Raw genomic sequence first — 72,089 nt, 5'->3', positions numbered from 1 at the left:
CTGTCTGCCTGAGAGTCTGATTGAGATGAACTGGAAGTCTGGAACAGCAAATAAAATTTAATAGAGAATAAAAGAAAATTTAATCAAGGGGCAGGAACAGCATAAACAAAATTAAAATGGAGAAAGCAGTGGACTTGAGAGACAAACAAAACACAGAGAGATGGAGAGAAGAGATTTGACTTGTGTTGAAGAAAAGAAGAAAGGGGCAAAAGAGCAGAGGAAGAAGATTGATTGATTGAGAAAAGGAAAAGGAGAAACAAAGGGGTGAGGAGGACGTCTGGACTCTGGAGATTGGATTGGGTAAGAGTTGGTGGAGCAGTTCCTGATTTCCAGTGAAGAGTCTGAAGACCACGACACACGTGAATTGATGTAAGAAATTAAACAATCAAAAGATGAAGACATGCATGAACACCATCTACAGTACAAAAATGTAGCGAGCGAAAACGGTAAAGCAAGCTTAAACAATGTACGAAGCAAAAATACTAAAGAAAGCATGAAGATTCTGAAGAAGCCATGCATGTTGGGGAAAATAAGTAAAGTATGAAATGACCAGGAAGGAGGCAAGAAATAGCCGGCAACTAATGCAGCCAGAAGGAGGAAAAAGCCAAGCAAAACAAAGAAACAAGCATCTGACCTGCAACCAAATTCCTGCCATAACACATAACAGAAGATCAGCTCCATAGCAGCGTCCTCGGAAGAACGAGAATGCCAGAAAATCCCAAGTACAAGGACATCAAATAAAGCTGTAAAAGAGGAAATGACAAGCACAGAAAGATGAGATATTGGAAAGAAAACAAAGAGGCTGGAAAAGCCATTTTTTTTGTTTTAAAATGAGCTCACCACAATAGCAACGGCATACATGGATCAGCATTCACCAGCACGGAAACAGGGGAAAAAGGAACAAAGTCAGCGAATAAAATAGCAAATGCTGCCACAGGTGATAAGGAGAAGCAGTAAACAGCATATAAAACGAAAAGCGAAAAACTGGTGGAGATAATTACCCTGAAGCTGGTCAATAGAAATGAAAGCTCCAAAAGAACAGAGAACGAAGCAGAGGGAAAAAGAGCAAACCAACCTTATAGCTGAAACAGCAGAACGAAAGAGGGAAAATGATCACCGGATGCATAAACCAACCACAAAGCATGATAGCATCTGCAAAATCCAGGACAGAAAGTATGGAGCAGCTTCCAAAGACGTACGGAGGACAACGTTCGAAAGTATAAGAGGCAAAGAAGGGACGCATGGCTGAAAAGTTACACAGTGACAAAGCATTGTTTTGACATCTATAACCCAACAACAGCTAAACTTTGACAAAAAAAAAAAAAAAGTCAACCCACAAAAAGAAAGTAAATAAACATGTAAGACAAGGGTAAATAGGTAAAACAGGAGTTGTCACATTGACCCAAATACACACTCTAACCTCACCAAAAACCTGACATTAGGTAAAATGGGAAGCAGAGTATTACTATCAGCACTACAAGCCTAACATTACTATTATTATTATTATTATGACCACTATGAGTCCGGTCTAGGGTTCCATTGAAGGAGTTAATTTTTTTCAGCCAGGGCTCGGTGGCTCACAAACGCAATCCACAGGCCAACAATCATGGAGAACGACCACTTTTCAGCAAATCATCAAATGACATGTCAGCAAACAAAACACACCATCGGACAACTTCCTAAGCACTTAGTCTACCTTAGGTTGATAAAAAAAATTAAATTGCCTTTTATTTACTCAACCGTGCTATGTTATTTTGTGTTGTAATATATTATGTATATCATCCTTTTTGTTTCTTATCCTTGTAGAGTAAATTCAATGTTGGCCTTGTTAAGGGTGCGTTTGATAAAATTGAAGTTTGAAAACTAAAGTCTGAAAACTGAAGTCTGAAATTTGAAATTTGAAGTTTGAATCCATTAAGTTATTAAGTTATTAAGTTGTAAATCTGATATATTTGAATATATATCACATTAAGTGATAAATGAATAGTTTATCATTTATTTTTTAGAGCAAGTTTTGTCTACGAAATTCAGTGCCACTTAATTAATTCAATGTTCAAATTTTCATATCAAACACGTCTAAATATATTAAGATTTGAATCTATTAAATTTAAATGTTGAATTGAGTTATCAAATAAGGCCTACCACAATGTATTTCATTTGTCAATGTTCTTCAAGAACCTAATATTTCATTCAAAATTGAGAATTCGTAAATTTACTTCTAAATTGCCTTCATTCACTCCTAAAATAACCTTTTTTTTAAGGATCATGTGAAGTGAGCGAGACTAATTTTGGAATGCATTAAGTTTCAAAAGTTAAATTGAAGACTAAATAAAGTTTTTGGTACAAAGGGCCTCCAAAATTTTTATATCCTTCATATATTATTTGGTAGAAAGACACCATCAGCAAATTTGAACCTCGGCATATTATCGTTATAATATGTCTGTCAGCATATACTAGTGTTATAAGCATCAAGACCAATGGCAGAGTCAGCATTTTTGGTTAGGCGGCAAACCAACTTATAGATAGAAAAATTGTTATTCAATGAGTATCATTTATAGAATTATTTGTTGTATCGTATTTCTTTTTGGCAAATGACATTGGCATTCTAATCCTATGTTTTAAAACTCGGACCGGATCAGCCGATTCGATCGGTCAAACCGGGAACCGGCCAAGTGTCTGGTCTGAGTTATGCTAAAAACTGGGTAAGCAAAAACTCGGTCAAATACGGTCAAAAATTGGGTTTAACCGGAAAAAAAACCGGATTTTCCAGTTCAATCAAGCATTTAAAAAAAAAACTCAAAATTTTTCAATATTATGTTTTGACCCCTAGATTGTTAAAATTTATTAATATATCTCAAATATTTCATACTTTATCAATGTTGTCTTAAAGTTTGGTGTTATTTTTCAATTAAGTCCATAATTTTAATTCTAAATTTGTTAATGCTCATTAAATAATATAAATTGCTACTTGATTGTTCTAATTTTTTTTGTATTTTCTTGTTAAATATATTTGAAACATCAAATATATATGAATATATCTTTATTAATATTAACATGTTATTAGATATTTTACATATAATATTTTAATTTTTAAATAATTTTTATTTATGACATCATCCGATTCAACCCCTATCGAACCCGGTTGAACGCATTGACCCCTAACCCCTGAGCTTGACCGAGTCAATACTCGGTCCGGTTCTGAAAACATAGTTCTAATCAAAGTCTAAGACACTCCAACATTTATTCATATTAACTATGCTGACATATAAGCTCCCAACAGTTATAAGGATACCTTTTGGAAACTCTCTCTTCCCGATCGTAATCGCCTTTTACCCATTGCCTGCTCTTTAAATTTTTTTTTTAATAAATTCTGTCTCAATAGTGTATCTCATTCCAAACTTTGCCGTCAATGAGTCACAGCTAACCCCACTCCCACGCGCCCACGCCAACCCAATACAGTGCAAAATCTATTTAAGGGCGCTTGATTCAAATCTAGGAATCGGAATTGTAATTGGAATTACGTCCAAAAATTCAGCATGGAGTTTGATCAAAAGTAGCACTACAATGACTAGTGTTTGGTATATATTTATAAGGTTTTGGAATCAACTTATTTTCATTTTCTTATCTTTATTTTTTCCCCTTTTCCTACTTTCTTCTTCCCAACCCTTAAGTATTCATGCTTTACCAATTTCTCTTGAATCACCACCTGACCATCACCAATCAACCTTATAATATGTGGAGCATGAGAGAGTGACTGACAAGAGATGAGAAAAAGGTTTATACAAAAAGATAAAAAAAAAAGAGGAGAGATAACTAGATAGAGAGAAGCGGCTGCCATGGAGTATTGGAGGAAAGAGGAGAAGAGTGAAAAGAGAAGAAAAGGGAAAGTGAAAGAGAGATTGACAAGATTGGAGAGAAAGAACTAGATGGGAAAGGGCTGCTGCCATGGAAGGTTGGAGGAGAGAGTGAAGAGAGAAGAAAGAAAAAAAAAAGGATGATAATGAAAGTATGCTCAAGAAGATGGGATGAGAGAGAAAAGATAAAAGAGGAAATCTAATGCTAAAGTGCTGCCATGAAAGTTCAGCCAACATGATAGAGTGATGAAATGATATATTTTCTTTTCTTTTTTGAAATTTTCGAGTCAAATTGAGTCAAATTTAGAAAACCACCAAAACCCCCCAATTTGTTGGGGATTGAGAATCCTCAAATTTTAATGATTTACTCCAAGATTCTGAATCTAATACATGTAACCCAAACAACAAGAATTGAAATTATTTTGATTCCTGATTTCGATCCCCTTTTACCAAACGGCACCTTATTCTCCTATTTTAAGTAAAGGAGAAACAAAGCAGGCAATTTGAGCATTGGGTTGTCACGATATTCAAAGTTTTAGGATCGGTTTGCATTAGCAAGGTTGATTGATGGCAATGGCTGGTGGCTAGTAGCTATAGAAACAAGAAAAGACAAGAAGAAACTGGAAATTGTAGAGAGGTAGTGCTGTAATCTTAGTAATAATTTAGGGGCACACTTGTTTACTCAATATAAAAGACAGGTCGAATGTTTGAGCCTTTTTTTTTTTGGAGTGTCAATATCATTTGATTTCTTCTTTTCATTAATTACATAGTCTTAAACATTTAATTGTCATTCAAAGTAAGAAAATTTGAACTTTCTTAATCATCTAGGTCATCCTTAGCAGAAGATGATTTTAATAAAACAATGCTAGCAGTAAAGTCTACAAAAAGGGAGATATTCAATGAAAACCTCCCATATGATAAAGGAGGTTATGATGGTATTGATTACACAACCTCCCATATGAATCACAATGAGGGAGATATTCGAGTCCAAATGTAACTCATCAATCCGACCAATGTAATTTCCTTTCTGCAGAAACTTACAACACACAATTGCTTTTAATTTTAGATTGTTATTTTCAAGAGTTTTTTTTTGTAGAAAAATATACTATAACGATTTGATGTATGTGAGATAAAAACATGATTAAAAAATGTGTTTACGGAAAACGTAAAAAATTTTTTACAGAAAAAAAAATTCAAACAAGACCGTTAAAGAAGTAATTTAGAAGGTAAGTTTGTTTTTAAAACAGTTTTTACTAATTAAAAGAACCTAGAATTCTTGCCCCTGAAGTATATGTTGTTCTCCACACACTTAACTTTATATAACTCTTTTGACAAATTGTAGTTTTCATTCAAGTGTTAAATCTCGTTCTCTCCACTTAGATAGGCACAATGTCCAATTTTACTATTTATCTTGTACTTGAATTTACATGTGCATTGGATCTGCAAGTTTTTACATAAACCAATTAGATATTGCCCTTTGAAGAAAAAAAAATTAGAAAAAAAAAATTAGATATTGCCCTTTTTTTTTAGCATTTATTACTATTTTATATCGTGTCAGAGTAGCCAACAATCGATGCTAGTCAAGTAGTCATTTCATACTATTTGTACGTCCCCGTGAACTGTACCATGGTTTGTAGTCTTATACTTCAACCTTGAAATGTTCATTCGGTAGGTCCAAAGCCCTTTCAATGTCAACAATATGTTAATGTATCGGGGATAGGGATGCCGCAGTTTAGGTTTGAACCAGAAAATTGAATCGGTGATTTGTTGAATTGGAATCCAAATCAGAACCGTAACCATAATTATGATTAAAGGTTCATGTTTAGATTCAACAAACTTGAATCGAAATAGGAGTCCACGGTTTAGAACTAGTTCAAATAATTTAAAACAACACTTGATATTTAAACATATTTGATCAATTTAATGTTTAGTATTAATAGTTAACACTCAATACCAACGGCTTCAATCCTAACCAAACAACTCATTGCCCCATCTCATTGGTAAGTCTAAGCTCCATGATTAATCTAAGTTCAAGACCAATCCAAAATAATCAACAATAAGGTATTCTTTTATAAAATTTGCAACCTTTTTTCTTTTTTCTTGCACATGATAATGCAATAAAATTCTTATTTTTTTTTACATACATTATCATACTTTCTTATAATTAATTTTATAATAATAAGTGTTTAATCATAACTGAAAGAATCGAAACTGCAACTCGAATAAAATTCAAACCGAAATCGGACCAAAACCAAAGATTCAAAATTGTTACCGTAATCATCCACCTTTCCGGAAAAATAAGGACCGATTCAGATGCCATCCACCTTTCAGAAGAATTGAAAGTGTCGGTTTTTATTTTAGAATTGACGGTTCTGCAGCCATGGTCATGTCTACCCGAGGAGACGAGAGCATTTTGCATTTGTTCAACCAGTTTAACGGATTTAGCCAATCAACGAGACATGCCATGCATAGGTTTTCATGCCATTTTCTCTTCTTACCAAGCAAATGAAGGGAAAACAGTTTTGCATTTATAAATAGATTTCTAAAATCTCACCGAACATCGTACAACATTAAATGGTCATTTACGAACACAGGAATCTCCTGAATTCGGCCGGCCACAATTTTATTCTTGTACTCTTCCAAATCTCTGCAGTATTAAATGCCCACAACTAGTTGATAAATCCAAGCAAAAGCCAAGCGGAAACAATTTCAATTTCTTGGCAGTTGGGACCAAAACATGGCCGATAAGATTACCGAATTTCCACCTGGGAATCCTCAGACCGATCCCTATGGTTTTCTTGGCTTCGTCAGGAACCCAGATGGCTCAGTCGCACGTTTTCTTGATATGCCAAAAACCCCCGTCTCATCATTCGATAAGAGTCCAGTTCTCCTTGTTAAGGACATCCCAGTAAACCAATCTAAAAACACTTTTGTTCGTATTTTCCTACCCCGGAAAGCAATTGAATCCTCTCCAGGCACGAAACTTCCCCTCCTGATTTTCATTCATGGTGGAGGCTTCGTTATTTGCAGCGCAGCCACGCCTTACTTCGAGAGTTTATACAACAGTTTTACTGTTGATATCCCAGTTGTGATGGTATCCATAGAGTATCGTCTAGCTCCAGAGCACAGGCTGCCGGCAGCTTATGAAGATTGTATGGAAGTTATGCAATGGATCAAGAGCTCCCAGGATGAATGGTTGACAAAATATGCTGATTTATCAAACAGTTTCCTCATGGGGAGTAGTGCAGGAGGAAACATTGCCTATCATGTCGGTCTGAGTGCATCTTCATGTGCTGATGATCTTGAGCCTTTGGAGATCAAAGGGCTGATTTTGCACCAACCATTTTTTGGTGGCACTAAAAGGACAGAATCAGAGTTGAGGGCTGATAATGACAAGATTTTGCCACCCTGCGTGACTGATGTCATGTGGGAGCTATCATTGCCGGTTGGCGTTGACCGTGATCATGAGTTCTGTAATCCATTATTGAGCATCAAATCAGGCCGATTTGATCAGATTAAGGCTTTGGGATGGAAGATTTTGGTGACTGGATATGAGGGTGATTCTTTGTTGGATCATCAAATTAATTTTGTGAAAGCGTTGCAAGAGAAGGGTATGGCTTTGGTGGCTAAGTTTGCTGAAGGAGGTTATCACGGCGCTGACACCTTTGAGCTTCCTAGAGTTTATGCTCTGTGTGAGCTCGTCAAAGAGTTTGTCCAATCCATTGTTAATTAGAGAGCTTTGTTTGTCTATCTGGTAATAGTCATCCTAAGAAATATGTAGATTGTTCTGCTTAATCTTGTATGCTCCCACATTGTCCTTTTCTCTATTTTGGCGTGTCTCGAAATTGTCAATATCACAGTATTTGGGGATGAAGATGAAGTGTTGATGGACTGGCAATGCTGTTCATTTGGTGTTTGGGCTTCCGAATTGGTCCTACCTATTGAAGAGATGTACCACTTGCGTCCACCATTGTTTTTTAAGTATAATTCTTTTTGGGATAATTTCATAAACCTCCCCTGAGGTTTTTGACTATTTCACTTAGTTTCTTTGAAGTTTTAAAAATTACACTTACCTCCCTTGATTTGACACTTTGGTAATCAAACCTTAAAATAAGGTAAAAAATTTAATGAATACCCTACAATGCCCTTATTTATAAAGTTTAATTCATTCTTCTAAACAATTGTAAAGTAATTTGACACAATTATTTAAAAAAAAGGAGTCTCAAGTTTTTCATTCTAATGTTTGTTATTTAATAATCAACTATAACAATAAATCTTTTGCTATGATAAGCAATTTTTTATAGTATTTTATTGGGAATATAGATTCTTTTTAAGATAGAGAAGAAAGTGTTATCTTGTATTTTTTAACTTTATGGACTATTATTTTTAATAAAAGTTTATGAATTAGTTTAGTGGTGGAACTACCATAGTTTGTTTTTATTATTATTGACTTATTCTTGATCTTGATAAAAAAAAAAAACTACAAAGAAATTGGATGATATTAAAAGTCATAAAAAAAATTACTAGTTTAACGTTTGATTTGGATAGATATTAGCGAAAACATTGATAGTTCTTCTATACTTCTAATGAAATATAAGAGAAATGAATAACAAGGAAAAAGAAAAAAAAATTATAAAATCCATCCTTTGTATAAACATGGCAACAAGAGAGTTTTATTCAAATATTAAGGTTAGTATTGTCATTTTAAATCAATAACGGAGGTAGGTGTAATTTTGGAAACCTCAAGGAAGCCACATTGTAACAGCCCCACCTTCCCCTAAGGCGAACCAAAGGGATTAGCGGACTGCCTGCCCAACTCTCGCCAGGACTAACGGTGCAGTTTAGAGCGATCTATTGCGTTCCGGAACTTATAACGCGCGTAAACAAGGCAAAAGGGCAAAATAACCCAAAATAAAAAAAATGAAATTCGGAGTTGGCCATGAATAGTAACCGACCCGTCCGAACGCAACCAAATATCAAACAAATATTCACATCTTGAACTTTATCAAATTCAATCCAAAGTGACATACAAAAGTTTTCAAAAGTTAATATATACACGGTTTGCCAAATTGAAAGTGAAAACGGCCCTAAAGATACATTTAGGGTTTCACTTCATATACAATACAAAAGAGATATACATCTAGTTCATTCGGCAACCATCTATCAAGATTCATTCCAAAAAGAGTCATATTCCTGTAAGGAAAACAAAAGAACGGTGTGAGCTAATTGCCCAGTGAGATACTATCACTTACGCACCCAAGTGCATATAAGCATCAAACTTTCATTCAATTTAGTAAAAATAAGCAAAGGCACACTTCAAATATGGTGATAAAAGGATACAGATGGCTCTCAAGAGTCCTTTCCTCGTTTGCATTTCTTGATCGGACGTCATTGACTCTTCGTCAATATTCAAAAGTAACCAACCGTAGACTCCACTTCTCTCCCATTCCTTCCACCTAACATCCCCCTACCGGGCCCGCACTCCAAACACTTGCATTGTGGTATTACTCGAGTATACCGGAATCGAGAGTCTCTCATACTACAAGATTCATTATAACTTTACCCAAGACTCATTAATTGTCACGACCAAACCCTTGCTGGCTCGATTCAATCAACTACCAATGGGGTTGAGTTCAATGATAACATTTGTAGTCGTTGGATACTCGTCCGATCGACACCAAGTCAAGTACTTTCATTTCATGTAACATTTCATGTAACATTCCAATAACATGACAACAATGATATAAGGCATATAAGTGAGAGTGATAAAGTACACTTTCACTTCAATCAAGTCACATTCAATTCACTTCATGCAATTTACATTCATAGCCATATAGTAACACACAAGTGAGTAGTACACTCACCAGGGTCAGTGCAGATACCTCCCAAAAGAGAGCTTTAATCGCCCATAAACCCTAAAATAATCCAAGGAAAACAATTGAAGGTTCCACTTTCAAAATTGAGTATACAGAATGCACATGTGAGGCTCGACTACCAGTCGTATGCCTCGCCAAATAATTACTAAAGCAAGGTGCAAAACATGATTTTTGGTAACGAAAAGGTAACATGAAGACCTAGGCTCAAACAACCCAAAAGCCCTTCGTTCAAAACACAAGTAAATCCAACTAGCCTTCAAGTAAAATTTCGGCAGCATATCCCTTGTGTTTACCTATTTTCCAGCCATCATGGCTTCATTATTTCCTCAAATCAGTCCCAACATCTTGTACAAAAATAATCTCATTCCCAAAAGCCGTTCACTAGGCTTAATGGCATTCAAGTACAAAATTTAGCTAGGAAATAACCGGATATGAAAGTCAAGCCCTAAACTATTCAAATGAACACAATAAAACTCGATTACAAGTCATAAATCAATTCTATGTACTACCAAAACAGGGTTCCCTAAGCACACACAAACATTAAAGGAAACCAGAAAATTCGGAAATGCAATTATCTTTGGGCCTAAAAAAAACAGTTTTTGTCCTCGTTTTGCGGTAATGGCACCAATTTCACTACGATTATCGGAGGAGGGTGTAAGACCCACCATTTCGAAGCTAAAAGACAGGGCTACAACATCACAGAAGGTCACTCAACCCAGTTTTGAGTGCAAACAGGTCAAAAATGCAAGATACTACATCAAAAACGTAAAACAGATTCACCAAAACGCATTCTAGCGGAAACATCATAACTCAGGCTCTCCAAGTCCAAATCCAGAAATTCCAAAACCAGTTGAAAGCTAAGAAACAGGGATACATTTCATCAGAAGACCTCAACAACCAATTCGGAAGCAATTCCAGCCAAAACAACCAATTACAGGCGTAATTCTTGCATTCGGGTAAAACCAGAACAGCAATAGTAATTTCGACTTATCTCATTCTACACTACTCCGATTGACCTGAAATTTTGTAGGCACCTCTAAAATTTCATTCCCTACAACTTTCATGGTTTAAGCTAAGGCCAATTCGGCCTCTATCTAGGACCTAAAAATTCGGACAGAGTGTAGCTTCATGAACCATAGGTTTTTCAATTTTCTTCCAAAACAGAAATTACTTGCAATCTTCCACTTTTTCCACCTTCTAGATGCCTTATATACCATTTCTAATCATCATAGATAGCCACACAATCATGCTTATATTAAAACAGAAAAATCCCCAAAAATAATAAAACTTCATCATTTCAATCACAAATCAAGAAATAACCCATAAATTTGCATCTCATACAACCACTAAGCATGATTTAAGCATCAATTAAGGGAGGAGGGTGGTTCTTCACAACTTACCTTTAACACAAGAGAGAGAGAGAGCTATTGGTCACCTTAACATCTCAAATAACTTCACACAACAACTCACAAACACTACTTGAAGGTGTTTTATGGAGGAAAATCAAGGTTGGATGATTGGTTTTGATGATTGAAGCAAGATTGAAACTAAAATCTGGAAGAGCTTTCTTTCTTTTGTTGCTCAAGAATCTCGGCCACCATGGAGGATATTTTGATGATTTTTGGGTCATTTTTGGTTTATTTAAGTCAAATGGTAAGACCATGAATAGTGGTCTTAAGGTTCAACCTCTCAAATGGTGACACTTGTCACCTTTTAATAAATGTTCACCAACCTTGTCTCTCTTATATCAATCCACTTAGCACCCTCTACTTATCTCTTAACACCCGGTAAATTAATTTCAGTATTCAAAACTTAACCTAGTTGGCCGAATTTTTCCGAACTTTTCGCACTAGTGGGTCCCACGTCCGGTATTCGCTCTTAATTTCTCAAAAACTATTTGATATTAGAAAAATCATCTAAAAACTATATTTACTCATAAAAATTATCTAGAAAATTTTCCGGATACAGAAAGTGCAGAAAACAAACCATTGAAGATAAGAAAACCTAGAAATATAATAAAACCTAGAAAATGGAAAAATTACGGGTTCTCACACTCTCTCCCCCTTAAAGAAATTTCGCCCTCGAAATTTTTCCTTCAAAATTTAAAGTAACCAATGGCCTGTACCTTCTCCGTCTTCAGAGTCAGAAGAAACGAGGTTTTTTATTCCAGTCCCTTCTCCACTTGACGATCCAGGGTCGGTCTTGGTTGGTTGTTGGGTTCCTTTCTTTTTACGCGCTTTAATCGGGCAATGAGCAATTCGATGCTCGGCGCTCCCACAGCACAGACATCTTCTCCCCTTTCTCCAACAATCGTTCTCAGTGTGATTGGCCTTTCCGCAATAGTCACAAGTCAAGTGGGAAGCCATCTTTTTGCTTTCCGGAGAAGTCTCCCTCTGTCTGGTTTGGCTTCCTTTGATAAATCTTTTATCTACCGCCCCCAATGTCCATGGCAGCCAGAATAACTGGTTCACTTTCTGTACTTTAGAAGGTGCCACTGCTTCGCTAGGTTCCTCACTCACGCAACTCACTGCACCTTTTTCCGTATTTGGGAAACTTTCACTTGCGCCTTTGCATTCTCGATTCGTTGAGCCTTTTCAAGGGCCTCCTCGGAAATTCCTTCGAATTTCCTTTTTAGCTCTAGGTTCTTGTGTAAAAGCTCAATTTTCTCTGAATACTCGTGCTTCCATCGCCCTTCCCAGTATGCGACTAGTTTCTTTTGAACTTCTATTTCGTCTCGAAGAACCGCGATTTCCTTATACATCTCAACCCAACATGCCATTTCACAGAATTGCTGGACCTCAAATGGTAGCCTGTCGGCAAAACAATGGGTCATAATAAAGTCTTGAATACAAGTGGCACTCTTGGTCCATGTTTGGTTCAGCTGTTGTTTCCTCCCTTTCTTCTCTTAACCCTTGGTCTCGTTTTGTTTCACTACTATGACCATGTCCGCGACTACGTCTTTCTTCTTTTTTTTTCCCCCCTCTCTCTTTTCTTTCCAAAAGGGTATTTTAATGCATGAATGCAATACATTGACTAAAATAACAATATCTATCATACCAAGTACACAAATAACATATCGCACATAACACGCCATATTAAAAGACGGATAAGCAAGTACACAAATACATATCAAGTTGGACAGATAACCATGTATACAAGCACATATACAAGCACAGATACTAACGTCAGGTGGTAGTAGTATACGGACGAACCAAAAGGAAAAGGTGAAGTCGTCCTAGTATCAGCCCGTCTGGTCTCTCACGTCACTTACTATCCAAACTAGATGTCCATTGATCTCTTGTGCTCATTCTAGTCAGACAAACCCTGTTCACGTTTCTAAAATACAAGACTCGTTTCCAAAATACAAGGCTCAAATACCTAGTAGCTTGCATCGCCTCGATTCTGGAGTACTCGGGCACGAGAATCCGAAATAAGATAGTTCACATCTCGAGTTGGCCAGTCCCAAGAGTAAACCATCTACAAATCGAAATTCCTCCCTGACGTACCTATCTATGTTCCTCAAATATCACACGAAACATTTAAGGCCTATAACGTTCACAATTCATAGCTTATGCTCGAACGAGCACTTAATCCTTCATACCTATTCACCACTCAGTCCAGGCTCACTCCGCGCAGAGACCACGCGAAGCAGGCTCTGATACCAACTGTGACAGCCCCACCTTCCCCTAAGGCGAACCAAAGGGGTTAGCGGACTGCCTGCCCAGCTCTCGCCAGGACTAACGGTGCAGTTTAGAGCGATCTATTGCGTTCCGGAACTTATAACGCGCGTAAACAAGGCAAAAGGGCAAAGTAACCCAAAATAAAAAAAAATGAAATTCGGAGTCGGCCATGAATAGTAACCGACCCGTCCGAACGCAACCAAATATCAAACAAACATTCACATCTTGAACTTTATCAAATTCAATCCAAAGTGACATACAAAAGTTTTCAAAAGTTAATATATACACGGTTTGCCAAATTGAAAGTGAAAACGGCCCTAAAGATACATTTAGGGTTTCACTTCATATACAATACAAAAGAGATATACATCTAGTTCATTCGGCAACCATCTATCAAGATTCATTCCAAAAAGAGTCATATTCCTGTAAGGAAAACAAAAGAACGGTGTGAGCTAATTGCCCAGTGAGATACTATCACTTACGCACCCAAGTGCATATAAGCATCAAACTTTCATTCAATTTAGTAAAAATAAGCAAAGGCACACTTCAAATATGGTGATAAAAGGATACAGATGGCTCTCAAGAGCCCTTTCCTCGTTTGCATTTCTTGATCGGACGTCATTGACTCTCCGTCAATGTTCAAAAGTAACCAACCGTAGACTCCACTTCTCTCCCATTCCTTCCACCTAACATCCCCCTACCGGGCCCGCACTCCAAACACTTGCATTGTGGTATTACTCGAGTATACCGGAATCGAGAGTCTCTCATACTACAAGATTCCTTATAACTTTACCCAAGGCTCATTAATTGTCACGACCAAGCCCTTGCCGGCTCGATTCAATCAACTACCAATGGGGTTGAGTTCAATGATAACATTTGTAGTCGTTGGATACTCGTCCGATCGACACCAAGTCAAGTACTTTCATTTCATGTAACATTTCATGTAACATTCCAATAACATGACAACAATGATATAAGGCATATAAGTGAGAGTGATAAAGTACACTTTCACTTCAATCAAGTCACATTCAATTCACTTCATGCAATTTACATTCATAGCCATATAGTAACACACAAGTGAGTAGTACACTCACCAGGGTCAGTGCAGATACCTCCCAAAAGAGAGCTTTAATCGCCCATAAACCCTAAAATAATCCAAGGAAAACAATTGAAGGTTCCACTTTCAAAATTGAGTATACAGAATGCACATGTGAGGCTCGACTACCAGTCGTATGCCTCGCCAAATAATTACTAAAGCAAGGTGCAAAACATGATTTTTGGTAACGAAAAGGTAACATGAAGACCTAGGCTCAAACAACCCAAAAGCCCTTCGTTCAAAACACAAGTAAATCCAACTAGCCTTCAAGTAAAATTTCGGCAGCATATCCCTTGTGTTTACCTATTTTCCAGCCATCATGGCTTCATTATTTCCTCAAATCAGTCCCAACATCTTGTACAAAAATAATCTCATTCCCAAAAGCCGTTCACTAGGCTTAATGGCATTCAAGTACAAAATTTAGCTAGGAAATAACCGGATATGAAAGTCAAGCCCTAAACTATTCAAATGAACACAATAAAACTCGATTACAAGTCATAAATCAATTCTATGTACTACCAAAACAGGGTTCCCTAAGCACACACAAACATTAAAGGAAACCAGAAAATTCGGAAATGCAATTAGCTTTGGGCCTAAAAAAAACAGTTTTTGTCCTCGTTTTGCGGTAATGGCACCAATTTCACTACGATTATCGGAGGAGGGTGTAAGACCCACCATTTCGAAGCTAAAAGACAGGGCTACAACATCACAGAAGGTCACTCAACCCAGTTTTGAGTGCAAACAGGTCAAAAATGCAAGATACTACATCAAAAACGTAAAACAGATTCACCAAAACGCATTCTAGCGGAAACATCATAACTCAGGCTCTCCAAGTCCAAATCCAGAAATTCCAAAACCAGTTGAAAGCTAAGAAACAGGGATACATTTCATCAGAAGACCTCAACAACCAATTCGGAAGCAATTCCATCCAAAACAACCAATTACAGGCGTAATTCTTGCATTCGGGTAAAACCAGAACAGCAATAGTAATTTCGACTTATCTCATTCTACACTACTCCGATTGACCTGAACTTTTGTAGGCACCTCTAAAATGTCATTCCCTACAACTTTCATGGTTTAAGCTAAGGCCAATTCGGCCTCTATCTAGGACCTAAAAATTCGGACAGAGTGTAGCTTCATGAACCATAGGTTTTTCAATTTTCTTCCAAAACAGAAATTACTTGCAATCTTCCACTTTTTCCACCTTCTAGATGCCTTATATACCATTTCTAATCATCATAGATAGCCACACAATCATGCTTATATTAAAACAGAAAAATCCCCAAAAATAATAAAACTTCATCATTTCAATCACAAATCAAGAAATAACCCATAAATTTGCATCTCATACAACCACTAAGCATGATTTAAGCATCAATTAAGGGAGGAGGGTGGTTCTTCACAACTTACCTTTAACACAAGAGAGAGAGAGAGCTATTGGTCACCTTAACATCTCAAATAACTTCACACAACAACTCACAAACACTACTTGAAGGTGTTTTATGGAGGAAAATCAAGGTTGGATGATTGGTTTTGATGATTGAAGCAAGATTGAAACTAAAATCTGGAAGAGCTTTCTTTCTTTTGTTGCTCAAGAATCTCGGCCACCATGGAGGATATTTTGATGATTTTTGGGTCATTTTTGGTTTATTTAAGTCAAATGGTAAGACCATGAATAGTGGTCTTAAGGTTCAACCTCTCAAATGGTGACACTTGTCACCTTTTAATAAATGTTCACCAACCTTGTCTCTCTTATATCAATCCACTTAGCACCCTCTACTTATCTCTTAACACCCGGTAAATTAATTTCAGTATTCAAAACTTAACCTAGTTGGCCGAATTTTTCCGAACTTTTCGCACTAGTGGGTCCCACGTCCGGTATTCGCTCTTAATTTCTCAAAAACTATTTGATATTAGAAAAATCATCTAAAAACTATATTTACTCATAAAAATTATCTAGAAAATTTTCCGGATACAGAAAGTGCAGAAAACAAACCATTGAAGATAAGAAAACCTAGAAATATAATAAAACCTAGAAAATGGAAAAATTACGGGTTCTCACACTCTCTCCCCCTTAAAGAAATTTCGCCCTCGAAATTTTTCCTTCAAAATTTAAAGTAACCAATGGCCTGTACCTTCTCCGTCTTCAGAGTCAGAAGAAACGAGGTTTTTTATTCCAGTCCCTTCTCCACTTGACGATCCAGGGTCGGTCTTGGTTGGTTGTTGGGTTCCTTTCTTTTTACGCGCTTTAATCGGGCAATGAGCAATTCGATGCTCGGCGCTCCCACAGCACAGACATCTTCTCCCCTTTCTCCAACAATCGTTCTCAGTGTGATTGGCCTTTCCGCAATAGTCACAAGTCAAGTGGGAAGCCATCTTTTTGCTTTCCGGAGAAGTCTCCCTCTGTCTGGTTTGGCTTCCTTTGATAAATCTTTTATCTACCGCCCCCAATGTCCATGGCAGCCAGAATAACTGGTTCACTTTCTGTACTTTAGAAGGTGCCACTGCTTCGCTAGGTTCCTCACTCACGCAACTCACTGCACCTTTTTCCGTATTTGGGAAACTTTCACTTGCGCCTTTGCATTCTCGATTCGTTGAGCCTTTTCAAGGGCCTCCTCGGAAATTCCTTCGAATTTCCTTTTTAGCTCTAGGTTCTTGTGTAAAAGCTCAATTTTCTCTGAATACTCGTGCTTCCATCGCCCTTCCCAGTATGCGACTAGTTTCTTTTGAACTTCTATTTCGTCTCGAAGAACCGCGATTTCCTTATACATCTCAACCCAACATGCCATTTCACAGAATTGCTGGACCTCAAATGGTAGCCTGTCGGCAAAACAATGGGTCATAATAAAGTCTTGAATACAAGTGGCACTCTTGGTCCATGTTTGGTTCAGCTGTTGTTTCCTCCCTTTCTTCTCTTAACCCTTGGTCTCGTTTTGTTTCACTACTATGACCATGTCCGCGACTACGTCTTTCTTCTTTTTTTTTCCCCCCTCTCTCTTTTCTTTCCAAAAGGGTATTTTAATGCATGAATGCAATACATTGACTAAAATAACAATATCTATCATACCAAGTACACAAATAACATATCGCACATAACACGCCATATTAAAAGACGGATAAGCAAGTACACAAATACATATCAAGTTGGACAGATAACCATGTATACAAGCACATATACAAGCACAGATACTAACGTCAGGTGGTAGTAGTATACGGACGAACCAAAAGGAAAAGGTGAAGTCGTCCTAGTATCAGCCCGTCTGGTCTCTCACGTCACTTACTATCCAAACTAGATGTCCATTGATCTCTTGTGCTCATTCTAGTCAGACAAACCCTGTTCACGTTTCTAAAATACAAGACTCGTTTCCAAAATACAAGGCTCAAATACCTAGTAGCTTGCATCGCCTCGATTCTGGAGTACTCGGGCACGAGAATCCGAAATAAGATAGTTCACATCTCGAGTTGGCCAGTCCCAAGAGTAAACCATCTACAAATCGAAATTCCTCCCTGACGTACCTATCTATGTTCCTCAAATATCACACGAAACATTTAAGGCCTATAACGTTCACAATTCATAGCTTATGCTCGAACGAGCACTTAATCCTTCATACCTATTCACCACTCAGTCCAGGCTCACTCCGCGCAGAGACCACGCGAAGCAGGCTCTGATACCAACTGTGACAGCCCCACCTTCCCCTAAGGCGAACCAAAGGGGTTAGCGGACTGCCTGCCCAGCTCTCGCCAGGACTAACGGTGCAGTTTAGAGCGATCTATTGCGTTCCGGAACTTATAACGCGCGTAAACAAGGCAAAAGGGCAAAGTAACCCAAAATAAAAAAAAATGAAATTCGGAGTCGGCCATGAATAGTAACCGACCCGTCCGAACGCAACCAAATATCAAACAAACATTCACATCTTGAACTTTATCAAATTCAATCCAAAGTGACATACAAAAGTTTTCAAAAGTTAATATATACACGGTTTGCCAAATTGAAAGTGAAAACGGCCCTAAAGATACATTTAGGGTTTCACTTCATATACAATACAAAAGAGATATACATCTAGTTCATTCGGCAACCATCTATCAAGATTCATTCCAAAAAGAGTCATATTCCTGTAAGGAAAACAAAAGAACGGTGTGAGCTAATTGCCCAGTGAGATACTATCACTTACGCACCCAAGTGCATATAAGCATCAAACTTTCATTCAATTTAGTAAAAATAAGCAAAGGCACACTTCAAATATGGTGATAAAAGGATACAGATGGCTCTCAAGAGCCCTTTCCTCGTTTGCATTTCTTGATCGGACGTCATTGACTCTCCGTCAATGTTCAAAAGTAACCAACCGTAGACTCCACTTCTCTCCCATTCCTTCCACCTAACATCCCCCTACCGGGCCCGCACTCCAAACACTTGCATTGTGGTATTACTCGAGTATACCGGAATCGAGAGTCTCTCATACTACAAGATTCCTTATAACTTTACCCAAGGCTCATTAATTGTCACGACCAAGCCCTTGCCGGCTCGATTCAATCAACTACCAATGGGGTTGAGTTCAATGATAACATTTGTAGTCGTTGGATACTCGTCCGATCGACACCAAGTCAAGTACTTTCATTTCATGTAACATTTCATGTAACATTCCAATAACATGACAACAATGATATAAGGCATATAAGTGAGAGTGATAAAGTACACTTTCACTTCAATCAAGTCACATTCAATTCACTTCATGCAATTTACATTCATAGCCATATAGTAACACACAAGTGAGTAGTACACTCACCAGGGTCAGTGCAGATACCTCCCAAAAGAGAGCTTTAATCGCCCATAAACCCTAAAATAATCCAAGGAAAACAATTGAAGGTTCCACTTTCAAAATTGAGTATACAGAATGCACATGTGAGGCTCGACTACCAGTCGTATGCCTCGCCAAATAATTACTAAAGCAAGGTGCAAAACATGATTTTTGGTAACGAAAAGGTAACATGAAGACCTAGGCTCAAACAACCCAAAAGCCCTTCGTTCAAAACACAAGTAAATCCAACTAGCCTTCAAGTAAAATTTCGGCAGCATATCCCTTGTGTTTACCTATTTTCCAGCCATCATGGCTTCATTATTTCCTCAAATCAGTCCCAACATCTTGTACAAAAATAATCTCATTCCCAAAAGCCGTTCACTAGGCTTAATGGCATTCAAGTACAAAATTTAGCTAGGAAATAACCGGATATGAAAGTCAAGCCCTAAACTATTCAAATGAACACAATAAAACTCGATTACAAGTCATAAATCAATTCTATGTACTACCAAAACAGGGTTCCCTAAGCACACACAAACATTAAAGGAAACCAGAAAATTCGGAAATGCAATTAGCTTTGGGCCTAAAAAAAACAGTTTTTGTCCTCGTTTTGCGGTAATGGCACCAATTTCACTACGATTATCGGAGGAGGGTGTAAGACCCACCATTTCGAAGCTAAAAGACAGGGCTACAACATCACAGAAGGTCACTCAACCCAGTTTTGAGTGCAAACAGGTCAAAAATGCAAGATACTACATCAAAAACGTAAAACAGATTCACCAAAACGCATTCTAGCGGAAACATCATAACTCAGGCTCTCCAAGTCCAAATCCAGAAATTCCAAAACCAGTTGAAAGCTAAGAAACAGGGATACATTTCATCAGAAGACCTCAACAACCAATTCGGAAGCAATTCCAGCCAAAACAACCAATTACAGGCGTAATTCTTGCATTCGGGTAAAACCAGAACAGCAATAGTAATTTCGACTTATCTCATTCTACACTACTCCGATTGACCTGAAATTTTGTAGGCACCTCTAAAATGTCATTCCCTACAACTTTCATGGTTTAAGCTAAGGCCAATTCGGCCTCTATCTAGGACCTAAAAATTCGGACAGAGTGTAGCTTCATGAACCATAGGTTTTTCAATTTTCTTCCAAAACAGAAATTACTTGCAATCTTCCACTTTTTCCACCTTCTAGATGCCTTATATACCATTTCTAATCATCATAGATAGCCACACAATCATGCTTATATTAAAACAGAAAAATCCCCAAAAATAATAAAACTTCATCATTTCAATCACAAATCAAGAAATAACCCATAAATTTGCATCTCATACAACCACTAAGCATGATTTAAGCATCAATTAAGGGAGGAGGGTGGTTCTTCACAACTTACCTTTAACACAAGAGAGAGAGAGAGCTATTGGTCACCTTAACATCTCAAATAACTTCACACAACAACTCACAAACACTACTTGAAGGTGTTTTATGGAGGAAAATCAAGGTTGGATGATTGGTTTTGATGATTGAAGCAAGATTGAAACTAAAATCTGGAAGAGCTTTCTTTCTTTTGTTGCTCAAGAATCTCGGCCACCATGGAGGATATTTTGATGATTTTTGGGTCATTTTTGGTTTATTTAAGTCAAATGGTAAGACCATGAATAGTGGTCTTAAGGTTCAACCTCTCAAATGGTGACACTTGTCACCTTTTAATAAATGTTCACCAACCTTGTCTCTCTTATATCAATCCACTTAGCACCCTCTACTTATCTCTTAACACCCGGTAAATTAATTTCAGTATTCAAAACTTAACCTAGTTGGCCGAATTTTTCCGAACTTTTCGCACTAGTGGGTCCCACGTCCGGTATTCGCTCTTAATTTCTCAAAAACTATTTGATATTAGAAAAATCATCTAAAAACTATATTTACTCATAAAAATTATCTAGAAAATTTTCCGGATACAGAAAGTGCAGAAAACAAACCATTGAAGATAAGAAAACCTAGAAATATAATAAAACCTAGAAAATGGAAAAATTACGGGTTCTCACACTCTCTCCCCCTTAAAGAAATTTCGCCCTCGAAATTTTTCCTTCAAAATTTAAAGTAACCAATGGCCTGTACCTTCTCCGTCTTCAGAGTCAGAAGAAACGAGGTTTTTTATTCCAGTCCCTTCTCCACTTGACGATCCAGGGTCGGTCTTGGTTGGTTGTTGGGTTCCTTTCTTTTTACGCGCTTTAATCGGGCAATGAGCAATTCGATGCTCGGCGCTCCCACAGCACAGACATCTTCTCCCCTTTCTCCAACAATCGTTCTCAGTGTGATTGGCCTTTCCGCAATAGTCACAAGTCAAGTGGGAAGCCATCTTTTTGCTTTCCGGAGAAGTCTCCCTCTGTCTGGTTTGGCTTCCTTTGATAAATCTTTTATCTACCGCCCCCAATGTCCATGGCAGCCAGAATAACTGGTTCACTTTCTGTACTTTAGAAGGTGCCACTGCTTCGCTAGGTTCCTCACTCACGCAACTCACTGCACCTTTTTCCGTATTTGGGAAACTTTCACTTGCGCCTTTGCATTCTCGATTCGTTGAGCCTTTTCAAGGGCCTCCTCGGAAATTCCTTCGAATTTCCTTTTTAGCTCTAGGTTCTTGTGTAAAAGCTCAATTTTCTCTGAATACTCGTGCTTCCATCGCCCTTCCCAGTATGCGACTAGTTTCTTTTGAACTTCTATTTCGTCTCGAAGAACCGCGATTTCCTTATACATCTCAACCCAACATGCCATTTCACAGAATTGCTGGACCTCAAATGGTAGCCTGTCGGCAAAACAATGGGTCATAATAAAGTCTTGAATACAAGTGGCACTCTTGGTCCATGTTTGGTTCAGCTGTTGTTTCCTCCCTTTCTTCTCTTAACCCTTGGTCTCGTTTTGTTTCACTACTATGACCATGTCCGCGACTACGTCTTTCTTCTTTTTTTTTCCCCCCTCTCTCTTTTCTTTCCAAAAGGGTATTTTAATGCATGAATGCAATACATTGACTAAAATAACAATATCTATCATACCAAGTACACAAATAACATATCGCACATAACACGCCATATTAAAAGACGGATAAGCAAGTACACAAATACATATCAAGTTGGACAGATAACCATGTATACAAGCACATATACAAGCACAGATACTAACGTCAGGTGGTAGTAGTATACGGACGAACCAAAAGGAAAAGGTGAAGTCGTCATAGTATCAGCCCGTCTGGTCTCTCACGTCACTTACTATCCAAACTAGATGTCCATTGATCTCTTGTGCTCATTCTAGTCAGACAAACCCTGTTCACGTTTCTAAAATACAAGACTCGTTTCCAAAATACAAGGCTCAAATACCTAGTAGCTTGCATCGCCTCGATTCTGGAGTACTCGGGCACGAGAATCCGAAATAAGATAGTTCACATCTCGAGTTGGCCAGTCCCAAGAATAAACCATCTACAAATCGAAATTCCTCCCTGACGTACCTATCTATGTTCCTCAAATATCACACGAAACATTTAAGGCCTATAACGTTCACAATTCATAGCTTATGCTCGAACGAGCACTTAATCCTTCATACCTATTCACCACTCAGTCCAGGCTCACTCCGCGCAGAGACCACGCGAATCAGGCTCTGATACCAACTGTGACAGCCCCACCTTCCCCTAAGGCGAACCAAAGGGGTTAGCGGACTGCCTGCCCAGCTCTCGCCAGGACTAACGGTGCAGTTTAGAGCGATCTATTGCGTTCCGGAACTTATAACGCGCGTAAACAAGGCAAAAGGGCAAAGTAACCCAAAATAAAAAAAAATGAAATTCGGAGTCGGCCATGAATAGTAACCGACCCGTCCGAACGCAACCAAATATCAAACAAACATTCACATCTTGAACTTTATCAAATTCAATCCAAAGTGACATACAAAAGTTTTCAAAAGTTAATATATACACGGTTTGCCAAATTGAAAGTGAAAACGGCCCTAAAGATACATTTAGGGTTTCACTTCATATACAATACAAAAGAGATATACATCTAGTTCATTCGGCAACCATCTATCAAGATTCATTCCAAAAAGAGTCATATTCCTGTAAGGAAAACAAAAGAACGGTGTGAGCTAATTGCCCAGTGAGATACTATCACTTACGCACCCAAGTGCATATAAGCATCAAACTTTCATTCAATTTAGTAAAAATAAGCAAAGGCACACTTCAAATATGGTGATAAAAGGATACAGATGGCTCTCAAGAGCCCTTTCCTCGTTTGCATTTCTTGATCGGACGTCATTGACTCTCCGTCAATGTTCAAAAGTAACCAACCGTAGACTCCACTTCTCTCCCATTCCTTCCACCTAACATCCCCCTACCGGGCCCGCACTCCAAACACTTGCATTGTGGTATTACTCGAGTATACCGGAATCGAGAGTCTCTCATACTACAAGATTCCTTATAACTTTACCCAAGGCTCATTAATTGTCACGACCAAGCCCTTGCCGGCTCGATTCAATCAACTACCAATGGGGTTGAGTTCAATGATAACATTTGTAGTCGTTGGATACTCGTCCGATCGACACCAAGTCAAGTACTTTCATTTCATGTAACATTTCATGTAACATTCCAATAACATGACAACAATGATATAAGGCATATAAGTGAGAGTGATAAAGTACACTTTCACTTCAATCAAGTCACATTCAATTCACTTCATGCAATTTACATTCATAGCCATATAGTAACACACAAGTGAGTAGTACACTCACCAGGGTCAGTGCAGATACCTCCCAAAAGAGAGCTTTAATCGCCCATAAACCCTAAAATAATCCAAGGAAAACAATTGAAGGTTCCACTTTCAAAATTGAGTATACAGAATGCACATGTGAGGCTCGACTACCAGTCGTATGCCTCGCCAAATAATTACTAAAGCAAGGTGCAAAACATGATTTTTGGTAACGAAAAGGTAACATGAAGACCTAGGCTCAAACAACCCAAAAGCCCTTCGTTCAAAACACAAGTAAATCCAACTAGCCTTCAAGTAAAATTTCGGCAGCATATCCCTTGTGTTTACCTATTTTCCAGCCATCATGGCTTCATTATTTCCTCAAATCAGTCCCAACATCTTGTACAAAAATAATCTCATTCCCAAAAGCCGTTCACTAGGCTTAATGGCATTCAAGTACAAAATTTAGCTAGGAAATAACCGGATATGAAAGTCAAGCCCTAAACTATTCAAATGAACACAATAAAACTCGATTACAAGTCATAAATCAATTCTATGTACTACCAAAACAGGGTTCCCTAAGCACACACAAACATTAAAGGAAACCAGAAAATTCGGAAATGCAATTAGCTTTGGGCCTAAAAAAAACAGTTTTTGTCCTCGTTTTGCGGTAATGGCACCAATTTCACTACGATTATCGGAGGAGGGTGTAAGACCCACCATTTCGAAGCTAAAAGACAGGTCTACAACATCACAGAAGGTCACTCAACCCAGTTTTGAGTGCAAACAGGTCAAAAATGCAAGATACTACATCAAAAACGTAAAACAGATTCACCAAAACGCATTCTAGCGGAAACATCATAACTCAGGCTCTCCAAGTCCAAATCCAGAAATTCCAAAACCAGTTGAAAGCTAAGAAACAGGGATACATTTCATCAGAAGACCTCAACAACCAATTCGGAAGCAATTCCAGCCAAAACAACCAATTACAGGCGTAATTCTTGCATTCGGGTAAAACCAGAACAGCAATAGTAATTTCGACTTATCTCATTCTACACTACTCCGATTGACCTGAAATTTTGTAGGCACCTCTAAAATGTCATTCCCTACAACTTTCATGGTTTAAGCTAAGGCCAATTCGGCCTCTATCTAGGACCTAAAAATTCGGACAGAGTGTAGCTTCATGAACCATAGGTTTTTCAATTTTCTTCCAAAACAGAAATTACTTGCAATCTTCCACTTTTTCCACCTTCTAGATGCCTTATATACCATTTCTAATCATCATAGATAGCCACACAATCATGCTTATATTAAAACAGAAAAATCCCCAAAAATAATAAAACTTCATCATTTCAATCACAAATCAAGAAATAACCCATAAATTTGCATCTCATACAACCACTAAGCATGATTTAAGCATCAATTAAGGGAGGAGGGTGGTTCTTCACAACTTACCTTTAACACAAGAGAGAGAGAGAGCTATTGGTCACCTTAACATCTCAAATAACTTCACACAACAACTCACAAACACTACTTGAAGGTGTTTTATGGAGGAAAATCAAGGTTGGATGATTGGTTTTGATGATTGAAGCAAGATTGAAACTAAAATCTGGAAGAGCTTTCTTTCTTTTGTTGCTCAAGAATCTCGGCCACCATGGAGGATATTTTGATGATTTTTGGGTCATTTTTGGTTTATTTAAGTCAAATGGTAAGACCATGAATAGTGGTCTTAAGGTTCAACCTCTCAAATGGTGACACTTGTCACCTTTTAATAAATGTTCACCAACCTTGTCTCTCTTATATCAATCCACTTAGCACCCTCTACTTATCTCTTAACACCCGGTAAATTAATTTCAGTATTCAAAACTTAACCTAGTTGGCCGAATTTTTCCGAACTTTTCGCACTAGTGGGTCCCACGTCCGGTATTCGCTCTTAATTTCTCAAAAACTATTTGATATTAGAAAAATCATCTAAAAACTATATTTACTCATAAAAATTATCTAGAAAATTTTCCGGATACAGAAAGTGCAGAAAACAAACCATTGAAGATAAGAAAACCTAGAAATATAATAAAACCTAGAAAATGGAAAAATTACGGGTTCTCACACTCTCTCCCCCTTAAAGAAATTTCGCCCTCGAAATTTTTCCTTCAAAATTTAAAGTAACCAATGGCCTGTACCTTCTCCGTCTTCAGAGTCAGAAGAAACGAGGTTTTTTATTCCAGTCCCTTCTCCACTTGACGATCCAGGGTCGGTCTTGGTTGGTTGTTGGGTTCCTTTCTTTTTACGCGCTTTAATCGGGCAATGAGCAATTCGATGCTCGGCGCTCCCACAGCACAGACATCTTCTCCCCTTTCTCCAACAATCGTTCTCAGTGTGATTGGCCTTTCCGCAATAGTCACAAGTCAAGTGGGAAGCCATCTTTTTGCTTTCCGGAGAAGTCTCCCTCTGTCTGGTTTGGCTTCCTTTGATAAATCTTTTATCTACCGCCCCCAATGTCCATGGCAGCCAGAATAACTGGTTCACTTTCTGTACTTTAGAAGGTGCCACTGCTTCGCTAGGTTCCTCACTCACGCAACTCACTGCACCTTTTTCCGTATTTGGGAAACTTTCACTTGCGCCTTTGCATTCTCGATTCGTTGAGCCTTTTCAAGGGCCTCCTCGGAAATTCCTTCGAATTTCCTTTTTAGCTCTAGGTTCTTGTGTAAAAGCTCAATTTTCTCTGAATACTCGTGCTTCCATCGCCCTTCCCAGTATGCGACTAGTTTCTTTTGAACTTCTATTTCGTCTCGAAGAACCGCGATTTCCTTATACATCTCAACCCAACATGCCATTTCACAGAATTGCTGGACCTCAAATGGTAGCCTGTCGGCAAAACAATGGGTCATAATAAAGTCTTGAATACAAGTGGCACTCTTGGTCCATGTTTGGTTCAGCTGTTGTTTCCTCCCTTTCTTCTCTTAACCCTTGGTCTCGTTTTGTTTCACTACTATGACCATGTCCGCGACTACGTCTTTCTTCTTTTTTTTTCCCCCCTCTCTCTTTTCTTTCCAAAAGGGTATTTTAATGCATGAATGCAATACATTGACTAAAATAACAATATCTATCATACCAAGTACACAAATAACATATCGCACATAACACGCCATATTAAAAGACGGATAAGCAAGTACACAAATACATATCAAGTTGGACAGATAACCATGTATACAAGCACATATACAAGCACAGATACTAACGTCAGGTGGTAGTAGTATACGGACGAACCAAAAGGAAAAGGTGAAGTCGTCATAGTATCAGCCCGTCTGGTCTCTCACGTCACTTACTATCCAAACTAGATGTCCATTGATCTCTTGTGCTCATTCTAGTCAGACAAACCCTGTTCACGTTTCTAAAATACAAGACTCGTTTCCAAAATACAAGGCTCAAATACCTAGTAGCTTGCATCGCCTCGATTCTGGAGTACTCGGGCACGAGAATCCGAAATAAGATAGTTCACATCTCGAGTTGGCCAGTCCCAAGAATAAACCATCTACAAATCGAAATTCCTCCCTGACGTACCTATCTATGTTCCTCAAATATCACACGAAACATTTAAGGCCTATAACGTTCACAATTCATAGCTTATGCTCGAACGAGCACTTAATCCTTCATACCTATTCACCACTCAGTCCAGGCTCACTCCGCGCAGAGACCACGCGAATCAGGCTCTGATACCAACTGTGACAGCCCCACCTTCCCCTAAGGCGAACCAAAGGGGTTAGCGGACTGCCTGCCCAGCTCTCGCCAGGACTAACGGTGCAGTTTAGAGCGATCTATTGCGTTCCGGAACTTATAACGCGCGTAAACAAGGCAAAAGGGCAAAGTAACCCAAAATAAAAAAAAATGAAATTCGGTGTCGGCCATGAATAGTAACCGACCCGTCCGAACGCAACCAAATATCAAACAAACATTCACATCTTGAACTTTATCAAATTCAATCCAAAGTGACATACAAAAGTTTTCAAAAGTTAATATATACACGGTTTGCCAAATTGAAAGTGAAAACGGCCCTAAAGATACATTTAGGGTTTCACTTCATATACAATACAAAAGAGATATACATCTAGTTCATTCGGCAACCATCTATCAAGATTCATTCCAAAAAGAGTCATATTCCTGTAAGGAAAACAAAAGAACGGTGTGAGCTAATTGCCCAGTGAGATACTATCACTTACGCACCCAAGTGCATATAAGCATCAAACTTTCATTCAATTTAGTAAAAATAAGCAAAGGCACACTTCAAATATGGTGATAAAAGGATACAGATGGCTCTCAAGAGCCCTTTCCTCGTTTGCATTTCTTGATCGGACGTCATTGACTCTCCGTCAATGTTCAAAAGTAACCAACCGTAGACTCCACTTCTCTCCCATTCCTTCCACCTAACATCCCCCTACCGGGCCCGCACTCCAAACACTTGCATTGTGGTATTACTCGAGTATACCGGAATCGAGAGTCTCTCATACTACAAGATTCCTTATAACTTTACCCAAGGCTCATTAATTGTCACGACCAAGCCCTTGCCGGCTCGATTCAATCAACTACCAATGGGGTTGAGTTCAATGATAACATTTGTAGTCGTTGGATACTCGTCCGATCGACACCAAGTCAAGTACTTTCATTTCATGTAACATTTCATGTAACATTCCAATAACATGACAACAATGATATAAGGCATATAAGTGGGAGTGATAAAGTACACTTTCACTTCAATCAAGTCACATTCAATTCACTTCATGCAATTTACATTCATAGCCATATAGTAACACACAAGTGAGTAGTACACTCACCAGGGTCAGTGCAGATACCTCCCAAAAGAGAGCTTTAATCGCCCATAAACCCTAAAATAATCCAAGGAAAACAATTGAAGGTTCCACTTTCAAAATTGAGTATACAGAATGCACATGTGAGGCTCGACTACCAGTCGTATGCCTCGCCAAATAATTACTAAAGCAAGGTGCAAAACATGATTTTTGGTAACGAAAAGGTAACATGAAGACCTAGGCTCAAACAACCCAAAAGCCCTTCGTTCAAAACACAAGTAAATCCAACTAGCCTTCAAGTAAAATTTCGGCAGCATATCCCTTGTGTTTACCTATTTTCCAGCCATCATGGCTTCATTATTTCCTCAAATCAGTCCCAACATCTTGTACAAAAATAATCTCATTCCCAAAAGCCGTTCACTAGGCTTAATGGCATTCAAGTACAAAATTTAGCTAGGAAATAACCGGATATGAAAGTCAAGCCCTAAACTATTCAAATGAACACAATAAAACTCGATTACAAGTCATAAATCAATTCTATGTACTACCAAAACAGGGTTCCCTAAGCACACACAAACATTAAAGGAAACCAGAAAATTCGGAAATGCAATTAGCTTTGGGCCTAAAAAAAACAGTTTTTGTCCTCGTTTTGCGGTAATGGCACCAATTTCACTACGATTATCGGAGGAGGGTGTAAGACCCACCATTTCGAAGCTAAAAGACAGGTCTACAACATCACAGAAGGTCACTCAACCCAGTTTTGAGTGCAAACAGGTCAAAAATGCAAGATACTACATCAAAAACGTAAAACAGATTCACCAAAACGCATTCTAGCGGAAACATCATAACTCAGGCTCTCCAAGTCCAAATCCAGAAATTCCAAAACCAGTTGAAAGCTAAGAAACAGGGATACATTTCATCAGAAGACCTCAACAACCAATTCGGAAGCAATTCCAGCCAAAACAACCAATTACAGGCGTAATTCTTGCATTCGGGTAAAACCAGAACAGCAATAGTAATTTCGACTTATCTCATTCTACACTACTCCGATTGACCTGAAATTTTGTAGGCACCTCTAAAATGTCATTCCCTACAACTTTCATGGTTTAAGCTAAGGCCAATTCGGCCTCTATCTAGGACCTAAAAATTCGGACAGAGTGTAGCTTCATGAACCATAGGTTTTTCAATTTTCTTCCAAAACAGAAATTACTTGCAATCTTCCACTTTTTCCACCTTCTAGATGCCTTATATACCATTTCTAATCATCATAGATAGCCACACAATCATGCTTATATTAAAACAGAAAAATCCCCAAAAATAATAAAACTTCATCATTTCAATCACAAATCAAGAAATAACCCATAAATTTGCATCTCATACAACCACTAAGCATGATTTAAGCATCAATTAAGGGAGGAGGGTGGTTCTTCACAACTTACCTTTAACACAAGAGAGAGAGAGAGCTATTGGTCACCTTAACATCTCAAATAACTTCACACAACAACTCACAAACACTACTTGAAGGTGTTTTATGGAGGAAAATCAAGGTTGGATGATTGGTTTTGATGATTGAAGCAAGATTGAAACTAAAATCTGGAAGAGCTTTCTTTCTTTTGTTGCTCAAGAATCTCGGCCACCATGGAGGATATTTTGATGATTTTTGGGTCATTTTTGGTTTATTTAAGTCAAATGGTAAGACCATGAATAGTGGTCTTAAGGTTCAACCTCTCAAATGGTGACACTTGTCACCTTTTAATAAATGTTCACCAACCTTGTCTCTCTTATATCAATCCACTTAGCACCCTCTACTTATCTCTTAACACCCGGTAAATTAATTTCAGTATTCAAAACTTAACCTAGTTGGCCGAATTTTTCCGAACTTTTCGCACTAGTGGGTCCCACGTCCGGTATTCGCTCTTAATTTCTCAAAAACTATTTGATATTAGAAAAATCATCTAAAAACTATATTTACTCATAAAAATTATCTAGAAAATTTTCCGGATACAGAAAGTGCAGAAAACAAACCATTGAAGATAAGAAAACCTAGAAATATAATAAAACCTAGAAAATGGAAAAATTACGGGTTCTCACACTCTCTCCCCCTTAAAGAAATTTCGCCCTCGAAATTTTTCCTTCAAAATTTAAAGTAACCAATGGCCTGTACCTTCTCCGTCTTCAGAGTCAGAAGAAACGAGGTTTTTTATTCCAGTCCCTTCTCCACTTGACGATCCAGGGTCGGTCTTGGTTGGTTGTTGGGTTCCTTTCTTTTTACGCGCTTTAATCGGGCAATGAGCAATTCGATGCTCGGCGCTCCCACAGCACAGACATCTTCTCCCCTTTCTCCAACAATCGTTCTCAGTGTGATTGGCCTTTCCGCAATAGTCACAAGTCAAGTGGGAAGCCATCTTTTTGCTTTCCGGAGAAGTCTCCCTCTGTCTGGTTTGGCTTCCTTTGATAAATCTTTTATCTACCGCCCCCAATGTCCATGGCAGCCAGAATAACTGGTTCACTTTCTGTACTTTAGAAGGTGCCACTGCTTCGCTAGGTTCCTCACTCACGCAACTCACTGCACCTTTTTCCGTATTTGGGAAACTTTCACTTGCGCCTTTGCATTCTCGATTCGTTGAGCCTTTTCAAGGGCCTCCTCGGAAATTCCTTCGAATTTCCTTTTTAGCTCTAGGTTCTTGTGTAAAAGCTCAATTTTCTCTGAATACTCGTGCTTCCATCGCCCTTCCCAGTATGCGACTAGTTTCTTTTGAACTTCTATTTCGTCTCGAAGAACCGCGATTTCCTTATACATCTCAACCCAACATGCCATTTCACAGAATTGCTGGACCTCAAATGGTAGCCTGTCGGCAAAACAATGGGTCATAATAAAGTCTTGAATACAAGTGGCACTCTTGGTCCATGTTTGGTTCAGCTGTTGTTTCCTCCCTTTCTTCTCTTAACCCTTGGTCTCGTTTTGTTTCACTACTATGACCATGTCCGCGACTACGTCTTTCTTCTTTTTTTTTCCCCCCTCTCTCTTTTCTTTCCAAAAGGGTATTTTAATGCATGAATGCAATACATTGACTAAAATAACAATATCTATCATACCAAGTACACAAATAACATATCGCACATAACACGCCATATTAAAAGACGGATAAGCAAGTACACAAATACATATCAAGTTGGACAGATAACCATGTATACAAGCACATATACAAGCACAGATACTAACGTCAGGTGGTAGTAGTATACGGACGAACCAAAAGGAAAAGGTGAAGTCGTCCTAGTATCAGCCCGTCTGGTCTCTCACGTCACTTACTATCCAAACTAGATGTCCATTGATCTCTTGTGCTCATTCTAGTCAGACAAACCCTGTTCACGTTTCTAAAATACAAGACTCGTTTCCAAAATACAAGGCTCAAATACCTAGTAGCTTGCATCGCCTCGATTCTGGAGTACTCGGGCACGAGAATCCGAAATAAGATAGTTCACATCTCGAGTTGGCCAGTCCCAAGAGTAAACCATCTACAAATCGAAATTCCTCCCTGACGTACCTATCTATGTTCCTCAAATATCACACGAAACATTTAAGGCCTATAACGTTCACAATTCATAGCTTATGCTCGAACGAGCACTTAATCCTTCATACCTATTCACCACTCAGTCCAGGCTCACTCCGCGCAGAGACCACGCGAAGCAGGCTCTGATACCAACTGTGATAGCCCCACCTTCCCCTAAGGCGAACCAAAGGGGTTAGCGGACTGCCTGCCCAGCTCTCGCCAGGACTAACGGTGCAGTTTAGAGCGATCTATTGCGTTCCGGAACTTATAACGCGCGTAAACAAGGCAAAAGGGCAAAGTAACCCAAAATAAAAAAAAATGAAATTCGGAGTCGGCCATGAATAGTAACCGACCCGTCCGAACGCAACCAAATATCAAACAAACATTCACATCTTGAACTTTATCAAATTCAATCCAAAGTGACATACAAAAGTTTTCAAAAGTTAATATATACACGGTTTGCCAAATTGAAAGTGAAAACGGCCCTAAAGATACATTTAGGGTTTCACTTCATATACAATACAAAAGAGATATACATCTAGTTCATTCGGCAACCATCTATCAAGATTCATTCCAAAAAGAGTCATATTCCTGTAAGGAAAACAAAAGAACGGTGTGAGCTAATTGCCCAGTGAGATACTATCACTTACGCACCCAAGTGCATATAAGCATCAAACTTTCATTCAATTTAGTAAAAATAAGCAAAGGCACACTTCAAATATGGTGATAAAAGGATACAGATGGCTCTCAAGAGCCCTTTCCTCGTTTGCATTTCTTGATCGGACGTCATTGACTCTCCGTCAATGTTCAAAAGTAACCAACCGTAGACTCCACTTCTCTCCCATTCCTTCCACCTAACATCCCCCTACCGGGCCCGCACTCCAAACACTTGCATTGTGGTATTACTCGAGTATACCGGAATCGAGAGTCTCTCATACTACAAGATTCCTTATAACTTTACCCAAGGCTCATTAATTGTCACGACCAAGCCCTTGCCGGCTCGATTCAATCAACTACCAATGGGGTTGAGTTCAATGATAACATTTGTAGTCGTTGGATACTCGTCCGATCGACACCAAGTCAAGTACTTTCATTTCATGTAACATTTCATGTAACATTCCAATAACATGACAACAATGATATAAGGCATATAAGTGAGAGTGATAAAGTACACTTTCACTTCAATCAAGTCACATTCAATTCACTTCATGCAATTTACATTCATAGCCATATAGTAACACACAAGTGAGTAGTACACTCACCAGGGTCAGTGCAGATACCTCCCAAAAGAGAGCTTTAATCGCCCATAAACCTTAAAATAATCCAAGGAAAACAATTGAAGGTTCCACTTTCAAAATTGAGTATACAGAATGCACATGTGAGGCTCGACTACCAGTCGTATGCCTCGCCAAATAATTACTAAAGCAAGGTGCAAAACATGATTTTTGGTAACGAAAAGGTAACATGAAGACCTAGACTCAAACAACCCAAAAGCCCTTCGTTCAAAACACAAGTAAATCCAACTAGCCTTCAAGTAAAATTTCGGCAGCATATCCCTTGTGTTTACCTATTTTCCAGCCATCATGGCTTCATTATTTCCTCAAATCAGTCCCAACATCTTGTACAAAAATAATCTCATTCCCAAAAGCTGTTCACTAGGCTTAATGGCATTCAAGTACAAAATTTAGCTAGGAAATAACCGGATATGAAAGTCAAGCCCTAAACTATTCAAATGAACACAATAAAACTCGATTACAAGTCATAAATCAATTCAATGTACTACCAAAACAGGGTTCCCTAAGCACACACAAACATTAAAGGAAACCAGAAAATTCGAAAATGCAATTAGCTTTGGGCCTAAAAAAAACAGTTTTTGTCCTCGTTTTGCGGTAATGGCCCCAATTTCACTACGATTATCGGATGAGGGTGTAAGACCCACCATTTCGAAGCTAAAAGACAGGGCTACAACATCACAGAAGGTCACTCAACCCAGTTTTGTGTGCAAACAGGTCAAAAATGCAAGATACTACATCAAAAACGTAAAACAGATTCACAAAAATGCATTCTAGCGGAAACATCATAACTCAGGCTCTCCAAGTCCAAATCCAGAAATTCCAAAACCAATGAAAAGCTAAGAAACAGGGATACATTTCATCAGAAGATCTCAACAACCAATTCGGAAGAAATTCCAGCCAAAACAACCAATTACAGGCGTAAAACAGAAATTACTTGCAATCTTCCACTTTTTCCACCTTCTAGATGCCTTATATACCATTTCTAATCATCATAGATAGCCACACAATCATGCTTATATTAAAACAGAAAAATCCCCAAAAATAATAAAATTTCATCATTTCAATCACAAATCAAGAAATAACCCATAAATTTGCATCTCATACAACCACTAAGCATGATTTAAGCATCAATTAAGGGAGGAGGGTGGTTCTTCACAACTTACCTTTAACACAAGAGAGAGAGAGCTATTGGTCACCTTAACTTCCCAAATAAATTCACACAACAACTCACAAACACTACTTGAAAGTGTTTTATGGAGGAAAATCAAGGTTGGATGATTGGTTTTGATGATTGAAGCAAGATTGAAACTAAAATCTAGAAGAGCTTTCTTTCTTTTGTTGCTCAAGAAGCTCGGCCACCATGGTGGATATTTTGATGATTTTTGGGTCATTTTTGGTTTATTTAAGTCAAATGGTAAGACCATGAATAGTGGTCTTAAGGTTCAACCTCTCAAATGGTGACACTTGTCACCTTCCCAGTATGCGACTAGTTTCTTTTGGACTTCTATTTCGTCTCGAAGAACCGCGATTTCCTTATACATCTCAACCCAACGTGCCATTTCACAGAATTGCTGGACCTCAAATGGTAGCTTGTCGGCAAAACAATGGGTCATAATAAAGTCTTGAATACAAGTGGCACTCTTGGTCCATGTTTGGTTCAGCTGTTGTTTCCTCCCTTTCTTCTCTTAACCCTTGGTCTCGTTTTGTTTCACTACTATGACCATGTCCGCGACTACGTCTTTCTTCTTTTTTTTTTTCATCCCTCTCTCTTTTCTTTCCAAAAGGGTATTTTAATGCATGAATGCAATGCATTGACTAAAATAACAATATCTATCATACCAAGTACACAAATAACATATCGCACATAACACGCCATATTAAAAGACGGATAAGCAAGTACGCAAATACATATCAAGTTGGACAGATAACCATGTATACAAGCACATATACAAGCACAGATACTAACGTCAGGTGGTAGTAGTATACGGACGAACCAAAAGGAAAAGGTGAAGTCGTCCTAGTATCAGCCCGTCTGGTCTCTCACGTCACTTACTATCCAAACTAGATGTCCATTGATCTCTTGTGCTCATTCTAGTCAGACAAAGCCTGTTCACGTTTCCAAAATACAAGACTCGTTTCCAAAATACAAGGCTCAAATACCTAGTAGCTTGCATCGCCTCGATTCTGGAGTACTCGGGCACGAGAATCCGAAATAAGATAGTTCACATCTCGAGTTGGCCAGTCCCAAGAGTAAACCATCTACAAATCGAAATTCCTCCATGACGTACCTATCTATGTTCCTCAAATATCACACGAAACATTTAAGGCCTATAACGTTCACAATTCATAGCTTATGCTCGAACGAGCACTTAATCCTTCATACCTATTCACCACTCAGTCCAGGCTCACTCCGCGCAGAGACCACGCGAAGCAGGCTCTGATACCAACTGTGATAGCCCCACCTTCCCCTAAGGCGAACCAAAGGGGTTAGCGGACTGCCTGCCCAGCTCTCGCCAGGACTAACGGTGCAGTTTAGAGCGATCTATTGCGTTCCGTAACTTATAACGCGCGTAAACAAGGCAAAAGGGCAAAGTAACCCAAAATAAAAAAAAATGAAATTCGGAGTCGGCCATGAATAGTAACCGACCCGTCCGAACGCAACCAAATATCAAACAAACATTCACATCTTGAACTTTATCAAATTCAATCCAAAGTGACATACAAAAGTTTTCAAAAGTTAATATATACACGGTTTGCCAAATTGAAAGTGAAAACGGCCCTAAAGATACATTTAGGGTTTCACTTCATATACAATACAAAAGAGATATACATCTAGTTCATTCGGCAACCATCTATCAAGATTCATTCCAAAAAGAGTCATATTCCTGTAAGGAAAACAAAAGAACGGTGTGAGCTAATTGCCCAGTGAGATACTATCACTTACGCACCCAAGTGCATATAAGCATCAAACTTTCATTCAATTTAGTAAAAATAAGCAAAGGCACACTTCAAATATGGTGATAAAAGGATACAGATGGCTCTCAAGAGCCCTTTCCTCGTTTGCATTTCTTGATCGGACGTCATTGACTCTCCGTCAATGTTCAAAAGTAACCAACCGTAGACTCCACTTCTCTCCCATTCCTTCCACCTAACATCCCCCTACCGGGCCCGCACTCCAAACACTTGCATTGTGGTATTACTCGAGTATACCGGAATCGAGAGTCTCTCATACTACAAGATTCCTTATAACTTTACCCAAGGCTCATTAATTGTCACGACCAAACCCTTGCCGGCTCGATTCAATCAACTACCAATGGGGTTGAGCTCAATGATAACATTTGTAGTCGTTGGATACTCGTCCGATCGACACCAAGTCAAGTACTTTCATTTCATGTAACATTTCATGTAACATTCCAATAACATGACAACAATGATATAAGGCATATAAGTGAGAGTGATAGAGTACACTTTCACTTCAATCAAGTCACATTCAATTCACTTCATGCAATTTACATTCATAGCCATATAGTAACACACAAGTGAGTAGTACACTCACCAGGGTCAGTGCAGATACCTCCCAAAAGAGAGCTTTAATCGCCCATAAACCCTAAAATAATCCAAGGAAAACAATTGAAGGTTCCACTTTCAAAATTGAGTATACAGAATGCACATGTGAGGCTCGACTACCAGTCGTATGCCTCGCCAAATAATTACTAAAGCAAGGTGCAAAACATGATTTTTGGTAACGAAAAGGTAACATGAAGACCTAGGCTCAAACAACCCAAAAGCCCTTCGTTCAAAACACAAGTAAATCCAACTAGCCTTCAAGTAAAATTTCGGCAGCATATCCCTTGTGTTTACCTATTTTCCAGCCATCATGGCTTCATTATTTCCTCAAATCAGTCCCAACATCTTGTACAAAAATAATCTCATTCCCAAAAGCCGTTCACTAGGCTTAATGGCATTCAAGTACAAAATTTAGCTAGGAAATAATCGGATATGAAAGTCAAACCCTAAACTATTTAAATGAACACAATAAAACTCGATTACAAGTCATAAACCAATTCTATATACTACCAAAACAGGGTTCCCTAAGCATACACAAACATTAAAGGAAACCAGAAAATTCGGAAATGCAATTAGCTTTGGCCCTAAAAAAAACAGTTTTTGTCCTCGTTTTGCGGTAATGGCACCAATTTCACTACGATTATCGGATGAGGGTGCAAGACCCACCATTTCGAAGCTAAAAGACAGGGCTACAACAGAAGGTCACTCAACCCAGTTTTGAGTGCAAACAGGTCAAAAATGCAAGATACTACATCAAAAACGTAAAACAGATTCACCAAAACGCATTCTAGCGGAAACATCATAACTCAGGCTCTCCAAGTCCAAATCCAGAAATTCCAAAACCAGTTGAAAGCTAAGAAACAGGGATACATTTCATCAGAAAACCTCAACAACCAATTCGGAAGCAATTCCAGCCAAAACAACCAATTACAGGCGCAATTCTTGCATTCGGGTAAAACCAGAACAGCAATAGTAATTTCGAATTATCTCATTCTACACTACTCCGATTGACCTGAAATTTTGTAGGCACCTCTAAAATGTCATTCCCTACAACTTTCATGGTTTAAGCTAAGGCCAATTCGGCCTCTATCTAGGACCTAAAAATTCGGACAGAATGTAGCTTCATGAACCCTAGGTTTTTCAATTTTCTTCCAAAAGGCACTAATTGACCAATGGCTGATCAAACTGCGGCAGTTTTTGTCCAGGCTGATCCTAATGCTGATCCCTATGGCTATCTGGGCTTCGTCCGGAACGCTGATTGCTCAGTCACCCGTCAATTTGAGTATCCAGAAACACCTGTCTCTTCCTATGATGGCAGTTCCAGTCTTCTTGTTAAAGACATCTCCATTAACCAAGCCAAAAACACTGGGTCCGCGTATTCCTTCCAAAAGAATTAGTTGACTCATCTCCGAGCAGGACACTTCCTCTGCTGATCTACATTCGTGGTGGAGGATTTGTAATCTGCAGTGCGGCCACGCACTTTCTTGACGTTTTCTATAGAAATTTTACCACTGAAATCCCAGTTATCCTAGTATCAATCGAGTATTGAAATGCACCGGAGCATAAGCTGCCGGCAGCCTATGAAGATTGCCTTCAAGCTTTGCACTGGATCAAGAATTCTCAAGACGAGTGGTTGACAAAGTATGCAGATTTATCAAACAGTTTCCTCATGGGCACTAGTGCAGGAGGAAACATAGCCTATCATGTTGGTCTTAGTGCAACTTCTTCTGCTGATGATCTTCAGCCTTTGAACATTAAAGGCTTGATTTTGCACCAACCATTCTTTGGTGGCAACAAGAGGACGGATTCGGAGTTGAGGGCTGTAAATGACAAGATTTTACCACCCTGTGTTAGTGACATCATGTGGGAACTTTCATTGCCCGTAGGCGCTGACCGAGATCATGGATTTTGCAATCCAGTATTGGGCATCAAACCCGGACAATTCGATCATATTAAAGATTTGGGACGGAAGATTTTGGTGACTGGCTATGATGGTGATCCGTTGTTTGATAGTCAAGCTGAGCTTGTAAAAATGTTGGAAGACGAGGGTGTACCTTTAGTGGCTAAGTTTGCACAAGGAGGCTATCATGGTATTGATGGTTTTGAGCTTCCTAAACTTAAGGTTCTGTGTCAGGTTGTGAAAGAGTTTATGATCTCCTTTGTAAAAACAGCTTAGAAAACTAATTTTAGCAACGATGTTTAATCTTGTACTTCTCAAAATACTGTTTAATTTCTTGTGTCAATTTTCATAAATGAAAATTTATTGTTGATTACTTTTGTGATGTTCTTGGCACCAGGGCTGTGGGCATGGATGCTACCGTAGATCGGTTCTCTCATTGGAGGCAATTGGTGGTATCCGGTGCTTGACTTGAAAACTTCACTAAATAAAAAATTAAGAAATCAGAATTTAAATTGATAGACTATGCATTAAGCTTTATATAAAATGTTTATGTGAGAGGATTATATTTTGAGGATTGAGGATTATAGAGGTTTTGGGTTCTAATATCTTGTTCCATCCTCACTTCTAAAATTCCACCTCTTTCGTGCTGAAAAAAATTACTAAAAAAAAAAATAAATCTTCGACCAAATGCTGCTTTCAAAAACCTTAAAAAGGCCATGGATTACCGTATTCATGTATTTTGGGTTGAGCAATTCCGATCACCTATTTTTGGGTCCATTTGTAATCATATATATATATATATATATAATAAAGTCGTATTCTCATTCTTATCCTTTCATATTTTCTTTTTCCTACGTGGCTTAACGAGATGGCAAGTAATTTCCGACGTGGCTTGCTCATTTTTTGTTTGGATGTATATCAATTCTTACTTCCTATAAGAAATCTTAATATTATATGATTTCCATTCGCTACCCTAAAAAGGAACTGGAAAGTAATACGATATACATAAAAGAGACATAAATATCTCTATTAGATATATCTCCAAATTCATGCCAACAATTTGTGTACTGCATAGGGAACCGAAGTAAATAAGAATTGTTGTCACTACAAGAAGTAGAAAAGTAACTAATTTCAAAAGGAACCATTAATAATAGAAGTCAATATCTGATGTTGGAAATAGGATTCTTAATAAATTTTATTATTAAGTACATTATCAAGACATAGTGCATAGCACGAAATTTATGGAAAAGAAAAAGTTAATTGAATCCAATTAACTATATGTATTTGACCTGTACGTCAAATATAAATTTCTATTTGAGCACGGGTTTGTAAATTCCTATAAACCCGTACGGTCAAATATAAACCCGTACGGGAATGTTATGGTATTGTTGAATGTTATTTTTTTCATTTTTGAATTATTATTCACTGAATTAGATGTTCAAATTTATATTATAAGAATACTTTATATTACAATGCGCATAAAGTAATATACTTAAGACAAGTTATAATAGATTATACATTAAATTTGTATTTCATATCGACATTTTTATAAAATTGACTAAATAGTTTATTATTTTTCGACGATTCCCGTTCAACGAATGAGTACAAAACTAGTTTGATTTATATAGTGTAAGAAAACCTACTTCATGCAAATTCGTGGCATTTAAGAAACAAAAAAAAATTTAAAAGCTCGTAGCATTTTTTATGCAAGTGGAGCTCTTCTTCACAAGCACATTTTTTCTTCACGCATACTCCCCATCTCTCTCCTGCGCACACATATTTTGTGTTCGAATATAGTAGGAATTAAAAAAAATCTAAAATAGTAATTTAACAAACAAAATAACAATATCAATATTAACTAAATAATATCCATATAATAGAATACTTAAATTCAGCGCTCAAGTTTAGCTGATTATCAGATGGATATAATAGATATGACATTGTAAATTCAATATTCGTTTGAATTGAGGAATTTGATGAAGAATTTGAAATCCATCTAAATGGCTTTAGTTGTTTGGATTGTTTAATAGGCATTTAACTATCCAATATACAATTATTAAAATATATTTTAAATACTAGAATAATTTGTAATTTTCAAATTCAAATACTTAGTAAATAATATAAATAACTAGAGGGATTCAAGAGGATTTCAAACCCTTGATCAGATTCCTCAATCCAAACGCAACCTAAATGTTTTATCACTTAAATTTCAATCTTCAGTTTCGTATTCTAGTTTTCAGCTTCCAATGTTGATATAATAATCCCGTAAGCTGTAAACAAACAACACTATTTGATTGGATATGAGTTTATTTGGATGATTTATTTGAAATAATTACTGTAGCAATTTTTGTGATGTGATGTATGTGAGATGCAAAGTGATTGGGATTTGTGAAGCAAATTATTTTATCTCAAAACATTTCAATCTAAACACACCAATATATCATTAGCATTAGGGCAAAATACATTTTATCCCTCCGTGGTTTAGCACTTTTTTGTATAACCCCACCATGATTTTAAAAATTATACATAATTCCCTCATAACTTGGATTAAAGTATCAAAATGACGAAATTTGCATTCCATAATGAAGTCAATTAAAATATCAAAAGTACTTCTATGTATAGTTGAAAATTATTTATTAACTACAGGAGGTTATGTATATATTTCAAGAATTATAAGGGGGTTATATGGTAAAATACTTAATCACAAGGGGGTTATATAGTAAAATATAAAATCATATGGGATCAGAGTGTCATGTATATTATATTTATATATTTTGATCACTTCACGCATTTTAGTTTTTAAATAAGGATAATTTCGATATTTTATGGATTCCGTTACAATGATCATTTCTATCATTTTGACACTTTAATCCAAATTATGATATGGTTATATATAACTTTTGAAACTATATAGGGGTTATGTGAAAAATTGCTAAGCCACGGGGGGTATGATCTATTTTATCCTTTGCATTATTGTGATGGATTACAAAATTTGATATCACATCAAGCATTAAATATAATATCAGTAATCACCTTTTACCACTTTAATTTCACACTTAGATGACAACTTCTTCTTCTTCTTCGTTTTTTGAATTTTTTTCCCGTGTTTTGTTGCTGTCAATACCTTTTAAACCACCGCCAGGCTGCGGGCGCTAGGCCCCCTGTTCTATCATCATAAGACAAAGCACCGAGCATCGAACTGTGCCAGAGCACAGCAAGTGGCTCCTCGGACCACAATCATGCTTGTTTCTGGAGGCCATAGTGATGCTCAAATTTTAAAGAGTAAAGTGAGATGAAATTTTTATGATTGTTTGTGAAATTTTTATTTTATTTTTTTTGTTTTCTATTATATAGTGTTATTTTAATTTGTTGTATTTTAATTTTTTTTTATCCTTTTATTAGATATTACAATTTAAGGAAACAAAAAAAATTCTAAAATGAGGTGTTTATGAATGATAAATGACAATATAATGAAAGGTGATACAATGTTGGACTAGGGTTCTATCGAGTCGAGTTGAGCTTGAGTTGCATCATACTCGATTTCAAACTCAATCACTATCAGTGCTATTTGAACTTGAACTCGAATTCGAACGAGTATATAAATTTGAACTCGAACTATACTCGACATAATAAAAATTAAGATCGAACTCGATTCGTTTGAGTTCGAGTAAACTACAAGCCATATCAAACTCGAGCTACACGAGCTTGAGTTTTTCTTCTCTTGTTTTTAATTTTTTACATTTTAGATTTATTAGATTGTTATTTTATCATTCATCATTTTTTTTACTAAATATTACTTCATGTAAATTTATTAAAATACGGATCCATACTAGTCATTCCATAATTAAAATATATAATATATAAATAATATAAATACTTAATTAAATTCATTGAGTACTCGAATAATTACTACTGATGCTCGAATTCAACTAGTTACGCAGAATGAGTAGATCGAGTTTGCTAAATTTTTGACCAGGTCGCTCGCGTCGTCCACACCCCTATCATTGGACAAAAAATCTTCTATGCAATTAAATTGAACGCAAAGGTGGTTGGCTAGATATATACAAGTATAAACCAATTAAAAGAAAGAAGAAAATTGGACCCATCAAGAAGATAATTCAGACGTCATTTTCCTCTCAAATCTTGCGCTTTTATGAGCTTCTTGTGTGTCTGCTTTTTCAACCCCGCTCATGACGTACTAAATTATATTGATAAACAACGTGTGGCAATGTATGAATTCCAAGGAACTGACGAAATGACCCTTTAACCTTTCTTTCTGTGCACTTCCAAGTCTTCAAATAACGTCAAACTCATAAACGCTAGCTCCAAAGCTTACACCAAAAGGCAGTCAAAATTCTCATCCCTTATGGCTGATCCAATTGCAGCAATTTCATTCGCTGATCCTCATGTTGATCCCTATGGTCATCTGGGCTTAGTCTGGAACCCCGACGGCTCAGTCACGCGTCAATTTGAACATCCAAAAACACCCGTCTCCTCCTATGATGGCAGCCCTATCCTTCTTGTCAAAGATGTCCCCATTAACCAATCCAAGAACACTGGTGCCCGTATATTCCTACCGAAAGAAGCACTTGAATCCTTCCCGGGCAGGAAACTTCCGCTCCTGATTTACTTTCATAGTGGAGGATTCGTGATTGGCAGCGTGGCCACGACCGGTTTTGATGATTTTCATAGAGCTTTAGCTACCGAGGTCCCGTTTGTAATCGTATCAATCGAGCATCGTCTTGCCCCCGAGCACAGGCTGCCGGCAGCCTACGAAGATTGCTTGGAAGCTTTGCACTGGATCAAGAATTCACAAGACGAATGGTTGGAAAAGTATGCAGATTTATCAAACAGTTTCCTCATGGGCAGCAGTTCAGGGGGAAACATTGCCTATCATGTTGGTTTGAGTGCATCTTCATGTGTTGATGATCTAAAGCCTTTGAATATTAAAGGGTTGATTTTGCACCAAGCATTTTTTGGTGGCAAAAAGAGGACTGAATCGGAGTTGAGGGCTCTGAATGACAAGTTTATACCGCCCTGTGTTACTGATGTCTTGTGGGAACTTTCATTGCCCTTAGGTGCTGACCGAGATCATGAATTTTCTAATCCAGTTTTGAGCATCAAACCTGGACAATTCGATCAGATTAAAGCTTTAGGATGGAAGATTTTAATGGCAGGATATGAAAATGATGCATTGTTTGATCGCCAATTTCAGATTGCCAAAATGTTAGAAGGCGAGGGTATTCCCGTGGTGGCTAATTTTGTTGAAGGAGGTTATCATGGAATAGACGCTTTTGAGTTTCCCAAAACTAAAGTCCTTTGTGAGGTTGTGAAGGAGTTTATAATCTCCTTTGTGACAACAGCTTAGACAACTATGTCAGAGGTTTTTACCTGGATGAGTATTTATTCAAATGAACAATGATGTTAAATCTTTGTACTTCTCAACATGTTGCTAAATTTCTTGCAAGTTTCATAAATGGAAATCAATAATGTTGATTAATTATGTGATGTTCTTGGCACCTAGTCTTGTCACATACTGGTTCAGAATGGTTTAAGAATTAATAATGCTTAACTTGATAAAAACTCATTTAGTACAGGCATATATGCCATGGATGCCACAGTATTGGTCTTCTTCTGATCTGATTGAAGGTAATTGGTGATTTTTACGTGTTATTATCTATATATATATATATATATATATATATATATATATATATGTGTGTGTGTGTGTAGTTTGTAGTGTCTCTTAAAACTAATTCTACAATTAAGAGAAATTAAAACTTTTTTATTAAGAGAAATTAAAAAAAAAAATCTAACAATACTATACTGATAGTCAAATATAGAGGTGGCAAGAATTACGATTCACCCTCTTTGTATGAACTTCTCTCTGCAACTTCTTCATTCTTCGTCTGAATTGTATTAGTGAAGTAAGGATCCATGGCTGCCCTTCAGCCTTCGGCTGAGGGGCAAGGGATGTCTCCTACAGGAAAAAAATCTTTTTCTCAACTCTTTACACAACCGGCGGTATCTAAAATCCAGATCACGCAGGCATCAGTTTACAAGGGAGAAGCTGCTGTTGTTTTTTCAAAAGCAGACGCGGACAGACTTGCGGCACCTTTTCGATGGGCTTTGGTTGGAAAATTCTCTCACGGGCGACCTTCATTGGAAACTACTCGAAAGTTTTTTGCTTCATTAAACCTGAAAGACCAAGTTTCCATTGGATTGATGGATTACAGGCATGTTCTTATTAAATGCACTGCTGAAGCAGACTTTAACAGAATTTGGACGAGAGGAGTTTGGCAATTGAGCAAATATCCAATGCGTGTATTCAGATGGACCAGGGATTTCCATGTGCATAGGGAGTCTTCGTTGGTACCGATTTGGGTAACTCTTCCGACTCTCCCTATTCATTATTTTGATAAACATTCTTTGTTCTCCATATTGTCACCAGTAGGAAGACCCATGTTCTTGGATTCAGCAACGGCTGCTGGAACACGTCCTAGTGTGGCCAGAGTGTGTGTTGAGATCGATATAGCGAAAATCATCGTGTCTAGGGTCTGGGTTGCTGTAGAAGGGGAATCTGGTTTTTGGCAACGTATTGTTCCAGAGAACATGCCAACTTATTGTTCATCTTGCTTTCGTTTGGGTCATTCTCAAGGGGAGTGCAAAAAGAATTTGATTGAGGATGGAATGCGGCATCATCATCAGCAGCAAGGATTAATTTTACAAGGGAATAACGTTCAGTTGTCCCACCCTGAAACGGTCCGTAAAAAAGCTGTTGTGAATGAATCTCAGGATGTGCGAATTACAGATATGATTCATGAAGGTGGAAAACAACAGATTGCAGTAGAGGTAGCTGCTGGTTCTGATATGTTGGCCGAGGAAGGAGATAAAATAGTTCATAATGACGACCAGCTCAATCCACTGTTGGTTGAAGGAGATGAAGGCAGGCAGAAAAAAATCCTATGAAGGAGGACGCTGGTCCTATTATGCTTGAAGAGGAAGATGACGCATCAGTTCCTAAAGACTCATTCATAAGCAAACCAAGTTCAATTTTTGCTGAAGGCCAAGTTGCTGCTATGGGAGATGAAACCGACAACATTGTTATCCAAGCACTTTCGCAAATGGATGGTTCATCGAATGCACATCATGGGGAACAAACAATAATGAGTGACCAGCTGGATAAGCAACAAGCAAATGAGAAACCAGGGACCCATCTTCCAGCAGACAACTCATTGACATTTGAGCATCATCACATGGCCGAAAGTAATGCATTGGACAATATTTATGTTGACTTGCGTGGGGCTGAGGATGATTTTGTTTCCACAGACAATGCAGTTGCGGGCAATTTGTCTCCAAGATTGGTGGTCCCACCTCAGCAGCAGCTGGAATCATCAAGTGACGCTTTAAATATTGATCAACCACAAAGGGATGACCGTGAGTTCCGACAAATGCGAGGAAAGGGTGTTCGTGCCCGATTTACATCCGACAGACAATTAAGGTCAGAGACATCATCCAAAAACTCATTCCATGCTCTTTCTCATGATTAATGGAATATTTTGGAATATTAGAGGGATTGCAAAGGTTCCTAATCTAAGAAGATTGATTAAACTAGTACGGTTTCATCACGTTCATTTTGTTGTGATATGTGAACCAAAAGTAGATGTGTCAAAAATTGAGTCCATTCGTCTTCGTTTATCATTTGATTTTGTCTTTGTTAATTGCTCGAGTGATATTTGGGTTTTCTATAGTAGTCCTTTTATTTGTTCCACTGTTGGTAGTTCAGACCAGCATATATCTCTACATGTTCAAAACCCGTTGCTTCCTAGTCCAATTATCATGTCCTTTGTTCATGCAAAGTGTTCGGTGGAGGAGCGTCGAGAATTATGGTGTTCATTGTTAAATGATAAACCTACATTACATCCTTGGTGTATTGGGGGGGACTTTAACGTCATTTTGGCACCTCACGAAAAATGTGGAGGACGTCCATTTGCTATAGCAGAAGGAGCTGATTTCATGTCTTTCATGGAGGAGGCTGGGGTCTTTGATGTAGGGTTTTCAGGATCAAGTTTCACGTGGTCTAATAATCGGAGGAGTAGAGCTCGGATTTCAAAAAGGTTGGACAGATTTTTAGTCAATGGGGCTTGTTTGGATCTCTCTGACGCCATTTCTGTACTCCATTTGACAAGACACCCTTCGGATCATGCTCCGTTGAAGATTTCATTTGCAACTAGGTTGGATAATAAGCCACGCCCTTTCCGTTTTTTGAATGTTTGGACATCCAAACCTGAACTCTTAGAGGTGATTCGCCAAGCTTGGAATCAAAATGTTGATGGATCTCCATTGCGAATCTTATGCTCTAAATTATTGACAACGAGAAGGGCTATTCAATCATGGAACAAGCAATTCTTTGGTAACATCATGGACACTGTGCATGTTGCGGAAATTGCGGTACAACGAGCAGAGGAGATGGTTGATCAAAATGACTCAGACGAATGCCAGATTGAGTTAAATAAGGCTCAAGCGGAGCTCCGTCATGCACTGTCAATTGAAGAGCAGTTTTGGAGGCAAAAGGCTAGAGTCAAATGGCTTAAAGAGGGAGATAGGAATTCACGGTATTTTCATGCGGTGGTAAAGCAAAGACGTGTTCAAGGAATGATACATTGCATCAAAAATTCCAATGGAGTTTGGATGGACAAGGAGGAGGACATAGCAAGTGAAGCAATATCATATTTTAATGATCTTTTCACAGGTCCTTTGGACTCTTTTTCAGATATGTTGCACCTAATTCCTCGTATGATTTCTCCAGAGGACAATGGAAAGCTGGAGTCACTGCCTACGATCGAGGAGGTATATCAAGTAGTAAAATCAATGGATGAGGAAAGTGCTGCTGGCCCGGATGGTTTCACAGGAAAATTTTTTATATTTGCGTGGGAAGTGATCAAACAAGATATTCATAATGCAATACTCAGTTTTTTCTGTGGGGCAGAGTTACCTCGGTTTATCACTTCTACCTCGATCGTACTAATTCCAAAGATGTCAAATCCTCAAGAATTTTCTCATTTCAGACCAATCAGTCTATGTAACTTTTTCAATAAGTTGCTTTCCCGGATCTTGGCGGATAGACTGGCTGGAATGTTGCCAAGAATAATTTCCCCCCAGCAAACAGGCTTTGTGAAGGGTCGTAATATAACGGAAAATTTTCTACTGGCTCAGGAGGTGGTTTCGGGTATTGGAAAAAGGAATAGAGGTGGTAATGTGGCTATGAAGCTAGATATGTCTAAGGCATATGACCGGGTCGCTTGGGGTCATATCATCAATGTCCTGAGAAGTTTTGGATTTGGGGAAATATTTATTGATATGGTATGGCGCTTGCTTTCTAATGTTTGGTTTTCAATTATTATTAATGGGTCTTCACATGGTTTCTTTAAGTCCATGAGAGGACTTCGTCAGGGTGACCCTTTATCACCTGCGCTATTCATTATCGGAGCTGAAGTATTGTCTAGAGGATTGAACAACCTTGCACTGCAATCGGGCTTTTTGAGTTTCAAAGTTCCATATGGTTGTCCAGATATAACTCACTTGGCGTTTGCGGATGATATTCTCATATTTGCAAACGGATCCGCCTTGTCTCTAAGGGCGATCATGCAGGTGTTAGAGGCGTATCAAAGATGTTCGGGACAACTTATTAATGTGCAAAAAAGTTGTTACTTGGTCCATCCAATGTTGTCAACGGCGAGACGGAGGGTGATTCATCGTATCACAAAGTTTTCCTACAAGCCTTTTCCGATATATTATTTAGGGTTTCCGCTCTACTTTGGAAGATGTAAATCATCATATTTTGGAGGAGTGTGCCAGTCTATTATAGGGAGGATTCAATCATGGAAATCAAGGTTACTTTCCTTCGGAGGCAAGATAGTCCTAATCAAGCATGTCTTGGAATCAATGCCAGTGCATCTAATGTCAGCATCTGTGATCCCGGGTAAGGTGTTTAAAATCATTGAAAAAACCTGCTCATCCTTCCTTTGGGGATCATTCAACGAATCAAAGTTTCACTGGATAAGATGGTCTCAACTATGTTATCCGGTTGATGAGGGCGGAGTTGGTTTCCAGAGACTACAAGACGTATACACAGCATTTTCTTCCAAGCTATGGTGGAATTTCCGAACAAGATCGTCGCTATGGGAGACATTCATGAAAGCAAAGTACTGCAGAGGTCTTCATCCTTGTCAGGTAGAACTCAAAAATAAGGACTCCTCAATATGGCGGAGGATGGTAAATGTGAGCCGACAAGTGGAGTTTTCTATGTTATGGGTTGCAAAAGAGGGGGCGTGTCATTTTTGGTATGATAACTGGCTAGGATGTGGTGCTTTGTTCTTACAAGTGCCAGTTAACCTAGAGTTGTCATTCCATAATTTCATAAACAATGGTCACTGGGATGTGAACCTTTTATATCACACAATACCAAAGGAGTATGTGTCCTACATATTACAACAACCCATTCCGGAAGAAGGGAGTGAAGTGGAAGTCTTTTGGATGCCTACAACATCTGGAAAATTTTCCATACATTCAGCGTTTCAAGATATTAGGCAGACTCGAAATAAGTCGATGGTTTTTGCTTCGATTTGGCATCCTCGTATCCCTTTCAAAGTTTCATTTTTTATGTTCAGATTGTTGCGAGGAAGGATACCGATACCAGATAGGCTATGTGAACTTGGTTTTCATTTACCGTCCAAGTGTTTCTGTTGTCCTTCGGCATCCGAGGAGTCTATTGAGCATTTATTCTCCAACGGCCACACAGCGTCGGTAGTTTGGAGTTATTTTGGAGGATTATGTGGATTAAGCCCAGGAACTTCTTTGCGCTCTCGTATAGTAGGGTGGTGGTTGAGGTCGTATGATTCTGAGTTACGGCGGATTATGGGCCGAATTATTCCTACTATTATTTGTTGGCAAATTTGGAAGGCAAGAAATAAAGCAATGTTTGAAGGTGCTCAAATGCGATCATCTGCAATTTGCCAAGCAATTTTCTTGGAAATTCAGTCCATGGTAGGGATTCATTTCAAACAAGCAATCCGATCACAGTCCTTCCGACAATTGTATGATTTGCCGAATTTTACTGTTGGAAGGGTTGCCTTCAAAGTTATTCGCTGGGAGTCAAAGGAGTCAGGGCGGTTCATACTAAATACAGATGGTTGTTCTAAGGGTAATCCAGGACTGGGTGGAGGTGGTGGTGTTCTAAGGGATTCAACGGGATTACCACTCTTTGGTTTCTCGGCCTATTTTGGACAAACTACAAGTCTCCATGCAGAAGTTCGGGCACTTCTCATTGGTCTTCAAACGTGTAAACAAAGGGGATTTGGGAATATATGTATACAATCGGACTCATTGGCCTTAGTTCGAATTATTCTTCGTCAAATTCAGTGTCCATGGCAGATTACAAGGGAGGTCAGACAGATTCGGCATTTTTTGGAGGACGCAACTTGTTTATCACATTGTTATCGGGAGGCTAACACAGTTGCTGATGCGTTGTCCAATGAGGGGGTATCTCATCCACAACAACAAGTCAGGTTATATGACACCTTTTCTACGTTCCCAAGACTGGCTCGTGGGGCAATACGTCTAGACAGAATAGGAATACCTTCAATTCGGAAAATTAAACATATGTAGAAGGAAATTTCTGTATGTTGTTTATCCATATATGAATAAAAACACGTTTTAAAAAAAAAAAAAAAAAAAGAGGTGGCAAGACTTCCAAGTTTATCCATACCTAAAGATTTGAAAAAGATGTCAACATATTCTTAAAGTGCATTATAACAATGTCGTGCCCTCACCCAAAAATTTTTTTTTTTTTGGGAGGGGGGGTTCTTCACAACTATTGTTATATGTCAGTATTCTTTTTTTTTTCGAAAACGATAGATGTTTTTATTAATAAAATCTTACAGTATTTGAGCAACGGTCCAAAAAACTATTGTTATATTCTAGTATTCGTAGGAGAGAAATGTATTAGTCGGTATTGAAGGTTTTTAGTTGTAGTCGAGTCAAAAACTAAAAATTCCAAGACCAATAATTGAATGATTGACAGTAGATAATTCGTTTTTTCAGAAATTGATAATTGCATGGAGAGAAGGATGTCGTTATTGCTGGCTATACAGGGAGTTACATAAGTGAAGAGGCAAAATCAGAAAAAAAAAAAAAAGAGACAAAATCAGATCTTAGATATAATTTATATAACCCAAAATTGACCCAACCATGGAGATGAAATATATAAATCAAGGGACCTCCTATGTCTATTCTACAAAATTATTGAAATCGATTCTTTGTACTGAAGATTTAGTTTTACAAATGTCTTCAAAATGCTTGCTATTCTCACAAGCCAATAACACTTTTTCATACGTATTAAATGGTTCCATCAAACTCCTATCATTTATATCTTGAATTAATACAAGCAACTATTGTTTTTGTTGCTTTGGAAGATTAAATAAACCCACGTGTTTACATGAAAAGAAAATTTGCTAGCAAAATGCTTTTTAGAGCGTTTTTGTCATTATTTTGATTACTTTCTCACAAGATAGCAAAAAAAGAAAAAAAGAAAATGGAAGTGACGTTTTACGTCCCATGAAATATATATATATATATATTTGGGATAATTTCAAAAACCTCTCCGGAGGTTTACGACAATGTCATTTGACACCTCTAAACTTTAAGAAATCTCACATATGTCCCTTAATTTTCAACTTTTTATAACTTTATCAACCCATTTTAAAAGATACCATGATTTAAGAGCTCATTTTGGGAGAGATAAAATATTTATATTCCAAAATTACACTTTTTTGTGGACCTTTAGTTTTCATAATAAACCAAGTTAAATCCTTAAGAATTACAACATATTAATTAGGTTGAAAGACCTTTTGCAATTTTTTAAGTCATCAGTCTAGACAAGGGAATGCAAAAGAAAAAATTATTATAATTAGAAAAAAGTAACATTTTGTGCCTTGAAAGTACCTCAAATTAGTTTCTAAATGTATTGTTAATAATTTATCTTTCTCTTGTTGTCAAGCCATCAATTTGGAAAAAAGTGTTAGAATACTAAAAAAATTCTAAATTCATCTAAAAATACATTGAAATAAAGAAAGTTCGTGTTATGTTTTCAAAAACACCTCAAATGAGTTTGTAAATATAATTTTAGAAAGTTGTGTCTGTCTCTGATATTCAAGTCATTGGTCTATCCAAAAAAAATTAGAAAGTTCGAATTTCTTAAATTTTTAAAACTACTCAAAGTTCAGGGGTATAAAGTGATATTGCTACAAATCTCAGGGGAAGTTTTTGAAATGATCCCTTTTTTAGTAAAAGGTTAGACTTTTTTTGATGGGACAAATTCTGCATTGCATTCCTGAACTTAAACCAGTTTCTCACTTTGTATTCTAAATTTAAATTTTGAAGACTTTGCACCCTAAACTCTTAATTTTGAATACTTTATATTGTAAACTCTCAAGTTTTGAAGATTGCCTCCAAGCTTTGCACTGGATCAAGAATTCTCAAGACGAGTGGCTGACAAAGTATGCAGATTTATCAAACAGTTTCCCAGGCACTAGTGCCGGAGGAAACATATCCTATCATGTTGGTCTTAGTGCACCTTCTTCTGCTGATGATCTTCAGCCTTTGAACATTAAAGGCGTGATTTTGCACCAAACCACCAACCATTCTTTGGTGGCAACAAGAGGACGGATTCGGAGTTGAGGGCTGTAAATGACAAGATTTTACCACCCTGTGTTAGTGACATCATGTGGGAACTTTCATTGCCCGTAGGCGCTGACCGAGATCATGGATTTTGCAATCCAGTATTGAGCATCAAACCCGGATAATTCGGTCATATTAAAGGTTCGGGATGGAAGATTTTGGTGACTGGCTATGATGGTGATCCATTGTTTGATCGTCAAGTTGAGCTTGTAAAGATGTTGGAGGACGAGGGTGTACCTTTAGTGGCTAAGTTTGCACAAGGAGGCTATCATGGTATTGTTGGTTTTGAGCTTCCTAAACTTAAGGTCCTGTGTCAGGTTGTCAAAGAGTTTATGATCTCCTTTGTAACAGCAGCTTAGAAAACTAATGTTAGTTTCTGATTTACTCGGATGAGGAATCATTCAAACGGACAACGATGTTTAATCTTGTACTTCTCAAAATACTGTTTAATTTCTTGTGTCAATTTTCAGAAATGAAAATTTATTGTTGATTAATTTTGTGATGTTCTTGGCACCAGAGCTGTGGGCATGGATGCTACGGTAGATTGGTTTTCTCATTGGAGGCAATTGGTGGTATCTGGTGCTTGACTTGAAAACTTCACTAAATAAAAAAATTAAGAAATTAGAATTTAAATTGATAGACTATGCATTAAGCTTTATATAAAATGTTTATGTGAGAGGATTATATTTTCTTCACGCATACTCCCAATCTCTCTACTGCATACACATATTCTGTGTTCGAATATAGTTAGAATTTTTTTAAAAAATCTAACATAGTAATTTAACAAACAAAATAACAATATAAATATTAACTAAATAATATTCATAGAATAGAATACTTAAATTCAGCGTTCAAGTTTAGCTGATTATCAGATGGATATAATAGATATGACATTGTAAATTCAATATTCATTTGAATTGATGAATTTGATGAAGAATTGAAGTCCATCTAAATGGCGCTAGTTGTTTGGATTGTTTAATAGGCATTTAACTATCTAATATACCAATTATTAAAATATATTTTAAATACTAGAATAATTTGTAATTTTCAAATTCAAATACTTAATAAATAATATAAATAACCGGAGGGATTCGATAGGATTTCAAACCCTTGATCAGATCCCTCAATCCAAACGCAACCTAAATGTTTTAGAACTTAAATTTCAATCTTCAGTTTTCATTCTAGTTTTCAGTTTCCAATGTTGATATAATAATCCCGTAAGCTGCAAACAAACAACACTATATAATTCGCATTAGGGCAAAATAAATTTTATCCCTCGTGGTTTAGCACTTTTTTATATAATCTCCTATGATTTTAAAAATTATACATAACTCCCTCATAATTTGAATTAAAGTGTCAAAATAACGAAATTTGTATTTTATAATGAAGTCAACTAAAATGTCAAAAGTACCCCTATGTAAAGTTGAAAATTATTTATTAACTACAGGGGTTTATGCATATATTTTAAGAATTATAAGGGAGTTATATGGTAAAACTCTAAATTATAAGGAGGTTATATGATAAAATATAAAATCATATGAGGTCAAAGTGTTATATATATTATGTTTATATATTTTGATAACTTTAGGCATTTTAGTTTTTAAATAACGGTAATTTCAATATTTTCATGGTTCTATTACAAATGATCATTTCTATCATTTTAACACTTTAATCCAAATTATGAGAGGGTTATATATAGCTTTCGAAACTATAGGAAAGTTATGTGAAAAATTGTTAAACCACATGGGGTAAAATGTATTTTATCCTTTGCATTATTCTGATGGATTACAAAATTTGATATCACATCAAGCATTAAATATAATATCAGTAACACATTTTGCCACATTAATTTCACATTTAAACAACCAACCAAGCTGCGGGCGCTAGGCCCCCTGTTCTATCATCATGAGACAAAGCACTGAGCATCGAACTGTGTCAGAGCACAGCAAGTGGTTCCTCGGACCACAATCATACTCGTTTCTGGGGCCACAGTGATGCTCAAAGTTTAAAGACTAAAGTGAGATGAAACTTTTATGATTTTTTGTGAAATTTTTATTTTATTTTTTGTTTTCTATTATATAGTGTTATTTTAATTTGTTGCATTTGAATTTTTTTATCCTTCCATTAGCTATTAGAATTTAAGGAAACAAAAAAAATTCAAAAATAAGATGCTTGTGAATGATAAATGACAATACAATGAAAGGTGAGACAATGTTGGAATAGGGTCTATCGAGTTGAGTCGAGTTGAGTTCGAGTTGTAACATATTCGAATTCGAACTCAATCACTATCAGTGCTATTTAAACTTGAAATTGAACTCGAATTCGAACAAGTATATAAATTTGAACTTGAACTCGATTCGACATAATAGAAATTAAGATCGAACTCGCCCCATTTGAGTTCACGTAAACCGCAAGCCATAACAAACTCGAGCTACACGAGCTCGAGTTTTTCTTCTCTTGTTTTTAAGTTTTTATATTTTAGATTTATCAGATTATTATTTTATCATTCATCATTTTTATTACTGAATATTACTTCATGAAAATTTATTAAAATATGGACTCATAATAGTCATTCCAAAATTAAAATATATAATATATAAATAATATAAATACTTGATTAAACTGGTTGAGTGCTTGAGTAATTACTATTGATGCTCGAGAATTCAACTAGTTACGCAGAATGAGTAGATTGAGTTTGCTAAGTTGTTGACCAAGCCGGTCGCGTCGTCCATACCCCTATGTTGGACAAACAATCCTCTGTGCAATTAAATTGAACGCAGAGGTGGTTGGCTGGATACATCCAAGTATAAACCAATTAAAAGAAAGAAGAAAATTGGACCCATCAAGAAGATAATTCAGACGTCATTTTCTTGCGCTTTTATGAGCTTCTTGTGTCTGCCTTTTCAACCCAGCTCATGACGTACTAAATTATATTGATAAACAACGTGCGGCAACGGATGAATTTCAAGGAACTAGCGAAATGACCCTTTAACCTTTCTTTCTGTGCACTTCCAAGTCTTCAAATACCGTCAAACTCATGAACGCTGGCTCCAAAGCTGACACCAAAAGGCAGTCAAAATTCTCATCTCTTATGGCTGATCCAATTGCAGCAATTTCATTCGCTGATCCTCATGCTGATCCCTATGGCCATATGGGCTTAGTCCGGAACCCCGACGGCTCAGTGACGCGTCAATTTGAACATCCAAAAACACCCGTCTCCTCCTATGATGGCAGCCCTATCCTTCTTGTCAAAGATGTCCCCATTAACCAATCCAAGAACACTGGCGCCCGTATATTCCTACCGAAAGAAGCACTTGAATCCTTCCCAGGCAGGAAACTTCCGCTCCTGATTTACTTTCACAGTGGAGGATTCGTGATTTTAAGCGTGGCCACGACCGGTTTTGATGATTTTCATAGAGCTTTAGCTACTGAGGTCCCGTTTGTAGTCGTATCAATCGAGCATCGTCTTGCTCCCGAGCACAGGCTGCCGGCAGCCTACGAAGATTGCTTGGAAGCTTTGCACTGGATCAAGAATTCACAAGACGAATGGTTGGAAAAGTATGCAGATTTATCAAACAGTTTCCTCATGGGCAGCAGTTCAGGGGGAAACATTGCCTATCATGTTGGTTTGAGTGCATCTTCATGCGTTGATGATCTTAAGCCTTTGAATATTAAAGGGTTGATTTTGCACCAAGCATTTTTTGGTGGCAACAAGAGGACAGAATCGGAGTTGAGGGCTCTGAATGACACATTTATACCGCCCTGTGTTACTGATGTCTTGTGGGAACTTTCATTGCCCGTAGGTGCTGACCGAGATCATGAATTTTCTAATCCAGTTTTGAGCATCAAACCTGGACAATTCGATCAGATTAAAGCTTTAGGATGGAAGATTTTAATGGCAGGATATGAAAATGATGCATTGTTTGATCGCCAATTTGAGATTGCCAAAATGTTAGAAGGCGAGGGTGTTCCCGTGGTGACTAATTTTGTTGAAGGAGGTTATCATGGAATTGACATGTTTGAGTCTACCAAAACTAAAGTCCTTTGTGAGGTTGTGAAGGAGTTTATAATCTCCTTTGTGACAACAGCTTAGACAACTGTGTCAGAGGTTTTTACCAGGATGAATATTTATCCAAATGAACAATGATGTTAAATCTTTGTACTTCTCAACATGTTGCTCAATTTCTTGCAAGTTTCATAAATGGAAATCAATAATGTTGATTAATTATGTGATGTTCTTGGCACCTAGTCTTGTCACATACTGGTTCAGAATGGTTTAAGAATTAATAATGCTTAACTCGATAAAAACTCATTTAGTACAGGCATATATGTCATGGATGCCACAGTATCGGTCTTCTTCTGATCTGATTGAAGGTAATTGGTGATTTTTATGTGTTATTATCTATATGTGTGTAGTTTGTAGTGTCTCTTAAAACTAATTCTACAATTAAGAGAAATTAAAAAAAAAATAAAATCTAACAATACTATACTGATAGTCAAATATAGAGGTGGCAAGACTTCCAAGTTTATCCATACCTAAAGATATGAAAAAGACGTCAACATATTCTTAAAGTGCATTATAACAATATTGTGCCCTCACCCAAAAAAATTTTTTTTGGGGAGGAGGGGGGAGGGGGGAGTTCTTCACAACTATTGTTATATGCCAGTATTCTTTTTTTTTTTTTAAAACGATAGATATTTTTATTAATAAAATCTTACAGTATTTGAGCAACGGTCCAAAAAACTATTGTTATATGCCAGTATTCGTAGGAGAGAAATGTATTAGCCGGTATTGAAAGTTTTTAGTTGTAGTCGTGTCAAAAACTAAAAATTCGAAGACCAATAATTGCATGATTGATAGTAGATAATTCGTTTTTTCAGAAATTGATAATTGCATGATTGATAGTTGTCGTAGAGAAGGATGTCGTTATTGCTGGCTATACAGGGAGTTACATAAGTGAAGAGGCAAAATCAGAAAAAAAAAAAAGAGACAAAATCAGATCTTAGATATAATTTAGGGCAAATTCCACTTTACCCCCCTGTGGTTTATCATTTTTTCACATAACCCCCCTATGGTTTCAAAAGCTATACATAACCCCCTTATGGTTTGGATTAAAGTGTCAAAGTAACGGAAATAGTCACTTGTAACGGCGTCACCTAAAATGTCAAAAATACCCTTATGTAAGGTTGAAATTTATGTATTAACCAAGGGGGGTTATGTGTATGTTTTGAAAATCATAAGGGGGTTATATGGTAAAGTATTAAACCATAGGGGGGTTATATGGTAAAATATAAAAATCATAGGGGGTTAATGTGTCATGTATTTATAAGGGTAATTTTGACATTTTTAGAAGTTCCGTTACGAGTGACTATTTCCGTTACTTTGACACTTTAATCCAAACCATGAGGGGGTTATGTATAGCTTTTGAAACCATAGGGGGGTTATGTAAAAAAACGCTAAACTACAGGGGGGTAAAATGTAATTTACCCTATAATTTATATAACCCAAAATTGACCCAACCATGGAGATGAAATATATAAATCAAGGGACCTCCTATGTCTATTCTACAAAATTATTGAAATCGATTCTTTGTACTGAAGATTTAGTTTTACAAATGTCTTCAAAATGCTTGCTATTCTCACAAGCCAATAACACTTTTTCATAGGTATTAAATGGTTCCATCAAACTCCTATCATTTATATCTTGAATTAATACAAGCAATTATTGTTTTTGTTGCTTTGGAAGATTAAATAAACCCACGTGTTTACATGAAAAGAAAATTTGCTAGCAAAATGCTTTTTAGAGCGTTTTTATCATTATTTTGATTACTTTCTCACAAGTTAGCAAAAAAAGAAAAAAAGAAAATGGAAGTGACGGATTACGTCCCATGAAATATATATATATATATATATTTTTTTTGGGATAATTTCAAAAACCTTTCCGGAGGTTTACGACAATGTCATTTGACACCTCTAAACTTTAAGAAATCTCACATATTTCCCATAATTTTCAACTTTTTATAACTTTATCAGCCCATTTTAAAAGATACTATGATTTAAGAGCTCATTTTGGGAGAGATAAAATATTTATATTCCAAAATTACACTTTTTTGTGGACCTTTAGTTTTCATAATAAACCAAGTTAAATCCTTAAGAATTACAACATATTAATTAGGTTGAAAGACCTTTTGCAATTTTTGAAGTCATCAGTCTAGACAAGGGAATCCAAAAGAAAAAATTATTATAATTAGAAAAAAGTAACATTTTGTGCCTTGAAAGTACCTCAAATTAGTTTCTAAATGTATTGTTAATAATTTATCTTTCTCTTGTTGTCAAGCCATCAATTTGGAAAAAAGTGTTAGAATACTAAAAAAATTCTAAATTCATCTAAAAATACATTGAAATAAAGAAAGTTCGTGTTATGTTTTCAAAAACACCTCAAATGAGTTTGTAAATATAATTTTAGAAAGTTGTGTCTGTCTCTGATATTCAAGTCATTGGTCTATGGTGGCTGTCAAACTACCAAAAATAAAATTTATATCAAGACTTACTACCAAAACTGAACGAGTATAGTGGTGAGTAGGGTCGTCTCCTCAGGGAGCCGGTAGATTTATCACACACAGATAATTTGGGGGTTTTAGGAGGGAAGACAAAAGCACAAATAGAGGAGGTAAGATTACTGAATTTAAAACTCACAAGCAGTGCAGTAACTAAAGAATATAATTAACAATTAATTGACACAACCTAGTCAAGGAGATAATCTCGGCACCGGCTTATGCAATTGATCATGGATAACAGGAATAATTCACACGTTCGCAAATAAATTGATTCTAGCAATTTAGTAACCGCCAAACTACCAATCTCTCCTTAATTATATGGTAGTCTAGAGACGCTCTTAAACTACCCCCTTGTAAAATAGATAACTCCAGAAACGCTCAAAAGATTTAATCTATTCACAGTTTTAGGAATTAGAGAGACCCAATTCTAGTTAACAAACACATATGCGGGTTTATTTAAACTAGATTAACAAACCACTTGCGAGGCGATTAAATTGTGCCGCTTGCCACTAATTTTAAGACAATCAAGTGATACACACCCTCGTCTTAATTGGCAGTGTACTATTTAGACTATTGAACAACTGGCCACATTGATCCAAAAGATCCAAACAATAATAGGATATTAAAACAAAGAATAATTAAATACCCACGAACGCAAAATTTAAAATAGAGCAAAACAATTAAAACGATCTCACAATTGATCGTGAACCGAGTTTTGATTATTCCTCAACTAGATACAGGAATTTAGCCTGACTTCATGCCGTTGACGCAATCCAAAGCTTTAATGGAATTTTGTTGATGAAAAGAAAGTAGAATGACTAATGTCTAACTCACGTTAAGAAGAAGAGAAAAGACAAAAGACGGCCAAATCCTAGTCTATTGCTGTCCTCTTTAAAGTTTCGCCGCCGCCTCCTTTTTGCCAATTGAGAGTTTATTTCCATCAAGGATAGCTTCCTTATTTTCCTCCCTGAGTTGTTGCCAATGGTATTCTCTGAAGATGTTTCCTAATCCCACGCAGCTTCAAAACACGTCTCCCAAGAATAGCGGCAGCTTTCAAGGATAAGTCCCGCGGTCCGTCTTTTGGACGTAACTCTACGGTCTCTGACATGGGCACACTCTGGAATGAATAGTCTTTTGGAAATTGGCCTCTTTTCACCACTTTCGACACTTATCGCCTGTAACAGACACCGATACCAATTATGAGCAGAAACTCATTACTCTGGACAATAAGTGGCCAAAATCAAGACCAAACACCATCAAATAAAATGCACAATTATCTCACTATCAAATCCCCCCACACCAAGACAATGCTTGTCCTCAAGCATCTCAAATCTCAGAGATACAAGTACAGCTACACACGTGCAGCAGTTCAACCGTGCGAGCTCAAGTGTCCCATCCTCCTAACAATGTCATCAAATTCAGAAATTTCAAGACTTAACTCTCTCTTATAGAATGGTATATGATTACTCACCACTCCGACATGAGGCACAAAAGGTCACTCTCACCACACTATAAAATGATGTTACCATATGTTTGCTAATATATCACATTGTCACCACTAAAACCAAATTTAATACAAAAATCAAAAGGGTCTTGAAACGGGTTGTAATGGTGTTCAGGCACGGATTGGATCAAATAGGTAATTTAGGCTTATTATGTCAAAGGCAATACCGTTGACCCACTGCATGAATTCCAATTGCCTTCTTCATTCCAATGATCTTTTCAAAGCATACCTATAAATTTTTCAAAAATTAGCAAGTGCAAATACAACCAAGAACTTCATCCACTTATCCCAACAGAACACATATTGATAAAAGTACTTCAAAACTCTTTTGTTTCTTCCCTTTTTTTTTTCTTTTTATTTTTCTTTGTGTGTTCCTTTTCTTCTCTTTCTCTTTTTTTTTCTTTTGTCCTTTTCAAGTGCGCACAACTACATGGAAATATAGACACTCTTGCTAACTTCAATCATCCCCTTTTAATCCAATTCGAAATCATCATGCACGGAAATCAAGGCATTCCTTTGACACGGGGTTAGAAATAAAGAGGGTTCAAACACAAAGGATTTAGGAGTGACAAATGAGCTATTAAACAACAAAAAGGTTTAGGCTCAACCATGGTCAACTAGGGGAGATCTGATTAGGGTTGATTTTTAGAAAGTAAAAAAAAATGGTTAACCTAAGTGCCCTTATCAATTTAATGCATCAAATTCAGGAATGTGGTCTTGACATGCATAACGAAGCAAGTTCTAAAATAATCAAATCATGTGTGATATCACTTAATGAAAGAAAATGGAACAGTTATCAATGCAACGCTCATTGACTCGACAGCTTACAACAGGATATTAATAGCCAAGTCTTGCAAACGTCATCATTCAATTCCATTATTAAGAAGATAAGACATTCAACCACATAAAATCATTGCTCATGCATGTAGAGTAATTGCAATCATCATCATAGCATCAAGTTCTAGACATTTCAACTGAAGCCAAACTAATTCATCACATATATTTTTTTGTAACTTTTTCTGATTATTTCGATCTTTTTGTTAACCATTTTTTTTTTATTAACAGTCCTAAAGAGCTAAAACTATCTAACAAACCTAAAGACTAAAGAGCTAGAACTACTCCCCCCACACCAGAAATTTACATTGTCCTCAATGGAGCAAAGAAAAACAGCCAGCAAAAAGACAAGAATAGGAGCTTCCCTGAAGGCCAACGAGGGCACGACAGCAATAAGGGGAAGGAGGATGAGGCGGCCAAAAATTAATGTGAGCAAAGAAGACCGCCAGATTTTCGGTCTGAATAGTAGCATGGACCTGCAAGGCTGCGAGACGGTCATCCAGACATTCAACCCAACTGCCCAAGTCATGAATCGAATCCTGCAGAGTATGGAACTGGGTGTCCCAAGAGGATGGAGCAGCGGAGAAGGAAGGACCTACCTGACCAGCCTCCGAGGTGGGCGCAGTAGGTGGAACTCGGGGTTGGGGCACACCCTCTCCAGGAGGTGTGAGCTGATAGGCCTCCCCCACCTTGCGAATGACGCCCATCCGCTCCAAACTGCGCAGGTCCAAAGGCTCAAGCTCGCGAGCCCGGTGAGCTTATGGTTAGGGGTGGCAATTGGTTCCGTTTTGGGTTGACGGGTCGGGTTGAGATCCGGGTATAACAAAAAATTCGCTGACCTGAACCTGACCCGCTAACTCGAAACGGGTCAGAAAACCTGACACGAACCCGAAATTTCAGGTTGGCGGGTCGACTCGAAATGACCCGAAACTTAATTTTAATTTATTAATTTACCACTGTAATTTCTAATAAAATCAATTTCGTACAAGACTAATTACATAATCAAGTAATACAAATTTAAATAAATAATGCCAAACCAAATCTAAAATAAATTAAAATATCGTAAAAGTGTTTTATCCCAAATCAAATATAAAATAAATTAAAACAGTATAAAAATAAAAATTAATATAATACATTATTTATCCAAATATAATAATTTCAACTTAACACAAGTTAAATAAATTCATTTAGGATTAAGTGATTAATGTCTTTGGAAAAAAAGAATAACTTAGTTTAGTTAGATAAAATAATTTTTATATTTATTAAATTATTTTTAATTCGTAAACGGGTTATCGGGTCATATCAGATCACCCACGGGTTGACCCGAATTCGACCCGTTTTCTTTTCGGGTCCATCGGCTTCGACCCGATTCTGACTCGAATCCGCGAAACCTCAATCCAAACCCATTAATTTCGTGTTAGATTCGTGTCGTGTTTTCAAATCGTATCGAAAATTGCCACCTCTACTTAGGGTCCTTATCAAGGTCAAACACTTCCAAGCAGACGGCCAAGTGTGTGATGAATGAGCCCATAATCAAGGGTTTATGGCGCTTGCGGAGGACGGACTGCAACTGAGAGGCTACCCAACAGCCAAAGTTGACCTGGACCTTGTTACGCATGCACCAGAGGAAATAAAATTCAGCCTTGGCGAGAGTGCCGGAGGAATCTTTCCGGCCCGAGAAGTTATAGGCCAGAAACCTGTGAATGACCTTCAACACTGGATCCTTAAGATAGGAGGTCTTGGACTGATTCGGATCGTAGAATTGAGTGTCTGTGGACCACTCCCTTCAGATCTCGATACAATTGCTAGCAAAGGAGTGGGTGAAGTCGCATGCACTATTGATAGATGTGTCGGAGGAGAAAGTGTCCTCACTCACAAACCCCAAGATTAGGTTGAACTCATTAATGGAATGTGCCTGTGGGGTACCCCGTAACCTATATTTAACCACCCCCGGTGTATCTAATGCTAGAGAATTAGATTTCTCAAATTCGAAAGTGGCATAAAACTCATAACAGAACTCCTCGTACGAGGGGTAGTCAATAACCAGAAACTGTTCCCACCCAATGGCAGAGAACAATTGCTCCACTTTTCTAGCAATGTTCAACTGGTCTAGAGTCGGGGGATGAAAATATTTGCATGGGGCAAACAGACGGACCACCAAGGAGCTCAACCGTTCCTTTTGCTCAGGTGTGAGGTCCTTTAGAAGTTCCCCCCACGCCCTAGGAGACAGAGCACTTCTAGAAAGACCCAATCAGGACCTAGTAGGAGGTTGAATCGGGGCCCGCCTCTTACGAGTGTTGGAACTCGATGCCTCAGATGGAGTGGCTTTTTTCGGAGCCATGTAGGGGCAAAGATGTCAATTACAAAGGTACAGAACCGACAAGAAAACACCAAATGGAGACAAATGACAGCACCCATAGTCAACAGTCAACAACAAATGACAGTGCAGAAACAAGGATACCCTACTGGCATCACTTTGTCAAAGAAAAGTAAAGAATGGCAGACAAAATACTCCAAAAATGCAATCAACACTCAATCTGTACCCAGCAACTAGAAATCACCAAGCCACGTGGGTCAAAGCACAGACCCACCACAACCAAAACAAAAACCCACAAATATTACAAATGCGGGGCGATGAGCACAAGTAAACATCCCAGGGGTTCGTCAATTGCGGCCCAAGTAAGAAGATAAAATTCAACAGAAAAACTCCAAAGTATAGGCACCAATGGCAAATAGAGAGTAGTTAGGGTTACCACTTGGCAAACCCACGGGGAACAACCATGGCGAGCGGATTATATAGTGCAAGAGTAGGTGCGGTAGGTGCGGTGGATTTCAAATGGCACTATTAAACAATCCAAACAACTAGCGCCATTGTTAAATGCCTATTAAACAATGCCTATTAAATGATTAAAACAAGAGACCATTTTAATTATTTTGCTCTATTTTAAATTCCGCGTTCGTCGGTATTTAATTATTCTTTATTTTAATAGCCTATTATTGTTTGGATCTTTTGGATCAATGTGGCCAATTGTTCAATAGTTTGAATAGTACACTGCCAATTAAGACGAGGGTGCGTATCACTTGATTGTCTTAAAGTTAGTGGCAAGCAACACAATTTAATCGCCTCGCAAGTGGTTTAATCGGTGCCATAGGAATGGCTAATTTAGTTTAAATAAACCCGCATGTGTGTTTGTTAACTAGAATTGGGTCTCTCTAATTCCTAAATCTGTGAATAGATTAAATCTTTCGAGCGTCTTTGGGGTTATCTATTTTACAAGGGGGTAGTTTAAGAGTGTCTCTAAACTACTATATAATTAAGGAGAGATTGGTAGTTTGGCGGTTGCTAAATTGCTAGAATCAATTTATTTGCGAACATGTGAATTATTCCTGTTATCTATGATCAATTGCATGAGCCGGTGTCGAGATTATCTCCTTGACTAGGTTGTGTCAATTAATTGTTAATTATATTTTTTAGTTACTGCACTGCTTGTGAGTTTTAAATTCAGTAATCTTAGCTTCTCTATTTGTGCTTTTGTCTTCCCTCCTAAAACCCCCAAATTATCTGTGTGATAAATCTACCGGATTCTTGAGGAGACGATCCTACTCACCACTATACTCGTTTAGTTTTGGTAGTAGGTCTTGATATAAATTTTATTTTTGATAGTTTGACAGCCACCAAATTTTGACGCCATTGCCGAGGACCTGGTGTTTGAAGTGATTTATTGCACAGGCTTGTTTAGCCTCTATTTATGCCTCAATCTTCCAGTACACGAAGACTCGAGTTTGACCCAAAAATCGAGAAAATCGTAAGGAGATTGACGAAGGAGACTAAGTTGCAAAAGCAACATGCTTCAGCGGCACTATCCCCCGGAGTTGAACAAAATTTTGACTTTGGTGATTCATCAGTTGAACTGGAGACAGACTTGACTGGACCCAACAAAATAATTGCAACCCAAAGGACTTTAAGGGAACTTGCAACTCCGAACGTTAACCAACAACCTCTGTGCATTACGTATCCTGACACTGAGGAGCCTTTTGAATTAAAATTTGGGTTGATTCACTTATTGCCTACTTTTCGTGGTATTGCAGGAGAGAACCCACACAAACACTTGAAAAAATTTCATGTAGTGTGTTCAACCATGAAATCTCAGGAAGTTACGGAGGAACAAATCAAGCTGCGTGCGTTCTCCTTTTCCTTAGCAGACAAGGCTAAGGACTGGTTGTTCTACTTGCCATTGGGGTCCATCATTACTTGGTAGGGACTGAAACGACAGTTCCTTGAGAAGTTCTTCCCAGCTTCTAGAACCGCCAACATCAAAAAGGAGATATGTGGAGTGTAGGCAGACCAATGAAGAAATTCTCTACGAATATTGGGAGCGATTCAACCAGCTGTGTGCTAATTACCCACACCTTCAGATCCCTGACCAACTGTTGATCCAGTACTTTTACGAGGGACTGCTACCCATGGATAGAAGCATGGTAGATGCAGCGAGTGGCGGTACTTTAGTAAATATGACAACAGATAAAGCCAAACGGCTGATCTCTAACATGGCTGAGAACTCTCAACAGTTTGGAGTCAGATCAAAGTGAGTGACTAGAAGGGTCAATGAGGTGAATCATTCTGACCTCGCGAATAAATTAACTTTACTAACTGCTCTGGTTCGTCAGATGGCAGTAGGGCATTTACATGCAGCTAAAGCATGCGGGATAAGTGCTGCCCCTGAACATGCGACTGATATGTGCCCAACCCTTCAAGAAGACTCTCACGAGCAAGCCAGCACCATGGGAGGTCTGCCTGGACCACCCCAAAGGAGGAATGACCAATATGCGCCCACATACAATGGCGGAACCACCCCAACTTCAACTATGCTCCAAAACCCTCGAGTTTCCAACGACCATTCCAGCAGAGACCACCAGTACAGCAACCATTCGCGTCTAATTCAGGGGTGTCCCTTGAAGATATGGTCAAATCACTAGCCAATAGCACATGTCAAATGCAGTAGGACTCACAGAGATTTCAATAAGAGACTCGCGCCAGCATTCAAAATTTGGAAGCGCAAATGTCACAACTAGCGTCTTCAATGAGTAACCTTGAAAATGGTAAATGAAAGTTACCATCTCAAGTAATTCCCAATCCAAAGGAGAACGCAAGTACAATGCTTCTACGAAGTGGCAAGAAGGTGCAGTTCTCAAAATCAGAAGCAGCAGGAGTGGAGGATGACCAAGTATCCGGGGAGCTTGAGAAGGAAAAAGTAAGCACCCCGCCAGATGTTCCTAAAACCTTTGACATTAACTCTCCGTTTCCTGGCAGGTTGGCTAAAGCCAAAAAAGAGGACTCAGTGAAGGAGATCTTGGACACCTTTAGGAAAGTGAAAATCAACATCCCTTTGCTTGATGCGATTCGGCAATTACCAAAATATGCAAAGTTTCTGAAGGGGTTGTGCACTAACCGAAACAAGTTGAATGTTCAAGACAAACTAAAGGTCGGTGAAAATGTATTAGCAGTCCTTCAAAGAAAGTTACCGCAAAAATGCAAGGATCCAGATATGTTCAGATACCATGCATCATAGGCTAGAAGAGGATAGAAAGAGGTATGCTTGATCTAGAAGCATCTATTAACATTATACCTCTGTCAATATTTAGGACCTTAAATTTAGAACCTCTAAAAGAGACAAGGGTAGTAATTCAACTAACTGATAGGTCAAATGTTTATTCTGAGGGTGTAGTTGAAGACGTCTTAGTAAAAGTTAATGAGTTTATCTTTCCAACTGACTTCTATATTGTTGACATGAATGATGATACCTCAGTTAATTCAGCTGTACTTCTTCTGGGTAGATCATTCATGAGTACTGCTAGAATAAAGATAGATGTACATGAAGGTACCCTGTCTGTAAAATTTGACGGGAAGACAATTACTTTTAACATTTTTGATGTGATGAAATACCTAGATGATACTGAGTCTATTAATTATTTTTGTGTTACTAATTCCATTGTGCAAGATCATTTTGAGCAGAATCTTATGGCGGACAAGCTGAAATTTATGTTACAACAGAGCAAGATGAATGAAGAGGTGGAAAGCGTGGATGATGAGGATACTGTAGAAGTAATTATGTCACTACATTCACTTCCTGCATTTCCTGACAGGTCAGTAGACGCATTTTTATCATTGCTTATTTCTAATGAGAGAATTTTACCCTCTGTTGAACAGGCACCAGAGTTGGAATTGAAGGAATTGCCAAAGCACTTGAAGTATGTTTATCTAGGAGATCATAACACTCTGCCGGTCATCATTGTGAGTGATCTGACAGCAGTACAAGAAAAAAAAACTCTGACGAGTGTTGCGAGAGTTTAAACCTGTAATTGGATGGACGTTGACAGATATCAAAGGTATAAATTCATCCGTTTGCATGTATCATAATCTACTTGAGTCGGATGCAAAACCAATGAGGGAATATTAGAGGAAGCTTAATTCAGCCATGAAAGAGGTGGTAATGAAGGAGATTCTCAAGCTATTGAAATTAGGAATTATTTTTCCTATCTCCGATAGTGAGTGGGTAAGTCCAGTGCATGTTGTCACTAAAAAAACCGGCATGACACTTGTGCGGAATGAGAAGAATGAGTTGGTGCCAATGAGACTTCAAAATGGGTGGAGAATGTATATTGACTTCAAGAAATTGAATGCGGTCACAAGAAAATATCATTTTTCATTACTGTTCATCGATGAGATGCTCGAGAGATTGGCAGGTAAGTGTTTCTTTTGCTTCCTTGATGGCTACTCTGGGTATTATCAAATCATTGTTGCCCAAGAGAACCAGCACAAAACCATTTTCACTTGCCCGTTTGGCACTTTTGCTTACCGCCGTATGCCTTTTGGGTTGTGTAATGCTCCTGAAACATTTCAAAGATGCATGATGAGTATTTTTTCTGACGTGACTGAAAATTGCATTGAAATATTCATGGATGATTTCACAGCCTACGGTGATTCATTTGATCAATGCTTACATCATTTAACCAAAGTTTTACAGCGGTGCATTGAAACAAATTTGGTTCTTAATTATGAAAAATGTCATTTTATGGTTAAGGAAGGTATAGTTTTGGGTCATGTTGTTTCGTCTAGGGGTATCGAAATCGATAAAGCAAAGGTTGATTTGATTACTAGCTTGCCTTATCCCACTAATATCAAGGAGATTCGTAGTTTTTTTGGCGATGTAGGTTTCTACAGATGATTCATCAAGGATTTCCCTCGAATTGTACAACCATTGTCCCGACTACTTCAAAAGGAGGCACCATTTGATTTTGAAGATGCGTGTAAAGTGTCCTTCGATACACTAAAGAGCATGTTAACCATGACACCGATCATTCAACCTCCGAATTGAAGCCTATCGTTCGAACTTATGTGTGATGCCAATCAATATGCGGTAGGAGTTGTACTCGATTAGAGAAATAGGAACTGTAGCCATGTCATTTACTATGCGTCAAAAACGTTGTCGCCAGCTCAATGCAACTACACCACCACCGAGAAGGAGTTTTTAGCGATTGTTTTTGCTTTTGAAAAATTTTGATCGTATTTGTTAGGATCGAAAGTAACAGTTTTCTCTGATCATGCAAGCTTAAAATACCTTTTGACAAAAAAGGAGTCCAAATCAAGATTCATTCATTGGATACTCCTACTGCAAGAATATGACTGGGAGATCAAGGATCGAAAAGGGACGGATAATTCAATGGCAGACCATTTGAACCTATTGATTCGAGAAGAAGAGGGAGTGCCCATATCCAAGGTATTCCCAGACGAACACTTATTTCAGCTTAGAGGTGAGGAATCTTGGTATACTTATATTGTTAACTTTCTGGTAAGTCACAAATTTTCAAGTGGTATGAGTAAGAATAAGAAGAATAAAATAATACAGGACTCTCGATATTATATTTGGGATGATCCCTATTTGTGAAAAATAGGTTCGAACCAGATCATTCGTCGATGTGTTTCAAATGAAGAAATTCATTCTATACTTACTCATTGTCATAGTTATGCCTGTGGTGGTCACTTTAGTCCTAAAAAAATTACTCGAAAAATACTTGATTGTAACTTTTATTGGCAAACCTTGTTTCGTGATACTTACTTGTTCTGTAAGAGATGTGAAAAATGCCAAAAGTTTGGGCGTTTTGCTCACCAGGATGAAATGCCTCAGGTTCCTATGTTATTTTGTGAAATTTTTTATGTCTGGAGTATGGATTTCATGGGACCGTTTTTCAGTTCTTTTGATTTTCTTTATATCCTGTTAGCCGTAGACTATATGTCGAAATGGGTAGAAACAAAGGTTACCCGAACTAATGATTCACGAGTTGTTGCAGGGTTTCTTAAATCCAACATTTTTAGTAGGTTTGGTGTGCTTAGAGCAATCATCAGTGACCAAGGTACTCATTTCTGCAATCGCACCATTGAAGCACTGATGCGTAAGTATGGAGTTCACCATCGAGTGGATACTACCTACCACCCACAGACCAACGGGCAAGCTGAGTCCCTAATCGTGAGATTAAAAGTATTTTGGAGAAAACAGTCAACCCAAATCGCAAGAATTGGAGCACCCGATTGGATGATGCCTTGTGGGCCTATCGCACGGCATATAAAATACCAATCGGAATGTCTCCCTACCGGTTGGTTTATGGTAAGATGTGTAATTTACCTGTTGCAATTGAGTATCGTGCGTTTTGGGTAGTTAAGTAGTGTAATTTGAACGCGGATAGATATGGCAAGAAAAGGAAACCCTAACTTCAAGAGTTGGAAGAAATCCACTTGGAGGCTTACGATAATGCCCAACTTTACAAAGAACGCACAAAATCCATCCATGATAAACTATTGCGTAATAAGCGATTCTCGATAGGGTAAAAAGTACTTCTGTTCAACTCTCGATTGAAATTCATGTCAGGTAAGTTGCGGTTCCGAAGGATTGGACCTTATGTTATTGTCAACATTTTTTCCAATGGTGCAGTCGAAATTAGAAGTTTTGAGACTAACAAAAGTTTTAAAGTTAACGGTCATCGTCTCAAACCGTTTATAGATGTTTCAGAAATTGGCACTGTGGAGGAGGTCCAGTTGCTCAACCCCGGGTCTAATTAATTTGTTAAAATACTTTTGGTCTGGCCACAGACGTTAAATAGAGGCGCTACTTGGAAGGCAATCCAAGAGTTTCAATTTTTGTGTTTTACTTCATGTTTTTGTGTGTTCAAGTTCAAATTGTTTTAGGTTCCTATTGACAGAAAATCTTTCTTATAGGTCGTGGGTATGTTCTGTGCCGTTTTATTTTGGATTAGAGGTAAAATTCTGGAGTAGAAGGCTTTCTGTTCTAAGGCGTGCCCACGCCTTGTATTAAGTACAAATGGGTGTTTTTAAAGAGTGATGAACAGAGGACTTACACTCCCAAGGCGTGCCCATGCCGCACAGCGAATCGCATAGGCCCTGTTACAACGAGGGAGGCAGACAACTTCGGCTTCCAAGACGTGCTCACGCCTTACTGAGCATCGCGACATATAAAAACAAAAAGTCAACAGCGTTTGGACCCACTCTGAACCCTACTTTTCTACTTTTTCCTTTCTTGTCTTTTCTTTCCTTATTTCCTTTAGTCGCCCCTGGTTTTCTCCCCTTTTCGCTACAATATCCGACCACCGCCGCCTCCGCTCACTTCCTCTTCACAGCAAACCACCACTGCCACCGCTGCCGCCACGAACAGTGACGCAAACCCACGGCCACCGCGCGCCTCCGCCGCTGTCCGTTTGCCCCCGTGCGTCTTTCCCTCTCCCTCTCACGCCCACGGCCGTCCGCCGCTATCATACGCCGCGGCCAACCGCTCTACCACCAACCGCCGTCCCAACGCGCCACCGCCTTCCTCGATTGCACGTTGCTCTCCCTCCTCGCGCACGTCGCCACCGCTGTCCTCAGAATCGCCATTGGGTGGCCACGATAGCTGGTGCCTCCTACTCTAGTTGTGAGAACCCTAGAATTTGCATATTTCCTTAGTCTATTGTTTCTTCTCATTTTCTCCTCTTAAGTGCAAATTTGTTAACTAATCGTTGGAAACAATGGAAGGCCTTGTTGTTATGTGTATTTATGTGCGAGATATGTATATAAAGTATATTAGATTGAATGAGTATACAAGTTAAACTTGAAGATAGGTATGTTCATGGTTTGAAAATGATTGAGTTAATAAGTTTTGATATAAAAGGATAAACGAATATTAAGAATGTTAAATTTATATATTAAGGTCAAACTTGATTTTAATAGCTTAAATAATAAGGTAAGAATGATAAGTGATCA

The 72,089-nt window shown here is 38.0% G+C and overlaps 5 protein-coding genes and 1 pseudogene across 5 annotated transcripts; all 6 read left to right on the top strand.

Moving 5' to 3' along the window:
- The first annotated feature begins 6,591 nt into the window (after positions 1-6,591).
- LOC113703824 (carboxylesterase 1) lies at positions 6,592-7,587 on the top strand. The gene has a single exon (XM_027225304.1). It carries the CDS (start codon positions 6,592-6,594, stop codon positions 7,585-7,587), a length of 996 nt encoding a protein of 331 aa, XP_027081105.1.
- Positions 7,588-38,420: 30,833 nt separating this feature from the next.
- On the top strand, positions 38,421-39,424 carry LOC113703823 (carboxylesterase 1-like; annotated as a pseudogene).
- Positions 39,425-43,514: 4,090 nt separating this feature from the next.
- LOC113703822 (carboxylesterase 1-like) lies at positions 43,515-44,516 on the top strand. Its single transcript, XM_027225303.1, has one exon. It carries the CDS (start codon positions 43,515-43,517, stop codon positions 44,514-44,516), a length of 1,002 nt encoding a protein of 333 aa, XP_027081104.1.
- Positions 44,517-46,113: 1,597 nt separating this feature from the next.
- Positions 46,114-53,244, top strand: LOC113703819 (uncharacterized). Its single transcript, XM_027225299.2, has 4 exons — positions 46,114-46,649; positions 46,930-50,715; positions 52,642-52,880; positions 53,027-53,244. Exons 1-4 carry the CDS (start codon positions 46,114-46,116, stop codon positions 53,242-53,244), a joined length of 4,779 nt encoding a protein of 1,592 aa, XP_027081100.2.
- Positions 53,245-55,922: 2,678 nt separating this feature from the next.
- LOC113703818 (carboxylesterase 20-like) lies at positions 55,923-56,978 on the top strand. Its single transcript, XM_027225298.1, has one exon. It carries the CDS (start codon positions 55,923-55,925, stop codon positions 56,976-56,978), a length of 1,056 nt encoding a protein of 351 aa, XP_027081099.1.
- A 9,958-nt stretch (positions 56,979-66,936) lies between these two features.
- LOC113703816 (uncharacterized) lies at positions 66,937-68,132 on the top strand. The gene is made up of 2 exons (XM_027225297.1): positions 66,937-67,328; positions 67,424-68,132. Exons 1-2 carry the CDS (start codon positions 66,937-66,939, stop codon positions 68,130-68,132), a joined length of 1,101 nt encoding a protein of 366 aa, XP_027081098.1.
- The last annotated feature ends 3,957 nt before the right edge of the window (positions 68,133-72,089 follow it).

The sequence above is a fragment of the Coffea arabica genome, chromosome 8e, assembly GCF_036785885.1.
Source record: "Coffea arabica cultivar ET-39 chromosome 8e, Coffea Arabica ET-39 HiFi, whole genome shotgun sequence".
Classification (NCBI taxonomy): Eukaryota; Viridiplantae; Streptophyta; class Magnoliopsida; order Gentianales; family Rubiaceae; genus Coffea; species Coffea arabica.
The sequence above is the reverse complement of the archived record's forward strand: the minus strand, read 5'-3'. Positions and strand labels throughout refer to the sequence as shown.

Bases quoted from the DNA above. Each gene is read 5' to 3' on its own strand.
- LOC113703824 (XM_027225304.1), top strand. From the start codon at position 6,592: ATGGCCGATAAGATTACCGAATTTCCACCTGGGAATCCTCAGACCGAT.
- LOC113703822 (XM_027225303.1), top strand. From the start codon at position 43,515: ATGGCTGATCCAATTGCAGCAATTTCATTCGCTGATCCTCATGTTGAT.
- LOC113703819 (XM_027225299.2), top strand. From the start codon at position 46,114: ATGAAGGAGGACGCTGGTCCTATTATGCTTGAAGAGGAAGATGACGCA. The intron at 46,650-46,929 runs GTCAGAGACATC...CACTGTTGGTAG, and splicing joins ACATCCGACAGACAATTAAG to TTCAGACCAGCATATATCTC. The intron at 52,881-53,026 runs GTTGAGGGCTGT...GTCATATTAAAG, and splicing joins AACAAGAGGACGGATTCGGA to GTTCGGGATGGAAGATTTTG.
- LOC113703818 (XM_027225298.1), top strand. From the start codon at position 55,923: ATGAACGCTGGCTCCAAAGCTGACACCAAAAGGCAGTCAAAATTCTCA.
- LOC113703816 (XM_027225297.1), top strand. From the start codon at position 66,937: ATGCTTCTACGAAGTGGCAAGAAGGTGCAGTTCTCAAAATCAGAAGCA. The intron at 67,329-67,423 runs GTTCAGATACCA...GTCAATATTTAG, and splicing joins AAATGCAAGGATCCAGATAT to GACCTTAAATTTAGAACCTC.